The sequence below is a fragment of the Pecten maximus genome, chromosome 4 (genome assembly GCF_902652985.1).
Source record: "Pecten maximus chromosome 4, xPecMax1.1, whole genome shotgun sequence".
NCBI classification, from domain to species: Eukaryota; Metazoa; Mollusca; class Bivalvia; order Pectinida; family Pectinidae; genus Pecten; species Pecten maximus.
In genome coordinates this window covers 1-72,089 of record NC_047018.1, presented here as the reverse complement: position 1 = coordinate 72,089, position 72,089 = coordinate 1, and the positions used below count along the sequence as shown (strand labels likewise).

Below are 72,089 nucleotides of genomic sequence, written 5' to 3'. Positions count from 1 at the left end.
CTGCACATGCAGAGGTAGAAATTACAAATGTAGTCAAATTTCAAATATCTCTGCCTAAATATCAATCAACATATTTCATCCTTTTACTTACAACATGTCCTTAATTAAAGAAAATAATGTGCAAAATACCTGTTATGACAAATTTAGGCTAAGATATTTTCAATTATTATTGCCCCAGTATGTATTCAATATTTAGCAGAAAGTTAAATTGAATTATCTTAAGTAGGGAGGAGTAGTGTTTGACGATTCATCATGGAGATGCATCATCTATCCTTTATTTGTATTGCGATACTTGAAAATTTGTACTTAACTATAATGCTTGACCAACATTAGCCTATGTTTAGAAGTAAACAACATGGCTGACAAGGCTATTGGAGTTCTTTCAAATCCAAACTATCTAAATTCAAGAACACTTTGTGGGAAATGGACAAAACGTATGTTTTTTGTAACAAATGAAGACAAGCACTCGGGAAATACCACAAACAAAACTGAACAATTGAATACCAGATATCTGATAGGTCATTAGCTTCTCATATATCATGATATGTGTCATATCGTCACACCTGTATTGCTATACTAAGGTATGGTATCGCTACCCATCTTGTGATACACAGCTCTAGTAGGGAGCCATGAAGTGCATTTTTTTTTATCTTACAGGATTTAATTTTCACAATACTACAAAATAGTCTTCTTTAAAGTGTGTGCCTGAGTGCTAATAAAAATCTTGGGAAAATCTTGGAAGTCTTGAAATGTCATCTGCACACTTTTAAAATACAGTTGCACAGGGACTAATGTAAAAAAAATGCAATATATATTTCTTATTTTAGACCCACACTGCGCATCATGGAGAAATATTTATTCACAGGAGGAGCATTCTAATTGCAGGTCTCAGACTGCAATTAATATCTGACTGTGTTCTATTTAAGAGAAAATAAAATATTTTTGAACTTTGGACAAAATATTTTTTTTTTTATTGTAGAACTCTCAATTTCAAGTTATTTAGATATTTTTACTTCGTTGTTACAATTGTAACTGTGAAACAGTTTAACAATGTATATACAAGAAGAATTGTTTACATAATTTTTACATTATAAGATTTTGGAAGCTGAGAAACAGACCTGTCTGTGCTGTTGTTGTGTGTCTTTAGGCAATACACTTTACCCTAATTAGTCTGGTTGGCATGTGACAGGCCTCCTGTATGTTGTTCAGTGAGGTAGTCACCATTTAATAAAAGGAGACCCCAGCTCAAAATCACTCTAGTTGTTCACCGGGTGATAAACCAAGCGAACAAAACAAGCATGTTGGAGTAGATCTGCCACTTATTTTTCAGAAACAGGCTGAACTGGTGTACACTGCTACCTTAATTATAATGGGTTGAAAAAAATTACTGAAAAAGAAAATGTTTTTAATTATGCTTTATTAAGCTTCATTTACATTAATTATTGCTCAAATTCACAAAGAAGCAATTTAAAACTTACTAAACACAACTTGTCATTTGAGATGAATATAAAGGTTGATGATTCACTTATCTGATCATGACATTAAAATAATTAACAGTTAAAGTAGTGATTAAATTATTGAACAATTATTTGATGTTATATAACAAACCAAAATAACTGATTTGGTATCACACAATCCCTTTAGACTGAATCCTGGTTTATTTTACCCACTTTGCCAGGCCACATCAATGGAAATTAAAAAAGGAAGTGTTTATTTCTTTTGATAAAACTACTATTTGAAATCAATTTTTACAATAATATATGTAAATTTATTGTAGATTAACTTATTACCACAGGTAATGATAATAAAAAAACATCTTTTGTTGAATGATACAGGATCAGCTGACAGTTGATGATCATTGTTTGTTATAGACCTGTATTGCCAAGGTTGGGGGGGGGGGGGGGGGGCAGATGATTTTGATATGTCATATGCATATCATCTTTTAATCTTGTACGGCATGTGACTGTTTATCCATAATGACTACCTCATCGAACAACACACAGGAGGCCACAAACTCCTGATTGGATGCCAATTGATGTCTTATAATTAATTAAAGTGCCATATTCCAGAAACTGTAGAATTATGAGAATTGTTACACTGGTAACCACAAAACCTTTAATTTCCTCACACCAGTATTAATTTTTTAATTTAAGTGAGGTTTTTAAACATCGCTTGGGTGAATTAAGTGCAAGTGAGGAAATTAATGCTGAAGTAAGAGAATTAAAGGTTACATAAGGAAATTAAAGGTTTTGAGATGTTATAAGATAACTAATACATAATCAAGTCCCCCACTTAAGAAACTTGACACAAATGTTCATCAAGGGTGTGCAACTGACCCTTTATTTTCCGATTGGTCAACCAAGATGACCGTCACAGACTAATTTGCCTCTGAATGGTGAAAATTAAGATATTGTTTGATTTCAATTAAAAGTGTTATATATTAGTTTTAGGGAAGTGCAAATTCCACTGCATCCAGGGTATCATTGCCACATCAACCATACAGAGGCTTCTGATTGGTTGAAGTTAAGATATTGGATTTGGATGAAAAGTGGCAACAGGGGTTTCAGGGGAATTCAAATTCATCCATGTATGTTTCATTGCCATAGCAACCAAATGGAGGCATCCGATTGGTTAAATTTTAGATGCGAATTCAACCACATAGGTTTCATTGCCATAGAACCACGCTAAAGCTTCCTATTGGCCAAAATTTATACATAGAGCAGTTTTGATGACAACCAGGACTCAAGCATGGAATCTCTGAACTCCTTATACCTGTGTCACCCTGACCACATGTCTGTACTATGTGTACCTGTGTCACCCTGACCACATGTCTGTATGTTGTGTCTGTATTATGTGTACCTGTGTCACCCTGACCACATATCTGTATGTTGTGTCTGTACTATGTGTACCTGTGTCACCCTGACCACATATTTGTATGTTGTGTCTGTACTATGTGTACCTGTGTCACCCTGACCACATGTCTGTATGTTGTGTCTACTATATATACCTGTGTCACCCTGACCACATGTCTGTACTATGTGTACCTGTGTCACCCTGACCACATGTCTGTATGTTGTGTCTGTACTATGTGTACCTGTGTCACCCTGACCACATGTCTGTATGTTGTGTCTGTACTATATATACCTGTGTCACCCTGACCACATGTCTGTACTATGTGTACCTGTGTCACCCTGACCACATGTCTGTATGTTGTGTCTACTATATATACCTGTGTCACCCTGACCACATGTCTGTACTATGTATACCTGTGTCACCCTGACCACATGTCTGTACTATATATACCTGTGTCACCCTGACCACATGTCTGTATGTTGTCTACTATATATACCTGTGTCACCCTGACCACATGTCGGTACTATGTGTACCTGTGTTTCCCGGACCACATGTCTGTATGTTGTGTCTGTACTATATATACCTGTGTCACCCTGACCACATGTCTGTACTATGTGTACCTGTGTCATCCTGACTACATGTCTGTATATTGTGTCTGTACTATGTGTACCTATGTCACCTTGACCACATGTCTGTATGTTGTGTCTACTATATATACCTGTGTCATCCTGACCACATGTCTGTACTATGTATACCTGTGTCATCCTGACCACATGTCTGTATGTATGTTGTGTCTGTACTATGTGTACCTGTGTCACCTTGACCACATGTCTGTACTATGTATACCTGTGTCACCCTGACCACATGTCTGTACTATGTGTACCTGTGTCATCCTGACTACATGTCGGTATGTTGTGTCTGTACTATGTGTACCTATGTCACCTTGACCACATGTCTGTATGTTGTGTCTACTATATATACCTGTGTCACCCTGACCACATGTCTGTACTATGTATACCTGTGTCACCCTGACCACATGTCTGTATGTTATGTCTACTATATATACCTGTGTCACCCTGACCACATGTCTGTACTATGTATACCTGTGTCACCCTGACCACATGTCTGTACTATGTGTACATGTGTCACCCTGACCACATGTCTGTACTATGTGTACCTGTGTCACCCTGACCACATGTTTGCACTATATGTACTTGTATCACCCTGACCACATGTCTGTACTATATATACCTGTGTCACACATAGTACAGACACAACATACATACATGTGGTCAGGGTGACACAGGTACACATAGTACAGACATAACATACAGACATGTGGTCAGGGTGACACAGGTACACATAGTACGAACACAACATACAGACATGTGGTCAGGGTGACACAGGTACACATAATACAGACACAACATACAGACATGTGGTCAGGGTGACACAGGTACACATAGTACGGACACAACATACAGACATGTGGTCAGGGTGACACAGGTACACATAGTAAAGACACAACGTACAGACATGTGGTCAGGGTGACACAGGTTCACATAGTACAGACACAACATACAGACATGTGGTCAGGGTGACACAGGTACACATAATACAGACACAACATACAGATATGTGGTCAGGGTGACACAGGTACACATAATACAGACACAACGTACAGACATGTGGTCAGGGTGACACAGGTACACATAGTACAGACACAACATACAGACATGTGGTCAGGGTGACACAGGTATACATAGTACAGACATGTGGTCAGGGTGACACAGGTACACATAGTACAGACACAATATACAAACAAGTGGTCAGGGTGACACAGGTACACATAGTACAGACACAACATACAGACATGTGGTCAGGGTGACACAGGTATACATAGTACAGACACGTGGTCAGGGTGACACAGGTAAATATAGTACAAACAACATACAGACAAGTGGTCAGGGTGACACAGGTACACATAATACAGACACAACATACAGATATGTGGTCAGGATGACACAGGTATACATAGTACAGACACAACGTACAGACATGTGGTCAGGGTGACACAGGTATACATAGTACAGACACGTGGTCAGGGTGACACAGGTAAATATAGTACAAACAACATACAGACAAGTGGTCAGGGTGACACAGGTACACATAATACAGACACAGCATACAGATATGTGGTCAGGATGACACAGGTATATATAGTAGACACAACATACAGACATGTGGTCAGGGTGACACAGGTACACATAGTACAGACACAACATACAGACATGTGGTCAGGGTGACACAGGTACATATAGTACAAACACAACATACAGACACGTGGTCAGGGTGACACAGGTACACAATACAGACACAACATACAGACATGTTGTCAGGGTGACAGGTACACATAATACAGACACAACATACAGATATGTTGTCAGGGTGACACAGGTACACATAGTACGGACACAACATACAGACATGTCAGGGTGACACGGGTACACATAGTACAGACACAACATACAGACATGTGATCCGGGTGACACAGGTACACATAGTACAGACACAACATACAGACATGTCAGGGTGACACAGGTATATATAGTAGACACAACATACAGACATGTGGTCAGGGTGACACAGGTACACATAGTACAGACACAACATACAGACATGTGGTCAGGGTGACACGGGTACACATAGTACAGACACAACATACAGACATGTGGTCAGGGTGACACAGGTACACATAGTACAGACACAACATACAGACATGTGGTCAGGGTGACACAGGTACACATAGTACAGACATGTGGTCAAGGTGACACAGGTACACATAGTACAGACATGTGGTCAAGGTGACATAGGTACACAGTACAGACATGTGGTCAAGGTGACATAGGTACACAGTACAGACACAACATACAGACATGTGGTCAGGGTGACACAGGTACATATAGTACAGACACAACATACAGACATGTGGTCAGGGTGACACAGGTACACATAGTACAGACACAACATACAGACATGTGGTCCGGGTGACACAGGTACACATAATACAGACACGTGGTCAAGGTGACACAGGTACACATAGTACAGACATGTGGTCAAGGTGACACAGGTACACATAGTACAGACAACATACAGACATGTGGTCAAGGTGACACAGGTACACATAGTACAGACACAACGTACAGACATGTGGTCAGGGTGACACAGGTACATATAGTACAGACATGTGGTCAGGGTGTCACAGGTACACATAGTACAGACACAACATACAGACATGTGGTCAGGGTGACACAGGTACACATAATACAGACACAACATACAGACATGTGGTCAGGGTGACACAGGTACACATAATACAGACACAACATACAGATATGTGGTCAGGATGACACAGGTATATATAGTAGACACAACATACAGACATGTGGTCAGGGTGACACAGGTACACATAGTACAGACACAACATACAGACATGTGGTCAGGGTGACACAGGTACACATAGTACAGACACAACATACAGACATGTGGTCAGGGTGACACAGGTACACATAGTACGGACACAACATACAGACATGTGGTCAGGGTGACACAGGTACACATAGTACAGACACAACATACAGACATGTGGTCAGGGTGACACATGTACACATAGTACAGACATGTGGTCAGGGTGACACAGGTATACATAGTACAGACATATGGTCAGGGTGACACAGGTTTATATAGTAGACAACATACAGACATGTGGTCAGGGTGACACAGGTACACATAGTACAGACATGTGGTCAGGGTGACACAGGTATACATAGTACAGACATATGGTCAGGGTGACACAGGTATATATAGTAGACAACATACAGACATGTGGTCAGGGTGACACAGGTATACATAGTACAGACACGTGGTCAGGGTGACACAGGTAAATATAGTACAAACAACATACAGACATGTGGTCCGGGTGACACAGGTACACATAGTACAGACATGTGGTCAAGGTGACACAGGTACACATAGTACAGACAACATACAGACATGTGGTCAAGGTGACACAGGTACACATAGTACAGACATAACATACAGACATGTGGTCCGGGTGACACAGGTACACATAGTACAGACACAACATACAGACATGTGGTCAAGGTGACACAGGTACACATAGTACAGACACAACATACAGACATGTGGTCAGGGTGACACTGGTATACATAGTACAGACACAACATACAGACATGTGGTCAGGATGACACAGGTACACATAGTACAGACATGTGGCCAGGGTGACACAGGTACACATAGTACAGACATATACAGATATGTGGTCAAGGTGACATAGGTACACGTATTACAGACACAACATACAGACATGTGGTCAAGGTGACATAGGTACACATAGTACAGACATGTGGTCAGGGTGACACAGGTACACATAGTACAGTCACATAACAGATATGTGGTCAAGGTGACATAGGTACACAGTACAGACACAACATACAGACATGTGGTCAGGGGGACACAGGTACACATAGTAGACATAACATACAGACACGTGGTCAGGGTGACACAGGTACACATAGTACAGACAACATACAGACACGTGGTCAGGGTGACACAGGTACACATAGTACAGACACAACATACAGACATGTGGTCAAGTTGACAAGGTACACATATATAGTACGGACATGTGGTCAAGGTGACAATGTACACATAATGCAGCCACATCATACATCACACATGACATGTGGTCAGGATTCACGTGACACACTACAGATACAACATACAGACATTTCATAGAATTAACGTCAAGCTTAACTTGTATATAAACAAAAAAATGTACATGCATGTACAATAACACCGCACTACACTGTCTTACATGCACATGTACGTGTTAAAATTGGGAAGCAATGCCTTGATCATAATTATCTGATTTTATAAATTGAAGCAAGCGACTCAACACTAAAATCACTGTTGGGTGGAACTACTCGGTATTCGTTCACGTAGGCATAGTGAAGCAAGTGTTATGAACAAATGTATACGGGCGGATTTCCTTTGACAGGAATGAAGTCGTCGACATAAACGCACCACACTCACAACACAAGTATTTTACTGTGTCAGCATTGCAGTAGATTTCTGCTTGAATCTGTTGGCATGTCGTCAAGTTCTCTTGTTTGTAGGCCATCGCTTATATTCCTCTTCCAACATCAGATATATGGTCTGGGATTAACCAGGAACTTCACGTGTACCACTACTACAGCATTCTCTGTCTACTACCATAGGGCTTTCGACACTTAGACATCTATATATTTGTAAAAGAAACGAGTCGGTGTGGCTTGTACATAATGTTAAATACAGTCTCTGTCAGTCAACTATAACGGAACATACTTCCTTGGTTCAGGAGGTAGATCCGTGAATACACATAATTCCATATGTACATGGAATTCCCCTAAACCAGAGTGCGTGTTGTTGTGATCATCGGTTCTATATTAGTTATCCGGCATATTCCCGTTAGAGAATCCCTTCCGGTTGTGTTTTTCGACACGTAATTACCTTACCCGTACACCACTCTGTGCTCAGGCATACTTCATGTGCATTTCGAGGCATATAATCAAATTTAGCTATATAACTATACATTTTAGTATTATACGATAGTCTCAGGGGCGGATCCAGGATTTGATGTTGGGGGGTGTGAAACAGAAGGACATGGGGTCTGGGCCCGCAGAAACTTTCGAAGAAATGGTACAACATACTGCATTCTGACACTGACGAGTCACATTTCCAGCAAAAAAATAGCTAAAGTTATAAGGAACATGTAGCATTTTAGTTGAAAAAATAAAATCAAACTTGCTTCCGAAATTCCAGGATTTTATGTTAAGGGAACATGGGACTTAAACGAATAGAGCGAGGGGTCTAGGGGCTGCCAATTTGTACAAAATCCTGAGGCTATATGTGTGCCTTTCAATTTTGAACGCATGTGACTAATGGAGACAACAATAACAAGATGGTAGGCAATTTTATAAATTCTTTGCATTGTCGTGGTATCCTCATAGAAATTATCAAAACTGAGTTTTCAATATGACTGAGAAGAGAAAAGGATATAGAAATATGTGAAGAAACAGGGCAGTATTGGATATTTAACGGTGCTTTTAGTCGTCAATTGCTTTGTTACCGAGGGGCGGGGCCTGGGATTTTGTGTCTAAAACAAAATATTATTTCTTTTTCGAAGTGTTATGCATTGCCGATTTTACGATTTACAATTGCTAGGGTAGCGGGATGGTCTCGATTGTGAGATCTGGGAGAGAAGGGTAGTAATGAGAGAAGGTAGATTCCATCATACTAAACCATGGGGACATTTTTGTTTGAATTTGTGTTTTTGTTATTAATTTGGTGTAAACACCACCTTTTTTTATGCCAAACTATGAAGTTTCAGTTCTTCAATATGGCAGTCCATCATCCGTAGATACTCGTGGATATTACAGCTCATGACATTGTTTTTAGCTCACCTGATATAAACGACTTCTTCTCTGAAACCGAGCATTGGATATCGCTTATATTTGCCTGGTAGCATCATTATGTGGTGGGGATTCAAAATTGTACAAATGATGGGACTGACCCCCTGGGGGCCTCTGGGGCAGGGCCAAATGAGGTCAATCGAGCTATATTGATATGAACGACTTCTTCTCTGAAACTGAGCATTGGATATCGCTTATATTTGCCTGGTAGCATCACTATGTGGTGGGGATTCAAAATTGTACAAATGATGGGGCTGACCCCCCAGGGGCCTGAGGGGCTGGGCCAAATGAGGTCAATTGGGCTCTATTGATATAAACGACTTCTTCTCTGAAACCGAGCAATGGATATCGCTCATATTTGCCTGGTAGCATCACTATTGAGTGGGGACTCAAAATTGTACAAATGGTGGGGCTGACCCCCCGGGGCGCTGAGGGGCAGGGCCAAAAGATCAATTTGGCTAAATTGACATTTTTAGAATTACAATAAAAACAATGTTCATGTAACCATATAAAATGTCTATGATATATTGACATAGCAATACCAGTGGCAAATATACTTAAGCATAGTTCTTGTTTCATATCTCATGAAACCAGGTGAGCGATACAGGCCCTCTGGGCCTCTTGTATTTAGACGTTTAACCCCTCACAAAGAAATAGAAAAAGTCAAGCAATCCGAACAAAAGGATAAAGGCTTTGAGTTAGAGTAAAAATATCTTAAACCGAAGGAGACAGAACTTTGAGGCCACCTGTAAATGATAGCAATGCCCAATAAGTGATTGCGGTTTTCCAAAAGACTAAGGCAAATTAAACAATAGATCTTATGTCGAAAAGGGTTATTGTAGAAAGTCAACAATAAGATTAAAACTAATGGTATGACGTTAACATTGGTTAAATTTTAACATGTTCACGAAAGACCCACTATCTCGCCATATTATTTGGTATTACGGAGTCTCACTTTCCGCGCCTCGGTTTCGAATGCATCGAGTTGATTAACAAGGTGTTCTACAGGCCTAGTTAATTGATAAAAAAACTGCTTGAGTAACCACACTGCCCGTGATGACAAATCCTACATTGTTTCACATTGTGGATTGGCACAGTACAACAGTGACAATATCAAACAGCAACTGAACCACAGGTGCTTGGGGATAGATATTAAGTATTGTACTATAATTTTTGTATCAAGCCTCCTGTTCCTATAAAATAGAAAACAGAAATAAGAGGCTTAGTACATATACAATATATGGTATCTCACCTCAATCACCTGTGTATTGAGCACCGTACATTACGTCTGCTAGAAGCAGAAAGGAAACACCATCCTACTCATGGAAGAATATTAACACGGGTTTTCTATATTTTCTTTTTGTAGTTTTTTTAAAACAAAGTTTTTCTACACAAGTTATGCTTTTGCAGTGCTACATGATGATGACATTCTTGCAAAAATGGTCATTTGGCATTTTTTTGGGGGGGGGGGTACGTGATACAAAAATTAACTTCATCAACTGTGTTGTCATTTCATTGATCTGTAGCCAGCCATAAAAGTCGAGACAGAACCACAGAATTGACAAACCAAAATCCCTATACAGGGATACACTGGAAGAACTTACATATTCAAATATCTTAGAAAACAGGCGCCTTTACACATATTGATAGTAGATATTTTCAAACCGTGATACACTGCTATAATTCAAAGTATACATTGAATCAATATATATTCGTAATATATATGAGTATAATACCTATGATAATTCGGTAGTAATTTTGTTTTCATATATATTTGTAAACATATATCGTATATTCAAAACAACTAAATATTCTATAAAAAATAGGAGGGAAAGTTAAGGGCATGGATATTCTGGCGAGAGACGGGTGTGTTTTCGAGCTTTGTAAAGAAATAAAACAAGCACTCAGCATGGTCTAGCCGTTGTTATTTATTTGAGACTTTGTGTTATATCTTGTCATAAGTATGTTGATGGCAAAGGCACGATACAGTGTAAGAGGAGTATATAAGCTGTGTGATTCAAAATTGTCGTGATTTTGAAGAGACAATTAAGTCCTGTTTTTAACCTTTACACAAATTTTTCATATCAGTGTATTTTGATACTTTCCGAGAAATAAAACTGGCTGTGGTGGAATCTGGCAAAATATCTTATTGCAATTATCAGCTTTCGTTTTTTTTCAAACTTGTTCGATTTCAAAGTCGCTAATTCACTGGCGTGTCCATTTAAAATGATTTTAAAAGTTGACTTGAGAACTCCATGGAAATTGTGTTGAGAAGGGTTATTGACCTAATGCGAAAAAGTATCAAGTATTTGACATGCATGACCTAAACGTTTTGTAGTAAACCCGTGGCAATGTCATTTATTAGTGAGCCTGTGTCAATGTCGTTTACTAGTAAACCTGTGTCAAGGTCATCTATTAGTGAGCCTGTGTCAATGTCGTTTACTAGTAAGCCTGTGTCAAGATCGTTTATTAGTAAGCCTGTGCGAAGGTCGTTTATTAGTAAAGCTTTGTCAAAGGTCATTTATTAGTAAGCCTGTGTCATTCATTAGATGACATTTCACAGCAAGCTGCACGACAAATATAACTGATGTCAATAGCACATTTAAATTAAACACATTTTACCCTGCGGCTTGATAAATGGCTGTATCAAAGAATTTACAAATTATTATGTCTTGTAGTTGGTCAGAAAGTTTGGAAACATGTGTTTGACTACATTATAATATGAAATAAACAATTTTATTAACTCACCTGGTCCGGAGGACCAAGGTGAACTTATGCCATACCGTGGCGTCCGTCGTCCGTCCGTCGTCTGTCGTCCGTCCGTCCGTCAACAATCGACTTATTTAACTTCTTCTTCATAACCGCTGATCGGAATTTGAACAAATTTGGTCAGAAGCATCCTAATGGGAAGGGGACTCAAAATTGTACAAATAATGGGGCTGACCCCCTGGGGGCCTCTGGGTCGGGGCCAAAAGGGGTCATTTTGTCGCTATTGATATAAACGACTTATTCTCTGAAACCAAGCAATGGCTATCGCTCATATTTGCCTGGTAGCATCATTATGGGATGGGCATTAAAAATTGTACAAACGATGGGGCTGACCCCCCAGGGGCCTGAGGGGTGTGGCCGAAGGTGGTCAATTTGGCTATATTGATATAAACGACTTCTTCTCTGAAACAAAGCAATGGCTATCACTCATATTTGTCTGGTAGCATCACTATTGGGTGGGAATTAAAAATTGTACAAATGGTGGAGCTGACCCCCCAGGGGCCTGAGGGGTGGGGCCGAATGTGGTCAATTTGGCTATATTGCTATAAACGACTTCTCTGAAACCGAGCAATGCCTGTCGCTCATATTTGCCTGGTAGCATCACTACGGGGTGGGGATTCAAAATTGTACAAATGATGGGACTGACCCCAAGGGGCCTGAGGGGCGGGGCCAAATGTGGTCAATCGGGCTATATTCATATACAGTAATTGACTTCTTCCCTGGAACCAAACAATGGATATCTCTCATATTTTACTGATAGCATCACCTTTAGTAGAAATTTGAAATTGTACAAATGATGGGGCTGACCCCCTAGGGGCTGAGGGACGGGGCCAAAAGGGGACAGTTTTGTAGAATTGATATAAACGACTTCTACTCTGAAACTAAGCAATGGATATCGCTCATATTTGCCTGGTAGCATCCCTATGGGGTGGGGATTCAAAATTGTACAAATGGTAGGGCTGACCCCCAAGGGGCCCAAGGAGCGGGGTCAAAATTAGTCAATTGGTTTAAAAAACATCTCTGAAACTAAGCAATGGATATTACTCACATTTGTATGGTAGCATGGTTATGCGGTGGAGATTCAAAATTGTACAGATGTTGGGGTTGACCCGGGCCGCCAGGGGGCTGAGGGGTTGGGCCAAAAGGAGTCAATTTGGCTAAATTGATTGAAACAACTTACTTTGTGAAACTTAGCAATGGTTTGACTGGTAGCATCCTATTTGGGAAGGGATTCAAAATTGTATAAAGGAAGGCGCTGACCCCCAGGGGGCAGAGGGCTGGGTCAAAAGGGATCATTTGGTCTAAACAAGATTTTCTCTGAAACTAAGCAATTTATATCACTCACATTTGTGTGGTAGCATCCCTATGGGGTCGCGCCAAAAGTCAATTTCATTTCATGGATTATTGCACTTTTTGGCATTTTAAGTATTAAAATAAAACCAATGTGCATGTACCCATATAAAATGTTTATGATATATATTGACATAGCAATACCATTGACAAATATACTTAAGCATCATTCTTGTTTCATATCTCATGAAACCAGGTGAGCGATACAGAATAGATTAGTAAGGCCCAGAGGGCCTCTTTTCCGTTTTATTTTCTGTATGTTTAGTTGTATGTATATACACCTTTAATCACGGATCAGTTCAATTTGAAAGAAGGCCACTGACGGTATCAGTAACATGCTTACCGTGGTTAGACTGCATTTTATATTTCATTTGTCGGAAGTGGAAATGAGTTCGAGTATTGTATTGCATGTTGGTGATAAAACGATTGAGATTGATAGATTAACTATTAATCTAAATCTATTCTCTATGGTTAACCCTTATATTTGGACACGTGTAGTAATGATAGAGACATGAGTTTGATAGATTAACTATTTACCTAAATCTATTCTCTATGGTTAACCCTTATATTTGGACACATGTAGTAATGATAGAGACATGTAAACACCGTGTGGATTGGGTATAGCGATCACGAGTGTTTGTTGCAGACATATATTCTTAACTGAAATTAAAATAAAAATTCTCTTATCTAACCCTAACCCTTAGCAAGTAAACTAGGATATATGCGGACAGCAAATGGTTCTTTAACTCTCTATGACCCTAACACAAATGACATATATTGTGACCAGATCTTTAAAATGTTGTTTTCTGTCTCCATTTACAGAAGATCTAGATTCTGAAGGCACGCTTAAGATCCTCGTCTGTGGTGGCGGTAATGGTGCTCACTGTATGGCCGCCTTAGCTTCCTCTCGGCCGCACGTGGACGTGCGCGTGCTGACCTTGTACGCGGACGAAGCCGAGCGTTGGACGCAAGCACTGAAGGAGGAAGACATGACGATATCCATCACGTACAGTGAGGATAACATTGAAGACGTTAAGTCACGACCTTCTCTGGTAACTAAAGACCCCGCTAAGGCAGCTGAAGGTATTCACATGATTTTCTTCACAGTTCCAGCTTTTGCCCATGCGCAATATCTACAGGCGATTGCACCACACATTCTTGATAATACATTACTGATTGGATTACCAGGGCAGGCTGGATTTGAATTTCAGGCAGTCAAGGCATTAGGAGATAAGGCGAAGCAATGCGCAGTCGCATCGTTTGAATCACTTCCTTGGGCCTGCCGGACTTTAGAGTTCGGACGTCATGTACAACTGCTAGGGTTTAAAGAAGCCCTAGGCGCCGCAATACTAATAGGCAGCAAGAGCAACCTAACGTCGCATTCTCTCGACATTATACAGTTCATCTTCGGGGAGAACCCCGTCTTCAAAGTCATTAACAACTATGTTGCCATTAATCTGATGGCAAAGAGTATCATCCATCCACCCCTGATGTATGGCCGGTGGAGAAGATACACCGATGAGGTTCTTCATGAGAAACCGTTATTTTACCAAGGTGTCGATGACGAACAAGCAAGTCTTCTGTCCAAGGTCAGCGATGAGGTTGTAATGACGGCCAAGGTTATTGAATCAAAACGTAAAAATATTGACATGTCTGCAGTTATCCACATCCTCGACTGGTACCGGGAGTATTATTGCCATGAGATATCCGATCATAGCTGTTTGAAGAACGCCATGCAGACAAACAAGGCATATGACGGACTGCTCCATCCAATGAAACAAGTAGCTACTAAAGGCAGCGAGGGTTTTGTGCCCGACTTCAACTACAGGTATATCAGAGAGGACGTACCGTTCGGACTGGTAGTGATGAAAGGAATAGCCCAGATCGCTGGCGTGGACACCCCAACCATTGACATCATTATAGAATGGGCACAGAAACAGCTCAACAAGGAGTACATCGTAGGCAATCGCCTTAACGGCAAGGATATCGGCGAGACTCGTGCGCCACAGGTATACGGATTCGAAACCATTGAAGATCTCTTCCATATATAATAACAATAGATGATAATACGACTAGTAGATTAGGTAGATGGTGTCATGGAGATAGTCATCAACATTGCAGTTTTGTGATCTGGAAAGTCCGTATACAACAAGTGGTGAACTAAAATTTGTAGATTTGTTATTTGATGCTCTCGGCCTTACACTAAAGACGAACCGTTCCACTCTTGGTGCAGTATCATTTTACCAGGCCGAACTTCCTTCTCTTGTATAACAAATATCGTGTTGTTAAGGTACAGGAGAAAGAAGAATCGTGTGCGGCTTTGAGTAAGCACTGTAGCCCTGAAGCACGAGAAGTGTCAACCTGTGGCTAGAGACAGGATCGTTCCATGCTTAGAAAATGGCAAAATGATCAGCTTTGGACGATTTCTGGTGTGTGATACTATTGCCATCGATCAATTGGCGAACATGTATACGTATATTAGAGACTCACTATCACTTAGAATGGACAGTTTGTAGATTATAATAGTAGACATGTAAACGTTTTACAAAAAACCCAATGTATGTGTATGTACTGCCTTTATGATTTGTCTCCCTTTTGCGCATTCTATGATAAGATTAAGGCCGATCTCGCGAGTAATGTTCATTTAAAAAAAGAAATCATGTATTTAATCATTGCTGCACAAAGATACTGAAGCTGATGGTGAGAACATGACGATAATTGCATTATCTATATCGTGTCATATCTAAAACAAACAAACATACATCAGCTATACAGGACAGTTCGCCCCGTGACAGAAAACGTCATTAGTGGCGGCTTACTAAGCCTTTAAAATTGTCCTACAATAACAAATTATGCAAGAGATAAATGATTGCACAAGGAGCATAACCCCATTGGGTATTTTGTACAATTCGGGCTATAGCATATATCATATATCATATATTGGACTTACGTTCTATAACTTCAGACATATTACTGAAGATTATCTATTCATTTATATCACAATTATTGATCGTAAATTAACATAATTCTAACGCTAAGACGTATGACCAATTAGTCCAGTCAATTTACTCAATTTACAGTTATGGGATCCTACAACATTGTGCGATGTGCACACGATGGCCTCACGATGTGCACACGATAGAATACATGAGCAATAATATCATGCACGATGAGATATCGAAGCGAAGTGTGTACGATAGCTATTGTGGTTGATATAAATTTAGGAATTTAGGAAACATCAGTAAGTCGGCGGCGGCGTCCGCACAGAGGTTTCCGTGCGACCCTAGTTAAAGTGCGGATAATTTAAGTTTTTCTTTATTATTTCATACCAACTAAAACTTCATACACAATTTACATGGTGATTGTAATCTATATATAAATTATACACCTTCGTCATGATCGATACATTCTGTATTTTTGTTGTTTCGCACTATGGTTCGTTCGAACTTACGAAACCGCATAGGGCACTTTTGTGCGGACGATGTCTGCATGATGCTTTTGGTGCATTGTGCGATCACAAAAAAGCGGGACATAGTTTCAACATAATATTAAACTTGTTTTTTGGGGGACGGCGGATACCTACATCATATAAGAGGGGAAAACCGATCATTTGGAAAATGTCTTGATGGCATTCTAAGAGATACGAAGAAACGTTCAACAATCACATTTGTGACCTTCCGAACTGTAATATCTACCTCTTGTGTAATAATATAGAAATTTATACACTCCAGAACGGATGTAGGAGTATACTATCAGCGTGTCTGTCCGTACTCAACATCCTTATTGGGTGCATTCACCGACACGTTAAAATATCTTTGTCGCCTAAGGAGACAAGATTTAAAGCAATTTTGTATTCTACCCACAATTCATTGAATTTCACGATGTATATACTCTTTTAGCGACGGAATGAACGAAAATAAAAACTGATCTTGAAATTCCAATCTAGTTGTTCGTTGCTTCCATCTAGTTCACATACAGATCACTACACCCTACAAGTCGATTTTGTCCGCCCGTCCATTTTTAGACACAAATTTGTACTGCCTACTCATCCCAGGATTTTACATGGATCTCAACTAAAGATGTTGAAGTTGTAAGGGACGCTAGAGGAGTTACGAGTGCAACTTGAAAAGAAAAACGAAGAGTCATTCATATAGACTAAGTCATTTATTAACATGGTAACAACATTTTTACTATAATTCAAAACTGTTCATGAGAAGTTTTGGCACATTCTCATTTCTACAGGTATACAATATCCTTGATATGATAAGTTGAAAAACATTGAAATAGTAATTATGTATTTACAACTGAAAAGTTATCCGACCTGAACGAAAATATTCGTACCGTATAATGTAATGCATGTTTGAATACCAAATACATTTCTGTGCTATCAAGAGAAGGGAATTGAGACTAGGATAAGTTGAAAAAACATTGAAATAGTAATTATGCTTTTACAAAAGAAAAGTTATCCTACCTGAACTTCCAATTAAAGCAATAGCTGTACATTGAACATCATTAAAAGGTGCAAATTCCTGACAGCCTTGGTGATTTTTTTCTATAGCCCCCTCTTACCATCACTGTAGTTGTATGATAACTGCATCAAACCTACGTCGCCCCGGAGAATGCTTACCGCACCTTGATAAAAATGATGAGGCAAAAATACTCAAGAAGAACTTTTATTGTAAACACGTTTAATTATGCACAAGAATAAAATATACACAATATTGTTAAAAACATGATAATTTGCAGTGAATAATTAAAAAGAACATTTTAAAATAAATTCTGCCAAAAAAAAAAAAAACTTACTACTTATGTATCACGCTGGCCTTTGTTTAGCTGGGACCTGTCACTCAGGATAAAATTGCCCGATAACATGAAGCAAAATGTACACCTTCATGATCTATTAAGTAAAATCCATTAAGAAAAACACAAAAACAGTGAAACATTTACAAGTTTACTTTATTAACTCTATAAATATTTACACTAGCTAGTATTGGTCAGTCTGATACAGTTAACACAAAGGAGGCAGGCAGCAAAATGTGGCATTGACACATTCTGGTACTGGTTTACAGTAAGACTTCTTAAAAGAAGTCAGATTTCCAACCTGCAGTCTTAATGATTGTCTGCAAAGACACGCCAGCCTTTGTTGCAGCACTAGTAGCTGTTGCCCTAGTACTGTGTGATTTAAACATATCAGTATCTATCCCTGATTTGGTCAACACTGTCTTAATCCATCGAGCCAGTGTAGATCTGCAAATTTTCCTGTGTGGTGCCACTGTTCGGATGATTAAAGCTTATTCCTGACCACGTAACTCACGAGTATGTCCCAGGTATGTTTTTAAAGTTGAACAACACAGAGTCTAGAATCTTGAAAATATTCTAGATGAACTGGTCTTTAATGATAGCCAGGTTTTGAAGTTTTTATCAACATACTAAATACAATTGTAACACCTTTATCACTAAATCTCAAGATGTAGACTCTCCTCTTTGTCCACTAACCAATGCTAATAGCATTGACAACTAAAAACTTACGTGTTAAGGCACTACTTGGGGACAAAGAATCTAAATAAACAAACACTCCTTTCATGAACCTAGTCACTAGAGAACGGCTACCCAAGTTTTGAGTACTACCTAATACTGTCAAAAATGAAGATACTGCTGACCGCTCAGCGTTAATGGCACTGTATCTTAACAATGAATTTAAAAATTCCACTAAATATTCTGGAGGTGATTCAAGTGGAGTAGTCTCCCTTTGCTCACAAAACAACAACAATTTCTCGAGATATGTCCAATATTGTTTTCGAGTGGAAACTTTCCAGGAAGACAATATGATGTTGATAGTGTCCTCTTCGCATAACTTGAAAACCGGGCAGTGGATGTTCCCTTTGAGGGTCTGTTGGTAGACTCAGTATTTGTCGAATTGGTGGTAGAATGTAACTGTCCGCTGCTACCATTTTCAACATAGACGCAAACCATGGCTGTGTTTTCCACAATGGTGCTATGAGTACGACTGGGGCCTTGTCCGTTGCTATCTTCTGTATGATCTTTCCTAGGAGGCTAAAAGGAGGAAAAGCATAGTAAGTGAAATGTTCCCAAACAAACGTAAAAGCATCAACAGCTCTACATTAAGTTTGCCCGGGAGGTGAGCTACACTCAACCAAATGTTCCTACTAATGCACCAAAACCATATTTCTCTTGCTAAGTTATTCAAATGTTCTGTTTAATACCCATATGAGCTATATTCGCCACAGCGAAGCGTTGTCTATGAATAATTGAACATGAATGTCAGATTTTGTAGCACAAAAACACTGTCAAGTTAAAAATGATGCTCTCATTTCCAACACATTGATATTGTTGTTTTGTTCTATATATGACCAGTGTCCTCCAGTGTTAAGGGAAGTGTCCTGAACAACACCAATGTCTTAGAACTGTCTGTTTTCAGAATCATATCCGGAGGCCCATGAGAAACTGGTTTAAAACAACTTTGTAGGCTGTCAATCCACCATTGCAACTCGCATTTAATCAAGCGCGAAAGTTCAATCTTATCTTCAAATCTTCCACAATGATGTTTGAGGGCCTTATCATTTTCTTGTTCTAAAGGTCTATAGTGGAGAATCGCATATTGAACATGGGGTTCACTGCCCACTAATTTTCCTACAAGTTGTGCCAACACACGAATGGTAACTGCACCTTTAGATAATAGTACACAGCAGTCCTCAATAATATTGTTAACTTTGTCTGAAGTCAATTTCACTGTCATGTCTACGGAATTAAGTGTGAAACCTAAGAACTGTATTTCCTGGTTTGGAACAAATACAGATTTATCTGGGTGAAGGTAAACCCTAACGCATCAGCTAAGGCTGTAGTATCAGCTTTGTTTCGCTCACTTTCCTCAAAACTGTCTCCCTGAATTAGACTGTCATCAATATAAGCCACATTAGTGTGACCCATTTCCCGTTGTTGAGAATACATTGGTTTCAAGAGTTCAGTAAAGACACGAGGCACAGAAGAGGGTCCATTCGGCGAACAGCGAAACTGATAATATCGATTCTTCCACTCAAGCTCTAAATATTTACGATACGCTGCATTCACGTTCACCGTATAATAGGCATCTTGGATACAAACCCGTCTGATATATGGGAGTCAACAGGTATTGGTTCAATAATGCTTCTATCTATGAATTTTTCAATCTGTTCATCAATGACTTTCCTGTCCGAGTCACTAAACGGTAAAGATGTGGGTTGAGTAGTTTGTCTAGGTATGCTATCAAATTCACTTTGATACCCCGGATCACATTTAAAAGCCAGCTATCGGATGTTAAAAGTTTCCATACATCGAGAAATTGACATAACTGACCACCACAAAAGTTGTCAGGAGTGTGGCTGAATATTGGGGTATGAAATAGAGAAACACAATTACCCAGCCGACTGGTGACCGGTCTCATAGATGACTTGTCTATGTCTTTCTCTTTTTGTCGTGTGGCTGGCCCTTGTGTAAAAAAAAAAAAAAAACGCACTGCGACGTCATAGACCATGGCCAGTGTATCTTGGCTTTGGAAACCGATTCCATTGTGGATGGTATCTTGTGATATACAAAGCTGGACGACAACCATGTTGATTAGTCGGCCGCTGTTGCCATTGATCCTGATAGCGTTTTTGTCCTAGACCTGCTGGCAAACTCTAAGTGCGACGAGCTGAATCAATCTCATGTAACTGGATTACTGTCACTACACAACTCTTTATATTGCTGCTTTCAATCTGGCCTGATCACATACCGGCGACGAACAGTCATTTCTGTAAATTCAATCTGGCATAGCTTGAATGTGTCAATAGACATGGATACTACTTTATTCACCTGCGACGGTGATATACCCTTACCGGCCTTGCTGCTCTGGAAACAGAAATCCATTAAATGCAGTAAGGGACAAAAAGCCTTTGAAAGTTATGTTTGACTTCTCTGTAATTTCGTATCGAGATCTCTGGTGTTCGTTCTTAATGTACTCCAAACCCCAGTGTTCACAATAGCCACACTAAGATTCGGCACATTTGCGGGTCTATTGTATTTTCCAGTGAGTTCCTTTACTTTGTCCTCGGACACAAGCGTACGGAACCAAGTATTAGTGACGTCTGCCGAATGTTGCCTTATAGCTGGTCCAGCTTTCTCCGAATTGGCCAAGAAATCTTTTAGTGACAGAAGGACTGCACAATTATCTAATGTGACAGCCTCATCCATGTCCGATTGTTGTTCACAGTTTCTTCACTATCCCTTTCATCAGAAATGCCAGTGGCAGTACCAGAGAACAGTTTGTCCAAGACATCAGATAAATCCTCCTATTGAACTTGATTGTCTGTGTGCCGCCGTTTAGCTATAACTTAATCGAAGTTAGTTTAGACTAAAGGGTTTGGTTTGGTTTGCTTTTGTTTAACGTCCTATTAACAGCCAGGGTCATTTAAGGACGTGCCAGGTTTTGAAGGTGGAGGAAAGCCGGAGTACCCGGAGAAAAACCACCGGCCCACGGTCAGTACCTGGCAACTGCCCCATGTAGGTTTCGAACTCGTAACCCAGAGGTGGAGGGCTAGTGTTAAAGTTTCGGGACACCTTAACCACTCGGCCACCGCGGCCCCCTAGACTAAAGGGACAGATCGTTATCCATTAATTAAAAACAAGTTATTATCTCGCCATGACTATTAAATTCACGATTTTATCTCAGATACAAACTTGTTTTTATATATAAAAACTCCAGCAAGAATATAAATGGTTAAAGGGCCTGTTTCCAAAATTGCCCCTTCTCTGATTCTAATTTCCTGTTGGTGGTGCATTGCCCATGCCGTTGTGGTCACAAATCTATAAAGTATAAAGATTTAGGTATTTTGGTTTTTTTCATGGCTACTCAAAGTTGTACCTTTCAGAAGCTGTCTAAGTGTTGATAAAATGTGCATGTTATGTAAAATATTAATGAAAATCTAAACAAATGATGGTCACCGTAAAGAATACATTCATGGCATGATTGTGACAAAAAATCATGTTTCCATCGCGCCATTTGGCTGTTTTATGGAAGAAACAATCTCAAAAATGCCATTTTCGATGATAACATTTTAGACACAAAAACTGTGTGTTTTTTTTAGAGAATACACCCTTTTATGGGCGTTGGATGCAAACCAATTTTTATCCTATTAAACAGTGCGTAATATGTTATTGATGAGAGGAAAAATCATCAACATGTAAGTGGTGGAACATTTTCAAATCTTGGGTTGAATTAGCCTATGGTTGAATTGTCGATTTTCGACTTTCTTTAGATAATTAACCAAAACACGAGAGTATTTGCTCGGTATGTTGAGAATATGTACACAGATATGAAAAAAAGTGAGAGAAACACTTTTTCATAAAAAAAATCCAAGATGGCTACTTCACAAGTCCCTGTGGTTGAAGACATCGGCTGACAAATATACAGAACAACAAACAAAACGTGTTTCTTATGATTTTGGTTGGTTTTCGCATTTACGGGAGTGTTTATAGCTACGGGCGATTTTATAAAACCTATATTTATAAGTTTGGTTAGTCACATGGTAACGGGGATCTTTCATATCGAGCCACAAACATACTTTCGACATATGCACTCCGTTGCCGCATGGAAAACTATTTCAAGTTTTGTCGGAATATCTTCACCTGTGGTTGTAATGGTCGAGGGTTTTCCAGCGCCCTATAATACCCCAGGTAGTACAAGATACTGGAGATGTGCGCACACATTCCCATCGTTCTCTCTCTAACTGGGCACTGGCAGTAGTAGTCCTTTATTAGGGCCTCATCATCGGGTGAAACGGTGAACCGTATCCAAACGTTATATTTCGTTTGCCTTTGTGTCGAGAATGTATTTCACATCGCAGAAGGTCTGGGGAGTGCTGGTAAAGCCACACCTCATAGTCGCCGTCATCACTTAAATGTTTGGCGATGTAACCAGTAGCCAGAGATATTTGATACGTTCCACACGTAATGGTTCTCAAGTAATCGAGATCGAGACGGGGAAACAGTACGGAAGATGCATCCATCTTGACAAACTCGGACCTTGCCCGTCTAGATAGATCCGGATCTGTCTTGACTCTCTGAGCTAAACCATTCGGTTTAGTCAAACGGTTCTTCATACGTTCAGACATTAGCCTATCTTTGGTATCTCTCTCTGGAGATCTCTGGTCGATCGGTCCTCTAATACCATTCAGACAGGCTGTGACGGTTCGAAGCAAAGCCTCGATGACATTGATAAAGCTGTTAGACACCAATTGCGTTCGGAAGAACGTCCAGTGTTTCAGACGACCATGATAGGATTCTACAATCCACCTCGATTTGGTGATAGTTCTGTCAAGATTTGCTTGGACGTCAGAATGTTGACTTTGTCCGGGTTTCAGGTATTACGGCATGCTAGCTTTGAGGCCAGAGGCTTCGAAAACTGGTAGGACATCTCTAAAACCTCGGTCAACGACAACATTGTCATCTGGTTGTAACCAAGTAACTAGCTTGTCCATGACTTTTTTGTAATTGTAGCCTCCTTTTCGCTGCCAGTGAATGGTCCTACTGTGTCCAGAATGTAGCCATCTGGTAAGGCAATGCTCATGAATTTGAGATAGTTTCTCTTCTTCTGGCCACAGTAGGAGATTCTCTGGAGCTTGTGGTTGGAGCTTTTCTGGATTTAAATATAAGTGCAATCTAATATGGCAGTGGCTTTATCTCCAAAAAAAATGCTTCTGAAAAGACAGTATTGTGCCCGAGGAACTGTTCTCTTGTCAAGTGATCCGGACCTAGAAATTGTGGGATTATCGATGTGTCTAATGCCTGTACTATGGAGTGGAAAGTTTTGGACACACTTGACTTGGAATTCAAAAAGAGAAGAACACTGACTCCAGGAAATGTCGGTTTTCAGTTTTACCCAGAATATTAATAGAGTATCGTGTGTAGTATTGGTATATATACCAGATGAAAGATATGGGTAACAGTGCGAGTGGATTTCGAGGAACTGATCTTTGGACCAACCTGTCCAGGCCATGCATGCCGAGTCATCAAGAGAAGAAAAGCTTATTGCAAACGCAGACTGGTTCTGTGAAAGGACGTACGACACCTCTAGGAGGTCATTAATGATTTCGGACGATTTTGATGGTAACTGAGATTCCAAGGAACCTCTACCATCAAGGACAACCTCTGTAGACTGATCTAAGTTGTTACCAATAAGGTGAATGGAGCAGACGCAGAATGAGGTGGGACACCACAGTTTGTGTGAATAGATCAGGTGATGTCTTGCACGTTTTGGTAAGACTGATGATTTTGTTCCATTTATTGCAAAGGTTACAAGACAGAGGCATCATTTTTTGTGTGAAGATGATCCATTCAAAAGCAACGGCAGGATATGGGACATCATATAAGAGGGGAAAACCGATCATTTGGAAAATGTCTTGATGGCATTCTAAGAGATACGAAGAAACGTTCAACAATCACATTTGTGACCTTCCGAACTGTAATATCTACCTCTTGTGTAATAATATAGAAATTTATACACTCCAGAACGGATGTAGGAGTATACTATCAGCGTGTCTGTCCGTACTCAACATCCTTATTGGGTGCATTCACCGACACGTTAAAATATCTTTGTCGCCTAAGGAGACAAGATTTAAAGCAATTTTGTATTCTACCCACAATTCATTGAATTTCACGATGTATATACTCTTTTAGCGACGGAATGAACGAAAATAAAAACTGATCTTGAAATTCCAATCTAGTTGTTCGTTGCTTCCATCTAGTTCACATACAGATCACTACACCCTACAAGTCGATTTTGTCCGCCCGTCCATTTTTAGACACAAATTTGTACTGCCTACTCATCCCAGGATTTTACATGGATCTCAACTAAAGATGTTGAAGTTGTAAGGGACGCTAGAGGAGTTACGAGTGCAACTTGAAAAGAAAAACGAAGAGTCATTCATATAGACTAAGTCATTTATTAACATGGTAACAACATTTTTACTATAATTCAAAACTGTTCATGAGAAGTTTTGGCACATTCTCATTTCTACAGGTATACAATATCCTTGATATGATAAGTTGAAAAACATTGAAATAGTAATTATGTATTTACAACTGAAAAGTTATCCGACCTGAACGAAAATATTCGTACCGTATAATGTAATGCATGTTTGAATACCAAATACATTTCTGTGCTATCAAGAGAAGGGAATTGAGACTAGGATAAGTTGAAAAAACATTGAAATAGTAATTATGCTTTTACAAAAGAAAAGTTATCCTACCTGAACTTCCAATTAAAGCAATAGCTGTACATTGAACATCATTAAAAGGTGCAAATTCCTGACAGCCTTGGTGATTTTTTTCTATAGCCCCCTCTTACCATCACTGTAGTTGTATGATAACTGCATCAAACCTACGTCGCCCCGGAGAATGCTTACCGCACCTTGATAAAAATGATGAGGCAAAAATACTCAAGAAGAACTTTTATTGTAAACACGTTTAATTATGCACAAGAATAAAATATACACAATATTGTTAAAAACATGATAATTTGCAGTGAATAATTAAAAAGAACATTTTAAAATAAATTCTGCCAAAAAAAAAAAAAAACTTACTACTTATGTATCACGCTGGCCTTTGTTTAGCTGGGACCTGTCACTCAGGATAAAATTGCCCGATAACATGAAGCAAAATGTACACCTTCATGATCTATTAAGTAAAATCCATTAAGAAAAACACAAAAACAGTGAAACATTTACAAGTTTACTTTATTAACTCTATAAATATTTACACTAGCTAGTATTGGTCAGTCTGATACAGTTAACACAAAGGAGGCAGGCAGCAAAATGTGGCATTGACACATTCTGGTACTGGTTTACAGTAAGACTTCTTAAAAGAAGTCAGATTTCCAACCTGCAGTCTTAATGATTGTCTGCAAAGACACGCCAGCCTTTGTTGCAGCACTAGTAGCTGTTGCCCTAGTACTGTGTGATTTAAACATATCAGTATCTATCCCTGATTTGGTCAACACTGTCTTAATCCATCGAGCCAGTGTAGATCTGCAAATTTTCCTGTGTGGTGCCACTGTTCGGATGATTAAAGCTTATTCCTGACCACGTAACTCACGAGTATGTCCCAGGTATGTTTTTAAAGTTGAACAACACAGAGTCTAGAATCTTGAAAATATTCTAGATGAACTGGTCTTTAATGATAGCCAGGTTTTGAAGTTTTTATCAACATACTAAATACAATTGTAACACCTTTATCACTAAATCTCAAGATGTAGACTCTCCTCTTTGTCCACTAACCAATGCTAATAGCATTGACAACTAAAAACTTACGTGTTAAGGCACTACTTGGGGACAAAGAATCTAAATAAACAAACACTCCTTTCATGAACCTAGTCACTAGAGAACGGCTACCCAAGTTTTGAGTACTACCTAATACTGTCAAAAATGAAGATACTGCTGACCGCTCAGCGTTAATGGCACTGTATCTTAACAATGAATTTAAAAATTCCACTAAATATTCTGGAGGTGATTCAAGTGGAGTAGTCTCCCTTTGCTCACAAAACAACAACAATTTCTCGAGATATGTCCAATATTGTTTTCGAGTGGAAACTTTCCAGGAAGACAATATGATGTTGATAGTGTCCTCTTCGCATAACTTGAAAACCGGGCAGTGGATGTTCCCTTTGAGGGTCTGTTGGTAGACTCAGTATTTGTCGAATTGGTGGTAGAATGTAACTGTCCGCTGCTACCATTTTCAACATAGACGCAAACCATGGCTGTGTTTTCCACAATGGTGCTATGAGTACGACTGGGGCCTTGTCCGTTGCTATCTTCTGTATGATCTTTCCTAGGAGGCTAAAAGGAGGAAAAGCATAGTAAGTGAAATGTTCCCAAACAAACGTAAAAGCATCAACAGCTCTACATTAAGTTTGCCCGGGAGGTGAGCTACACTCAACCAAATGTTCCTACTAATGCACCAAAACCATATTTCTCTTGCTAAGTTATTCAAATGTTCTGTTTAATACCCATATGAGCTATATTCGCCACAGCGAAGCGTTGTCTATGAATAATTGAACATGAATGTCAGATTTTGTAGCACAAAAACACTGTCAAGTTAAAAATGATGCTCTCATTTCCAACACATTGATATTGTTGTTTTGTTCTATATATGACCAGTGTCCTCCAGTGTTAAGGGAAGTGTCCTGAACAACACCAATGTCTTAGAACTGTCTGTTTTCAGAATCATATCCGGAGGCCCATGAGAAACTGGTTTAAAACAACTTTGTAGGCTGTCAATCCACCATTGCAACTCGCATTTAATCAAGCGCGAAAGTTCAATCTTATCTTCAAATCTTCCACAATGATGTTTGAGGGCCTTATCATTTTCTTGTTCTAAAGGTCTATAGTGGAGAATCGCATATTGAACATGGGGTTCACTGCCCACTAATTTTCCTACAAGTTGTGCCAACACACGAATGGTAACTGCACCTTTAGATAATAGTACACAGCAGTCCTCAATAATATTGTTAACTTTGTCTGAAGTCAATTTCACTGTCATGTCTACGGAATTAAGTGTGAAACCTAAGAACTGTATTTCCTGGTTTGGAACAAATACAGATTTATCTGGGTGAAGGTAAACCCTAACGCATCAGCTAAGGCTGTAGTATCAGCTTTGTTTCGCTCACTTTCCTCAAAACTGTCTCCCTGAATTAGACTGTCATCAATATAAGCCACATTAGTGTGACCCATTTCCCGTTGTTGAGAATACATTGGTTTCAAGAGTTCAGTAAAGACACGAGGCACAGAAGAGGGTCCATTCGGCGAACAGCGAAACTGATAATATCGATTCTTCCACTCAAGCTCTAAATATTTACGATACGCTGCATTCACGTTCACCGTATAATAGGCATCTTGGATACAAACCCGTCTGATATATGGGAGTCAACAGGTATTGGTTCAATAATGCTTCTATCTATGAATTTTTCAATCTGTTCATCAATGACTTTCCTGTCCGAGTCACTAAACGGTAAAGATGTGGGTTGAGTAGTTTGTCTAGGTATGCTATCAAATTCACTTTGATACCCCGGATCACATTTAAAAGCCAGCTATCGGATGTTAAAAGTTTCCATACATCGAGAAATTGACATAACTGACCACCACAAAAGTTGTCAGGAGTGTGGCTGAATATTGGGGTATGAAATAGAGAAACACAATTACCCAGCCGACTGGTGACCGGTCTCATAGATGACTTGTCTATGTCTTTCTCTTTTTGTCGTGTGGCTGGCCCTTGTGTAAAAAAAAAAAAAACGCACTGCGACGTCATAGACCATGGCCAGTGTATCTTGGCTTTGGAAACCGATTCCATTGTGGATGGTATCTTGTGATATACAAAGCTGGACGACAACCATGTTGATTAGTCGGCCGCTGTTGCCATTGATCCTGATAGCGTTTTTGTCCTAGACCTGCTGGCAAACTCTAAGTGCGACGAGCTGAATCAATCTCATGTAACTGGATTACTGTCACTACACAACTCTTTATATTGCTGCTTTCAATCTGGCCTGATCACATACCGGCGACGAACAGTCATTTCTGTAAATTCAATCTGGCATAGCTTGAATGTGTCAATAGACATGGATACTACTTTATTCACCTGCGACGGTGATATACCCTTACCGGCCTTGCTGCTCTGGAAACAGAAATCCATTAAATGCAGTAAGGGACAAAAAGCCTTTGAAAGTTATGTTTGACTTCTCTGTAATTTCGTATCGAGATCTCTGGTGTTCGTTCTTAATGTACTCCAAACCCCAGTGTTCACAATAGCCACACTAAGATTCGGCACATTTGCGGGTCTATTGTATTTTCCAGTGAGTTCCTTTACTTTGTCCTCGGACACAAGCGTACGGAACCAAGTATTAGTGACGTCTGCCGAATGTTGCCTTATAGCTGGTCCAGCTTTCTCCGAATTGGCCAAGAAATCTTTTAGTGACAGAAGGACTGCACAATTATCTAATGTGACAGCCTCATCCATGTCCGATTGTTGTTCACAGTTTCTTCACTATCCCTTTCATCAGAAATGCCAGTGGCAGTACCAGAGAACAGTTTGTCCAAGACATCAGATAAATCCTCCTATTGAACTTGATTGTCTGTGTGCCGCCGTTTAGCTATAACTTAATCGAAGTTAGTTTAGACTAAAGGGTTTGGTTTGGTTTGCTTTTGTTTAACGTCCTATTAACAGCCAGGGTCATTTAAGGACGTGCCAGGTTTTGAAGGTGGAGGAAAGCCGGAGTACCCGGAGAAAAACCACCGGCCCACGGTCAGTACCTGGCAACTGCCCCATGTAGGTTTCGAACTCGTAACCCAGAGGTGGAGGGCTAGTGTTAAAGTTTCGGGACACCTTAACCACTCGGCCACCGCGGCCCCCTAGACTAAAGGGACAGATCGTTATCCATTAATTAAAAACAAGTTATTATCTCGCCATGACTATTAAATTCACGATTTTATCTCAGATACAAACTTGTTTTTATATATAAAAACTCCAGCAAGAATATAAATGGTTAAAGGGCCTGTTTCCAAAATTGCCCCTTCTCTGATTCTAATTTCCTGTTGGTGGTGCATTGCCCATGCCGTTGTGGTCACAAATCTATAAAGTATAAAGATTTAGGTATTTTGGTTTTTTTCATGGCTACTCAAAGTTGTACCTTTCAGAAGCTGTCTAAGTGTTGATAAAATGTGCATGTTATGTAAAATATTAATGAAAATCTAAACAAATGATGGTCACCGTAAAGAATACATTCATGGCATGATTGTGACAAAAAATCATGTTTCCATCGCGCCATTTGGCTGTTTTATGGAAGAAACAATCTCAAAAATGCCATTTTCGATGATAACATTTTAGACACAAAAACTGTGTGTTTTTTTTAGAGAATACACCCTTTTATGGGCGTTGGATGCAAACCAATTTTTATCCTATTAAACAGTGCGTAATATGTTATTGATGAGAGGAAAAATCATCAACATGTAAGTGGTGGAACATTTTCAAATCTTGGGTTGAATTAGCCTATGGTTGAATTGTCGATTTTCGACTTTCTTTAGATAATTAACCAAAACACGAGAGTATTTGCTCGGTATGTTGAGAATATGTACACAGATATGAAAAAAAGTGAGAGAAACACTTTTTCATAAAAAAAATCCAAGATGGCTACTTCACAAGTCCCTGTGGTTGAAGACATCGGCTGACAAATATACAGAACAACAAACAAAACGTGTTTCTTATGATTTTGGTTGGTTTTCGCATTTACGGGAGTGTTTATAGCTACGGGCGATTTTATAAAACCTATATTTATAAGTTTGGTTAGTCACATGGTAACGGGGATCTTTCATATCGAGCCACAAACATACTTTCGACATATGCACTCCGTTGCCGCATGGAAAACTATTTCAAGTTTTGTCGGAATATCTTCACCTGTGGTTGTAATGGTCGAGGGTTTTCCAGCGCCCTATAATACCCCAGGTAGTACAAGATACTGGAGATGTGCGCACACATTCCCATCGTTCTCTCTCTAACTGGGCACTGGCAGTAGTAGTCCTTTATTAGGGCCTCATCATCGGGTGAAACGGTGAACCGTATCCAAACGTTATATTTCGTTTGCCTTTGTGTCGAGAATGTATTTCACATCGCAGAAGGTCTGGGGAGTGCTGGTAAAGCCACACCTCATAGTCGCCGTCATCACTTAAATGTTTGGCGATGTAACCAGTAGCCAGAGATATTTGATACGTTCCACACGTAATGGTTCTCAAGTAATCGAGATCGAGACGGGGAAACAGTACGGAAGATGCATCCATCTTGACAAACTCGGACCTTGCCCGTCTAGATAGATCCGGATCTGTCTTGACTCTCTGAGCTAAACCATTCGGTTTAGTCAAACGGTTCTTCATACGTTCAGACATTAGCCTATCTTTGGTATCTCTCTCTGGAGATCTCTGGTCGATCGGTCCTCTAATACCATTCAGACAGGCTGTGACGGTTCGAAGCAAAGCCTCGATGACATTGATAAAGCTGTTAGACACCAATTGCGTTCGGAAGAACGTCCAGTGTTTCAGACGACCATGATAGGATTCTACAATCCACCTCGATTTGGTGATAGTTCTGTCAAGATTTGCTTGGACGTCAGAATGTTGACTTTGTCCGGGTTTCAGGTATTACGGCATGCTAGCTTTGAGGCCAGAGGCTTCGAAAACTGGTAGGACATCTCTAAAACCTCGGTCAACGACAACATTGTCATCTGGTTGTAACCAAGTAACTAGCTTGTCCATGACTTTTTTGTAATTGTAGCCTCCTTTTCGCTGCCAGTGAATGGTCCTACTGTGTCCAGAATGTAGCCATCTGGTAAGGCAATGCTCATGAATTTGAGATAGTTTCTCTTCTTCTGGCCACAGTAGGAGATTCTCTGGAGCTTGTGGTTGGAGCTTTTCTGGATTTAAATATAAGTGCAATCTAATATGGCAGTGGCTTTATCTCCAAAAAAAATGCTTCTGAAAAGACAGTATTGTGCCCGAGGAACTGTTCTCTTGTCAAGTGATCCGGACCTAGAAATTGTGGGATTATCGATGTGTCTAATGCCTGTACTATGGAGTGGAAAGTTTTGGACACACTTGACTTGGAATTCAAAAAGAGAAGAACACTGACTCCAGGAAATGTCGGTTTTCAGTTTTACCCAGAATATTAATAGAGTATCGTGTGTAGTCTTGGTATATATACCAGATGAAAGATATGGGTAACAGTGCGAGTGGATTTCGAGGAACTGATCTTTGGACCAACCTGTCCAGGCCATGCATGCCGAGTCATCAAGAGAAGAAAAGCTTATTGCAAACGCAGACTGGTTCTGTGAAAGGACGTACGACACCTCTAGGAGGTCATTAATGATTTCGGACGATTTTGATGGTAACTGAGATTCCAAGGAACCTCTACCATCAAGGACAACCTCTGTAGACTGATCTAAGTTGTTACCAATAAGGTGAATGGAGCAGACGCAGAATGAGGTGGGACACCACAGTTTGTGTGAATAGATCAGGTGATGTCTTGCACGTTTTGGTAAGACTGATGATTTTGTTCCATTTATTGCAAAGGTTACAAGACAGAGGCATCATTTTTTGTGTGAAGATGATCCATTCAAAAGCAACGGCAGGATATGGGACGGAGAGTCGTCTTCTTCCTCAATTCTCTGGTTCTGCTCGGGTTCATGTTCAGGCTGATTTTTGTTCCGAAGATACTTCATATAGCACTTCTGGCAAATAAGTGCTTGTTCCTTTGCTGACATCAATCCTTGTTGCACCAGCGTATCTAGGAGCCATTTATATTGTGGACTATTTACATTGCGTGCACTTCTGTTCTTATTGCCACTACGTTTCTTGAAGTATAGTTGACAGCCTTCTCCAACACATTTACCCTCCATCTTGAAACAATAACGATTGATTTATGAAGCGTCGATAAAGTAACAAAATAGCAAGCCACCGATGATTGCTGTAAACAGCCAATACTTAATAGTTTGATACAATTATGCGAAAATATGTGATAAATAACGAACAACTAATAACACAAAATAACAAGACAATATAACTCACATTCAATACCTCCAAGAAGCGCAGAATTGATTGATTACTTAAAACAAAAATAAAGTATTTCATATGGATAATCTATCTATTCGATGTGGCGTGGTCGGCAGGCACAAAGAAAGTGAGACAAGTCAGGGTCCCAACCCTGACAGAGCCACAACGCTTTGGAGATGGGACAATAAAACAAGGAAAGTGAGACAAGAATAGCTAGCGTCGAGTCAATGATTCCGTAAACGTATAGACAAAGACAAGAAGATACGGATAAATGTACAAGGCCACACGATCAGAAAATTCAAAAGAGGACAATTTGAGATAGAACAGTATTCATGTATCAGGGTGTCCTCAGTGTAAATCTTTATATCGATACTGTTTATTTAGACGTTAGATATCATAAAACTGTCATGAAAATATCCGCTCTGATATTCAGTATAAAATTTTGCATATAATAACTATATAATAGGGTTTCAGAAAATGTTGTTACTCATTTCCCCTTTTCTTTCAATTTACAACCACATTCAGGCGGCGATATGAGAATGTTACACATGGAATTAGCTGATTTTTGGTACACATATGAAACAAGTAAAGCTCTATCCGATTTTGTGATGGAAATTTGCATCCAAAACTATATAACGGGAGAAAATTGCAATTTTATGGCATTTTTCTTCATAATTGTGTCTCTGCAAGTGCATTATCATCCGAATTTTTGTTTTATGTTTTATGAATAAACACGATGTTTTGGAAATATTTATCAAAAGAAATTTATACTATGTTGCGAATTACAATTTCGAGATAACCTTCTTTTATTTACGACCTTATGTCTTTGATGCTCAAAATGACAACTTTATAAAAATACATTTTCACTGACATTATGAAATCTGGGTGTCGGAAAGGTGTAAAATTATTTTTCGGAAAAGAAAAAAACTGTAGTTGAGCTAGATAAGAAAGTATACGTGAGCAGGCTCCTATGGAGAATTAACATTACTGGAAACAGGCCCTTTATATCAAACTTGTGAAAACAAAGCGTACATCAACATATGTAATAAACCGCTCCCTTTCCCCATGTGTAAACCAACCACAAATAGATCGCCCGGCTTCAGCCGGCCGATAATAAACAATAACCAATCAGTGCCGTGCTTCCAAATGGTGCTATAGTCGGAGCAAGTAGTTGGGCAAAATCGACTATACATGCGCATTGTAACTTCTTGTTACTCTACACATGAGCATTACATGTAACCAAAGTGATTTAACTTCTACAATAGTAAGGTTATATTCACTGTAGTAGACGCTCGAAGTGGATCCTGATTGGCAGTCGTTCCAAAGACCTGTTCTAAAACTCAGACGCTTGCATAGAAAATGTAAATGAAAAAAAAAGGTATGGCAGTGGTAATGTGAACCGTGGAAATCACAAGGTTGGCAACTCCGTCACAAGCGAAACGGCACCCAATTTCACTTCAATCGACTAAAACACACATTTATTCAAACTTACACAGTGCACACTATATGCGACCATCATCAAGAAACATTCATCTTTAACCTACCGTGTCCCTCAATACGAATTGTTACATCCAAAACACAATCCGTGAAAACATGGCCGAATACCTCCAACAAAACACCATTTTTCAAACTGTTCCCTCAGTTGGTCCAGACTCTTCATTTACATACGGGATTCAAAGGTCATGCGTATATATAATCGACTGTCGCCAGGTGCACTTTTTGGGGTCATCTCAGCATACTTTATTTTACAGGTGCATGCCCGTTTTGGTTTAAGTGCCTCGAAACTCTTAACTTAAGTTTTATACATGGGTGGCGGTTATTGAGAGTAACGGAAATTCATCAAAGTCACTCCTTGAATGTGTCCAAATAATGGAGATGTCGTCCAGAAATCTAACATTTAACTAAAGATTGTTTTGCACATTTTACTAACGCCTCCATTTCAAAATCAGCCATAATAATGTTGGCACATCTTCGCTAGCCAAGGCTTCTGATTACGTTACACTACACGAACCCTTGGCAGATATAGGCGTCAGTTCTGGCCCTCTAGCGGAGATTCGAAATTACCACCCTTTACACATGAAATTTTCGACCAATCAAAACGAACGTTACCAATTTACTTCATCGGTAATGTTTACAAACGCACATGGAGGTTTGTGTCATTTTGATGAGATATGTGATCAATGACTTCTATTAATTGATCTATCACTGCGAATATTTCCCCAATGATTGTACGTCTCTGTTTTTAGGTAAAATGTCAAGACAAAGTCGACAATATAGCTATGTACTGGGCGCCGCAATTTTTGTTTACTGTGAAACCAAGCCTGGAGGTAAAATGCGATTTGATTGAGTGCCCTGGGATTCCAGGGCGCGACGGTTTGAACACGACTATATCTGCCAAGGGTTCGTGTAGCGTAACGTAATCAGAAGCCTTGGCTAGCGAAGATGATGTTGGCATAACTCTGTGCAAACTTCTTACCCATTGCTGTTCCGGATATTTTGAGATATCATTTGCCGCTGAATTCGCTCCTTTCTAAACCTGATTGTAACATTTCTAGAACATATGTATTTCTAAATCGGGTCTATCTTGGTCCGGGCTATTTTGAAAAGGCCTTCCTACCGCTCTCAATCCGTCACGGTTATCGATATTGGTATACATGCTATCGACATCTGAACTAACGAGTAGACTGTCCTTAGGTATGGTTAAGTTCTTTATCTTGTTAATGACATCATTTGTATCTTTAAGATAGTCTAGGTGTCTCATTGACTAAGGAGCTAAACATGATCTATGTATTCGGCTACTTTATAGGGGACTCGGTCTCAACATAAGATATTATTGGTCTCTTTGGTGGTATTATATATGGATCTGACCAATGACCTGGCGATTTGTGTATTCTTGGTAGTATATGTATATACACATGTCTAGGTTTGGGGTTTTCTTTAGGGTTAAGATAGGTTACATGTTTAGATGTCAAGTGCTTTCTTCTACCTAGCCTATGGATGATGTTACTAAGCTCCACACTAGTTTTAGGATAGATCGGCGAGTCAAGTTGTCTATAGTATTTAGGGTTATTAAGTTGTCTTTCTACTTCCCAGATGTAGTCTGCCCTATCTAAAATCACTGCTGCTGAGCCCTTGTCGGCTTTCTTAATTACTATACATTGGTCATTTTTACGCTAAACGTACACAGTACGTTTCAGCGCATTGCTCTCGTCTCTGAACCTTTGTACACTTACAATCCTAACATTCTAATTGGTCTAAATCTTCCAACAAGTTACTAACATCACCTAGTGTTGAAGTGTTTAAATGAAGATATTGGCGCCATAACTCAAATTTTGTTTTGCATTCATGCCAATGCTGCGAGACCTACAAAATAAACAAGAAGCTTTCCTAAGACATGAGACATGACACATTTCTGAGACTTTTCAAAGCGATAAACGTATCAAACAAGAAGTGACCTTGCTCGTGTTTACATTAAAATTTCCGAGATGTGACAATATGGCGTGTCGAACTGGATTATTGGAAGGCCTACTTCGAAGTTCATAGTGATGATTTGCCGGGATATTCAAACTGTTGATTTAAAAAAACAATTAATGACTGGTTGTAGAAAAATATATTTATCATTCAAGAAGACTTCTCAATATCAGTTTGTAATTAACATCCCATTATTCTACACATTTGAATCACTTGTGATTAATATTTATGCTGTGCCGTGAATGGCGAGGCAACTTTAAATGTCGAGTCGCCAGTCGGCGATACCACATTTTAATTTTTTTTTATTATTGTTTGAATATTATTTTCATTTCTCAATATCGATGTATAGCTAAATAAGAATAAATATTCTGATGTATTGGAAAAATTTAAAAAAAAATAGTTGTAAAATTTGTTCGGACACTCTGCTGCTGCTGAAGAAAGCTGAGGAATCGACTGTCATCCGCTTGCATTTCATGCCAAAGACATTCAAAAGATCTGTTCATAAGGTAAGTAAGCACAATACTATGTCGTGTATGTAATCAAATACCGTGTTAAAGAATTTTCAACTCTACTTCAAAACGGTAGAAATTAGGCATTTACAGTTAGACGTATTAGTTCGTATGCACTTTGCACGAATGGCCGCCATGATACTAATGTTACATGGACATATAGAAAAAGTCTTCAACTTGACGGAGAAAGGAATTCATGCCCTTATAATTTCCAGATATTTTTTTTTTTTTTAAATATACTTTTATTGTGTTGATTGATAATGTTTTAGTGTACCTTGTACATGTGGGAGGTAACTTGGCACATGGGCAGTGCATTTCGGATCCACACGCCATGACACTTTTCGAAAAAGTAAGGATACTATTCAATTCTAGTTACATATTAAGTTCATAATCAAATACAATGTTGACCGTATGTCAATAGTTAAGACAGCCCATAAGGGACACTAAATATGCATTCTTATATTTCGATGTGTTTAATGTAGTTATTTTGCATGTCCCCATCCATGTCGGGCCAACGCGCACTACGTATAAACCTCCACCGCCATGACACTTTTCGAATAAAAAATACAATTATTTTTTTAATTTTGTGTCATTCGTTTCAATAGCAAACATAAGCTAAGTATTTGTTTCTACTAACACCAAAACCTTTTTTTGTCGTGGAAAGTTTCAGTTTCTTTTAGGAACACAAAAGGATTGTTAAAGGTGCTACACCTTCGACAGATAGTATTTTCATCAATTAAAAACACAAATGAACTTGTATGTATTTTTCTTCAGGAATAGAAAATACACCCTTGACATTATAACCACCCTCGGAAAGTTTCATCTTTATATTTTTCTTTAAAATTAAAACAGTTATTTGCATCCCGAAGAAATTCCATTTCGCTTCGCCTCCATATTGAATGAAATACTAATTGCAAATGCGCCTACAACAGAAAACACAAACGAGTAGGAACCGCATGACGAAGCGAGGAAAGCTACATGCGTTAGCCTAACATCTCCAGAAAAAAGGAAGCATAAATTAGATTATGTAAGAGAACGAAGAAAGGGAAGGATTTCAATCGGAGACTGCACAGACCGGTGAAATTATAAACAACAATGGAATCGGAACTCATGCGGTAATTACACAGTTGGAGACGCAAGTGTGTCACGTACACACGTACTTAGTATAACGTTCGGTCTGTTTATAGTGTTGTCATCTTTATTGAAAACTTAGCATATGACGCGATTGAATCAACGGTTGGGATTTCCTTGTGATATGTAGTGATTGCAGATTCACAATTTATAGTTCACCAGCTTAATCCTGTTGATAAATCACACCTGTATCAATCCAGCGATAGGGGCCAAAGGAGGTAATGCTAAGAAAGTGATCGGTTTGTAGGCGACAATAGGCACAGGATCGTGATTTTTCGCAACGGATAATATTGAAATGTTTACTTAGTTTTTATTTCCTGTTTGCATTAAACCCTCGCACTTAAAAGTTGTAGTAATGTTAGGCAGCAGTCAATATACATACAGTTGTCACAGCTGAATAAAAACAATTGCAGTATATAAATCTCTCCCAGAATGCACTGCGATCAAGGTCAAGTGTACGCAAAGTAGAAATTATAATGTTCAAAAGTTCGAAGCTGCCTGGCTTCATTCCGACAATTTTTGACGTTTTAAAATTATTATTTTTTCTTGGTATGTCTTAAATAGACAAATATATATATATATGGACTAAATGTCATTTATTGTCAAAATGATAACAATTTATAACACTCTGCCCGAGGTGTAGGTTCTTTAAACGTTCATTAGAACATTGTCTCACATTCGCATGGAATGTGTTATAGATGTACCTTTGCATTCATAATACCAGAGTAACTTCATTAAGTCCAATATCTGATGAAAACACGGAACAATATTGTCTAAGGAACAATCTGATGAACCTGCATGTAAACAATATATTATGAACCTAAAAGTTTAGAACATTGATGAGCAATTCATACATGAAAATATATCAAGTGAATACATATTTGAGGACAACTTTTCATGAGCCTATTCTTTTGAACATTGTTTTCTTAACTTATATTGAGAACAAAAAGAAGAATGTTGCTGGTCATACATGACAACAATGTCTGGTGAACCTAATTAAGAAAAATGTCTTGTGAACCTATTTGGGAACAGTGACTGATGGATCTACATGAGAGCAATGTCTGATGAACCTATTTGAGAACAATGTCTTATGAACAAACATGAGAATGTCTAATGAGCGATGAACCTATTTGAGATCAATGACTGATTAACCTATTTGAGAACAATGACTGATTAACCTTTTTCAGAACAATGACTGATGGACCTACATGAGCAAAATATCTGATGAACCTTCTTGAGAACAGTGTCTGATGAACCTTCTTGAGAACAATGGCTCATGAGCAAATAACCTCTTTGAGAACAATGGCTGATGAACCTTCATGTGAACAATATCTGGTGAACCTATTTCAGAACAAGAGATCCCAGAGTGATCTTAGCGCCCACCATTTGAATGATGTTTATAGGTTCCATGTCAGATTGATCTTATCTCTATTTTTCCCTTCCTCTTACTAATCTATGTAAATGGAGAAACATCCCTCCAGTAGTTTTCAAACATTGGGAACTTATATATGAAACTTGAGATTTAGCGATAATCTGTCGACCATGTAGTTTTCAGATTGGTCACAAAATGCAAAACGATTGGCCTACACACATATATATATACACATACATATATATATATATATTGATCTACATATGAAATTGGAGAAAGTACCCTCTGTAAAAAAGTGATAACAAACCTCAAATGGCAAAATTCAAGATGGCTGCTTGTCAGCTATGTTGTTTTCAGATTGTTCCAAAATACAATATGCATAACCAGGGACCCAGGACAACCTACATATGAAATATGAGAAAGAACTTTTCAGTACTTTCTGAGAAATAGCGATAACAAATTTCAAAATCCAAGATTTCTGTCGTCGGCTATGTTGTTTTCCGATCGGTCCAAAAATGCAATATGCATAACAACAGACCAAGGGGAACATGAATAGGAAATTTGGGAAAGATCCCTTCAGTACTTTCTGAGAAATAGCGATAACATGTTTCAATTGTCAAAATCCAAGATGGCTGTCTGTCGGTAATGTTGTTTTCCAATCCGTCCCAAATGCAACATGCATAACTTCAGACCAAGGGAAAATACATATGAAATTTGGGGAAAATCCCATCAGTACTTTCTCAGTAATAACGATAACAATCTGCTCAAGTAGATTCTAACAATATAAAGGTTTATGATGATGCAAATGCTGAAAGGAAATGCACAGTGCAGGCAATATACAGAGTCAGTGGTGGAGTAGCCGAGAGTATAATAACAAGAATTCTTTCACAAGAATCAACACTTCTAGTAAAAACAATGAGTTTGCTTGTTACACTCCATATATCAGAAGATTTACCTGCAGAGCTTTGTGTCAATGTGGATGTTGGAGATATACTTACAAATGCAGCTGCAGTAATAAACTTTCGAGTTAATGGTTCAACTAGATATAGCATTGTTTCTTAATGAAGATCAACACCTTCTTTTGTTAAGATGGCTTTATTACTCCTCAATCAAAGGATGACTGCTACCTGCAATACATACACATATTATTATGATTAGTTAGTTCATGGGGTCATGCATTGAGTTGCTCTTTAGACAAATTCAACATTAATTGCTTCGCAGTTCATTACATTTTCTCAAGAGCAACTCAATTCATGACTCCATGAAGTCGAACAAATCAAGATTCAATCCTTAAATGGTTCTCTCTTCAAAGCTAGTTTTGAGTAACATCAAATCCTTCACATGTATGGTATAGAAACTATGTCTGTACATTTTCAACGCCAACATGTGATTCTTCAATTAGTATTTGTAAACACTCCCAAACATTCGTCTGCCTCAACATTCGTTGTTTGTCTACAACAAATACTGCAAATGTTCCGCATTATTATCCGCATTATTGGGCATCAGCTTATCATAATTAGTGACACAAACATTGACACTGCATCAATGCCAAAACACATGCATCAGTTCTTGCACATAATGCACAGCATTGCAACTTGTCAAATGAACAAATTTCGTGTGCAACATTGGAAACTTATTTTTCTGACCATAAGCCAATCATAGCTTCCTTGCCTCAATTAACCAGCACTGATGCTATGATGACTTGCTGATTGATGTTGGTGAGGTTGATTATTTGGATATATTTCAATGCACGTTATGTTTGCTATTTGAACTGGTTTGACATATTTTACCTCAATACTGCGAAGTAGTTACATTTTCCATTTTGTAATAGATTTGTTGATAATAGTACATAACATGTGGTTATTGATACTCAATACCTGATTGTACATGTAAGGTTATATTTATACAGTTGTGCTAAATATCTCATTTGTTTATTGAAAGTTAAGTCTAAGAAATAGAATGCCAGATTATTTTCAATTCGGTATAATAGATGCTTTGCTCTAGAATGTACAAACAAGCTCGAAATGATATAACTTGATGGGCACTTATTTTAATGCTACTAAGGCTGTTTACTTTTGAATTACATATTGAAGGATGCATGGATATTCTTTCTTCGTGTCTATCAACTTATGTATATGCCAGTAATACCATTTGTGTTGTGCTCCCGACCAATTTCTAATGTTTTATGATTATACAAAACCTATGATTTCATATTTTACAGAATGTCTAACATCAAAATCTTGAGAAAGTAAAAGGTCTCTTCCAAGGATGGGAGAGACACAGCATATAAAACCCAAGTTGTTAAAGTTGCGATGATGAAGATTGGGCACACTGCCTCCTATATCATCAACAGGGGAGGATATGAAGGTGATGGATTTCGCAGTGGGCGACAAGGACGAACGTGCCCTCGCCACGCTGAGCGACATGGCCAAAGCTTCATCGATAAAAGGAGCCATTATACATGTAAGAAATTTTCTGTGGAAAAGCAAGATAGTTTAAAAGAAGGATCAAAGATCTTCATGGCACCAAAAATGGAAATTCCCGAAACTGCTAAGAAAGAGGCCATCAAAGCTATTTGTCCACTATCAGCACTGATACAAGTAAAAAGCATTCCAAAGACCCTATAAGCAAACTAGCAATTGTGAAAGGCAGGATTGTGAAGATAATTACAAATTACAAATATGATTCACTATCGTGCATTTACAGCAAATGTTGCAATATGTAGCTGCCTGGCAATTTAAATACCAAATTGTATCTAGTAGCACTTTTAATCTAAAAATTTCTCATAGATGTTAATGATTTAAATATCCTACATTGTGATATACTCATATTCTAAAAGACAACAATTTTTGTGTTAACCAATGTGAAGCAATTTGGTCAAAGGCAAGGTCTGGCCTATTATCGCTATTGGAAAATTAATGATAAGCATATTCAAAGATGAAACAATATCACATTTTCAGACAAGTCAGTCTTGCCTTTTTATTGTGTCCTTTTCTGTGTAAAAGTTTCACTTTGCTTGTTTCAATATTCCTAAATGATGACTATTTTTCCTCTACAAGGAGGAATGTATCAAAACTCTGAAAGTGCAAACAGTTGATACCAATATACACACAATTCGCATCGAAAAAGAACAAACAAATGTGTCCCTCTTGAGATATTTAGCAGACGTGGAAGTACGGATAGAAGATTACGTGCAAGTGAAAGGGGAATAACTGAAGAAAGTCCAGTTAAATATAGCACCAGAAATACTATGGTGTCTGTAAGTAGCTGATGCAGCGCTTTTCCATTGTTTTCAAGGTTAATGATAATGAAAGTAACTGTTAATGCTTAAATGTAAATATATACTGCATAATATATATACTCAGCATTCCATTATCTTCAACCTTATATTCGGTATTAAGTATTTACTGAGTAATACACATTTTTTTCTGAAAGATACGCCAGCCTCATGGAAAATTTGATGTAGCTAGTACTGATCAGTATCCTTCGTTATAAAAGTATTTTATGGACAGAAGTACACTGTATACAATGTTATGGTTAAAAACATATCTGTGTAATTCATACATGAATGCAGAAAGTTGAAATGCCTGCACAGGAAATCTCTGGATTTATAGGGCTCAGCCGAGACGGAGACGACCTTGAAATGACAATAAATATCAATGAAAACTTTCAGGACTACAACATCAGTACAGAGACATTTCTGCAGTCATTATCTCTTGACAATTTTGACGGCGAACATATAATGAACATGATACCCTTCAAAGTTCAATTGACAGTGAAAGAAGCGGATGTAGTTAACTGTTGCTTGAAATACAGGTTGCTGTTAAAGAACAATATTGTAAGATATGTCTCGCTGATAACCCTTATATGCAATAAGTCTTGGCAAGTTTAACTTCACTTATATTCAATTACAGATTTCTTCTTTGGTCGATTGTTCATCACAATAGACTTTTTCCCCTGTAAAATATTTGTGAAACTATTTTCGAATTGTTTTGCTTTCCAAACACATGAATTCACTCAAAATCTTAAGTATGTTTCACACCATCTAGGCATACATTTTTATTTCATAGTAAAGTTTCAAAATTAGAGTTGGCAAGTTTGGGCCAAAGTAATTGGTTGCTTCTGGAAATTGTTGGAATCTGAACAGCAAATAAACCCAATCAAAAACTCAACACATCATCATGCAAACATTTCGTGTGTATTTCATAGTTCTTAGCAACATGTATCTAACTTTTCAATATTTATTATTAAGTTTTTATCTTGGCACACTGACCTTATACTTCAAAAAATTTTACTGTTTATATTCAAATAAGCAAATGCTTCTCAGGATTATGTTTCACAACTTTGTTCAAACAGCAAAAGAACACTATTATGTTTGGTGCAAAGATAATTACTTCAATTTGATGTTTTTATGCTATAGAGTAGTGTAGGGTTCTTGTTTCTTTTTCCTGAATATGTATCTTACGTTTGATATATAACTTTTTATTATACTTTCTATCATATTTGTAAAGATATTTATGAAGATGATCAAGATCACTAGGTGTGCATTGCATATATCATTTTTACCACGATATCATGTATGTTAGCTTTTCAATATCGATTATCGATGAAGTTTTTATCAAGACCTGACATTTCAGAAAATCTACTGTTTTTATACTCTTAAGCAAATGCTTCAAAGCATTATGTTACACATATTTGTTCAAAAAGGAAAGAATACTATTGGTGCCAAGTTAATTACTTGAGTTGATGTATGTTCAATGTTAAGCCATGATTTTTATGGTACATAGTAGTAGTGTAGGTGTACTAGTTTTCATTATTGAAATATATATATCTTTCGTTTGATATGACGTTTTTGTATATATATTTGTGGCATCTTTGGTATACTTTGCTCATTTGAAATGCATAACAACCTGAATGTTATTAGTGTTTCGCATTAATGGCCATCTTGTTTGATGGTATTGCCAAAAGAGTGCGAGGACAGTTTTGCTTGGAAGATAAATGCTGTATTATCTGATATTACAGCCCGGACATTGGCAAAGTTTCTTGCATGAACATCTGTTTTCTTTGATTTTGTTTTCATAAAGCTTTGTATATTACATAGTAGAAATTCAACTTCAAGATGTTTATAATACAATCATATAAATGTAATGTCCGCTCTCCATGAACACGGGACGTGAAAGTTCTTTTTGGGATGGTTGTGGTGTAATAAACATAATTCAACACTGGATAGAAAGTTTACTTATATTTATTAATCCACAGGAAAATCCCGAAGGTACAATACAATCCAATGAAGTTTCATCCATCTTCCACACTATCGCCGGCGCATTCACACTTAACAGTTCACACTAACAGTTCACGCACATTACATTCTAAATATGTACATCCAAACGGCACTAAGTCCGTTTAGACTGAAAACTACTGGAGAACTCCTTATGCAAAACGCGCAAGTCTTTTTATATCCCCTGAGAGTTAATTAATATGTATAAATTGACGATGTGGTCAATTGACCAATCATGACCTTTACCCCGAAATATGGGCGTACCTACACCCCATAACGTCATTTCTAATTACAGCCCTAGGCACTGACCACTAGTCCCACGGACCGTGTGCTACCTACTAACGACTGACTTTCAGGTGCTATCGTTTGGTTATATTTTACCTTGATATAGAATGAAGGGTGTAAACCTAAAACGGGTTCATTAACAACTAATCTAAGGGAAGCAACTCGCATAGATTTGGCTGACTATAGCGTACAGCTTTAACTACTCTAGGTAACTTTGAACACATAACATATAAAACTTGTCTATTTCCTAGTTCACTAGATAAATAAAATATATTGTTTGTTTCATGAACGTTTGCTTACTTGTTCTTTTCATTTGAAGCCTAACTAAGCTAAGATTAATAAAGGATGCCATCAAGTTTACAAGATCTTGTTCTTTAGTATGTAGATTTAATATTAAATCCCCACTTCAGTATATTGTGATAGTGATTTGTATTATCATTGGCTTGCTGGTGTCCTTTAAAGCTTAAACATGATATAAATTGACGATGAAAATTTACAAAATAAAAATACGAGTATACATTCTCTCATTGCAAATTAATACTTCGAAGTTCAGGATCACTATAGCCAGTGGCAATCAGGGAAGCATTTTCTTTTAAGAATGAAGTCTTAAACCAACTTTCTGTCTGGTGATAATCATGTTAATTTGGACGTTAAATGGTAAGAACACACTAGACAATGCTTTCTCTCATATCTCGCCATGTTGGATAGAGTTTGCCCATGTAAGATAGCTATGTAAGATAAATCTATCTTACATAGCATTTCACGCGCGCGGATTAATCTGCGTTCAAGGGGGACAACTCTCACAACGTCGTCTGCTTGTGTTCACATCCGACAGTCCTTATCGTCTGTGTCGGTTTTGAAACGTTGGACTTAACTATAAAAATACATACATTCTTAGATAAATATATATCATATCAGCAGTAAATCAATAGGGCTACACGGTTAAACGATTAGACATTTCATCTGAGCGAACATATAACTCCGTTACTGTAACAAACAGTTAGACTACGCCTACAGGCCTGTTGTAACAGTTACAGTACAATACAGACTTGCCTACCCGACAGATTTGTCATTTGTCATTAAAAACATGTAAACACACACAATCACCTGGCAATGGCAGGAAGTAAAATAAAAGCCATACATAAAAAAAATATAAAAAAGAAAATGTCAAACGTCACAACCTATGAAATGGTTCCGTTTGCGTCAGCAGGGGGCCCTGGAATTTGTTTACTCTACTGTACTGTCAGTAACTGTTAGGTCTACTCAGTAACCTGTGTATTTGGAAGTTAGGAATTGGCTCTTAAATGAACGAACATTCGGTAAAAATGACACCCCTCGATGTTCATATAAAAAATATTTATTTCAATTGTAACTCAGAGTCTATATTTGTGTAGAGTAACCATGAAAACTAACTGCCATCCTAGCCTTTTAATATGATCATCGTGAGCCTATCGACTGACCTACCTTCGTCATTCCATCAAGACAACCGGTTAAACACATATAATCCTATGTCACAGAAAAGATCGAATACTCGTATAGAGTCACTGTTCGCTGGTTCACACACGAAGTTGCCAAAATCACAGTGAATTTAAAATTACCAGCCACGAAACATCGCCGCGTCATGGCGATCGAGATCGACATCACTCTCATTGAACTATGAATGGAATTCCAATGACAGTCGTGACGTCATGCAGTGACGTAGTATTTTATAAAAAAAAAATTTGACTTGACATTTAAAAGTACAGTGTGTTCTGTGAAATGATTAAATATGTCGAGGTGCAAATCAAATTATATGTGAAGTTGGGAAACTCATTTCAGCGTTGGCTTTCAGTATTGTTGATAGAACTTCTTTTTCTCGGATGTTGACAATTTGATCACGGCCACGTAAAAGTCGGTCAAGTTACGGTAATTTTTATCGGCGAATTGTTCATTCGTTCATCACTTAACCACAAAATGAATGAAATTTGTGTGCAAACATAGTTTGTTAAAAATAGGGTATGATCTTTCAGAATATCACAAGTATATTTAGTAAAAACGTCAAATAAAGAAATTAAAAAATTGAAGAAAATGGATGGCTGAGGGACACTTTCGCCAGAAATTCGGTAATGATATGAGAGAAAAAGACTCTTTCATTATGTGTGTATGTAGGATAGGGATATTCCACCCTCGGGATCACAAAATGTGGTAAAACCCTCGGCAAGCCTCGGGTTTCACCACATTTTTTGACCCCTCGGGTGGAATGTCCCTATCCTACATATACACATATGAATGAGTCTTATATTCTCTTCCGCTGGACAGAGATACATATATCCGCATCTTTACCGTGGCTCGATTTTTATCTCACCATAGGGGGAAGACAGGCCACACATGTCCTTTTTGACGTTCTCAACAATTTATTTCGTCATGTCAACAATACAATGACGTCATGTCAACAATTCAATCACATCAGGTTAACCTTCACTTGCATTGATACAACGTCAATGTTAGATACATAAGATTATAAGCAGGATAAGAGGAACATAATCATTCACCCCGATGGAAGTGAGACAGGGGAATCTCAACCCTCGGGGTAAGATAATTAAGCTGCCAAACAGTCGGCAAGCTTCGTGCTTGGCAACTTAAGAATCTTCTATTAATCTCCTTCCATGAAATAATTGTTTGCCATTAAGTAATATGATTAACGCTTTTATATGTTTAAGATAAGTATATCGTAGAAAAAAAGTAAAAATCATACATGATATCCTGTTTTATCCCCGAGTATTCCAAACTATTTGATGTGAAATTATTACGCTTGCTTTCTGGTTTGTCCGAGGAGAGGTAACTCAGTAATAGGGACCTCAATCACTGCAATTTGGTTAATGGTTTGTATAAGTTGAAAAAAGCGAATGTATTAGGCGTTCGGATTTCAATTTCTGACTTTTGGCTTTTGCCATTTCTTCTTTCCATACGCCATCTTGAGAAACTTCGAGGTTTACAGCGCTGCGCGCTGAAGTGTGTACGGTCAAAGTGTAACACAAGTACGACAGGTATTGGTACTACATTACTGTGTATCGACAGTACTCTAACAAAGTCGATCGCGCTGAGTAAGCGTTGATTTGATTGGTCGAACTGAATGCACACACCTTTCTCAGCACTCGTGTGCACATGAGTAAACTTGCGAGAATGGCGGGTTATGAAAATGTTCTTCAAGTGAAATATTCAGTGACAAGTTTATAAATGAAGGTCCATATATGAATTTATCCTGCAACTGCCACCGCATTGTCGGAATACACCCACCGTATATATATTTTTGCTGTATATACGGCAGTGACGGAAAACAGCTGTATTTTGGAATCTTAGCACGTGCGTCAGTTCGACTGACCTACTTCAAAGTGAAACTACGTTTAAAAGACGAACATATTTCTGTGATATTTGACACCGTTTCACATAAAAATGATTATTTTTGATGATTATTTTCATGACTGTTGGAGGATAAATAGAATACATAGTCAGTGTTTTAAAATATAAGCTGTATTTCTGGCTCGGGACAGAAAGACAAAAGTGGCGATTTCTTTACCCTCGCCAAAATACAGCTTATATTTTAAGACACTGACGATGTATTCTTTATGTATATACTATACATACATATATGGAACGTCATCACCATCGTGCCAAGCCCCTGTGCTCCGGAACCCAGTTTTGTCTGATGTTTGACCCTTCCAAATTACATGTAAACTGAATCGCTATCGTGACCCAGATAGTTTAGCTTGTACACGAGGTGTGAAAGGAAGTGCAAATGCTATCTACCCTATACAATGGACTTTCCCACTCTCAAATCAGTGTATTGGGAAAATATATCCCCGAACTGAAGGGTCGACCTGGTCAGCTGGTGACAAAGTTCGAAGGGCTGGTTAGCTTGACGATCATCAATCAATACGTGCGTAATTTTCAAAATACACTGACTGTGTTGTCCATATTGAAAGAACATCTGCATAATAAACATTTAAATGTATAAATATTAGATATATTGTAAATTTAGCTGGTTAAACCTTGCAAGTTGCAGTTATACACATGTAGTTGTGAGCTTATACATGTAATGCAAATCACCTTGGTTACTTACATGTCTGACAAAAAAACAGGGAAACTATAGGTCTAGACGGTGTACACGACGGTACGCATATAACGTACTACTTCAAACATGTAAAATTCCAAGGGCCGTGTTTACACCAGAGGGAAAAGTGAAGATAAAAAAACGAGAAAAAACTGTTTATAATCTACATTCAGAAGGACTCTCATATTCAGCCATCAGTGATAAGACCGGTTTGTCTAATCAGGATGTCGCAAAATTATGAAGATTTTTTATGCGACTAAGTCTTTAGCGCCCATCGTCAAACGGAAACCACTGAAAAGTAAAAAGGTGACTCAAGACGTTATGGAATTCATCGAATTCAAAAAGAAATGTAAGCCAAGTATTTAAGATGCCCTGGATTTCCCTGCTTCGTTCATGTCTGGATTTTTCCGACAGTGTGGATATGTATAATCACGGAAGGTATCATATAAGTTGTTCATAACAACATGGCATATATATGTGTGTAACAACCCATGTGTTCAACGAGTACCAGATCTTTATTAAATGCTTAAAACTTAACGTAAAAGTTGTCGTTGTTTTGCATAGTCATGTAATTATATATAATCGCACACGTGTGTATACACAGCCACGGTCCTGGTACAGTACATACTCCGTGTTCGCCCCGCCCCTTTCGGCACAGAACCAATCAGGAAGGTCGATACATTGTTTCAAGCTTATCGGTTGGCGATTCAATACAATCAACAGTTGCTGTACTACTATTGAAAAAGTACCGTACACACTTCAGCGCGCAGCGCTGTAAACTACTGTAGGAGATTAGAATTGATAGTGTAAGAAACAAATGGAGAAAAAATTGTACTCAAAATCGAGTGGTTTTAGAAAAATGGTTATATGAAAATTGAACTAAAATTGTTATTTAATCCTAAACCTGCAAAACAAATTAAATTATTAGAAACACACAACAATATATAGAATTACAAGTAAAGGATATGGAAATGAATCTGTTGCCGTCAATGCCACTACTAGTTTAGACTATTGTCATCATAAAGTGGCAGGTATAGACCCTTATCCTCTGGGAACTGTTCAAAACACGTAAGTACACACGTAGTTAGGGTTAGGGTTAGCGTTAGGGTTAGCGTTAGGGTTAGAGTAGGGTTAGGGCTAGAGTTGTTGTTAGCACCAGTTTCAAATTTACTCGCCTCTTTAATACCAAAACACATTCCAGCAACATTGTGTCCATGCTGATTCCAATTAGAAAGTAATATCATTGGGCTATCTCTCACAGCAGTCGTTATTTTCGGAATGCTAACAAAATCTTCCCGCAAAATAACTAATAGATCTTGTAGGTGTTTGTTTTTGCGGTACGCTGTCACTAATCTGTTTTTTTTTTTTTATAGATTTCAGAATTCTAACTGTAATGTTCTCTTACCTTTCACCTCCTACCTACTCAAGAACGCCTAGGCGTAAACGAGACTCATCTTCTCCTTTACCTACTAACACGCCCCGCAAGTCTCGCAGGGCTCTTAACGTTAAACCACTTCAAACCCCTAATAAACCCACACACCTAACCCTCCTCGGTCACCTCCTAGGTATGCGGAGGCGGCTACTAAACAACCCTCCATTAACCGCCACCCATTTGGGTTAGGGTTAGGGTTTGGCTTAGGGTTAGGGTTTAGGGTTTGGGGTTAGGGTTAGGGTTAGGATGTTGATACGCAGATGACCTTGGTCAACTCGGCAAAGTCACTTTGCTCATCACTTGACGTTATTAGGCGGAGCATAATGGGAGAGGCCTATGATTGCGTAGTATTGTATGAGCATACGTGATTATATTGGTAACGTTCCTTCGAAAATAGTGGACTTGGTCGGAATTTAGCTGAAATGAGTGATATACATTGTAATCGGAAGTGTTATGGATATAATTGCAGTACCCTTTGGGTTGAGAACTCAGCGGACGTCTAATGGATTTTTGATGTATTGTTCATTGAGCTTTGAGATGAGGTTAGTGTTTTGATGAAGTAATGGCATTGATGATTTCACTATGTATTTTGGTTAGGGTTATCCTTAGGATCTTTACTTCTCCTTTTTATTTTACAATATTTCTTGAAATTCTGTATTTGATTAGAATGTTTTAGTTTTTTGACTTTTTTGAAGTGCCAGATTTGTTTATTTCGAATGAGATTAAATAATTGCATCTAGGTAACAATTAGATTTTAAGTTTTCCGAAATTAGGGTTCAGATTTCTGGAACAAAGATTTAATTGTCTGATGTTAAGTTTTAGCTTAGAATTTGTTTTAGAATTTTCCTGATGTTCGATTTTTAAGGTTAAGGTTCAATTTTTTAGGTGAGTTTCCAGAGGTGAAGTTTTCTTTTATAGTTTTTATCTATTTTGGTTCAGTTTTTCATGTTTTAAGTAGTCTAAGCTTCAGGTATTTTTTGTCACTTAAAAGTTTACTAATTAAGTTGAAACTTACTGAGGTTTTGAGAAGTTAAGATTTCCTGAGGCTTTGTCAGGTTTTGTGAGGTTTTGTAAGATTTATGTTCCTGAGGTTTTGTGAGGTTTATTTTTTTTGAGGTTTTGTGAGGTTTGCTTCCTGAGGTTTTGTGAGGTTCGTTTGAGGTTTAGGTTTGCTGAGGTTTTTTGAGGTTAAGGTTTCCTGAAGTTTTGTAAGGATTATGTTTCTTTCCAGAGGTTTTGTGAGGTTTGAGGATTAGGTTTGCTGAGGTTTTTTGAGGTTAAGGTTTCCTGAGGTTTTGTAAGGATTATGTTTCCTGAGGTTTTGGGAGGTTTATGTTCCTGAGATTTTGTGACGTTTTGTGAGGTTTAGGTTTGCTAAGGTTTTGTGAGGTTTAGGTTTGCTTAAGTTTTTTGAGGTTAAGGTTTCCTGAGGTTTTGTGACGTTTTGTGAAGGTAAGATTTCCTGAGATTTTGTAGCTTGTTTCTGTCGCGGTAATCGAGTGGTTAATGTGTCTCGACTCTTTATCACTAATCCTTCACCTCAGGGTTGCGAGTTAGAAATCAACATGGGCCAAGTACTGACCGTAGGTCGGTGGCTTTTCTCCGTGTGTTTCTACTTCCTCCACTTCGAAAACCACGCACGTCCTTAAATGACCCTGGCTGTTTATAGAACATTAATCAAAACATACCAAAATCAACAGAGATTCTTATAGCAATAGAGAGGTTGCCAGTTTTAAATCAGTCGGTGGTGAAATACTTCTACAAAGTAAAGTACATAACGTGCTATTCAAAAAGGCACGGGATACAGATAAGGTAGGTCTGTTTATGGGGAACAAATTCAATTTCCATAACAAGTTTTTTCACGAATGTTTAATCATGATACAGCTTAGTTAATACACGGAGAAAGAAAAAAAAACAATTAAGTTGCATACAATTTAAAAAATAAGACCCAAATTTGCTCGAACAGTTATTCACAGGAATCTTGTACATAGAGAATCGTGATGTGGTTTATCAAGAAACATGTCAGACGTAACAGATTAATTGATCTAAAAACCGTGGTTCTTCAACGTTCATCTGAAATTTAGCACAATCACAGCCTTTTGAAAAGTAAATGAAATTTCGTTTTCATGTATCTTAATCCTTCTGACAAAGCACCTTTATGAGTGGTCTTTGCTCTTTGATTTATCAGCATATTTAGCGTTTCAGTAATCTCAGAAGTTTGAATCAAATATGTGATAGCTTTCTTGACTGCCAAAGTTAAATTGTCATGTTCCTTATTGACCGTAATTAATATTTAACGAATTTCAAATGTTTGAAGGAATTAAGCTTTCTGGGAGATTCCATTGGCTTTTGTCGACAAATTTCTTACTTTCAAATGATTTAGATTTGCCATGGAAAAATGTGCAATTTTGAGTCTTCTGCGGTGGTTTTTGGTCGAATCAATAAAATCAGTGTTTGAAGCATTTCTAGGTGTCGGTATAAATTTTAGACCTCTATCTAGAAGTTGGGTTCGGGTTTATGGTCTTAGAGTTTAGGTTGATGTGTTAATTAGGTTATCTGAGGAGCGATCCTGGTTCATTACTTAAGGATCAAGGCATAACAAACCTTTGGTGTTTTTACCTGAGATACCCAGCAGCGGACAAGTTCATTGGCCGTGGCCTCGGTCCAATGGATGCCGTCTGAGTTGAATCGGTGCCCCCCCCCCCCCCCCCCCCCCCCCCCCCCGAGATCCTACTATCCAAAGTAGCCGTGGCCTTGTTTTGAATATCCAGAAAGTGTCCATTCAATGCCGAAAGATTGTCAGCTTCCCTAGGTTTTGTTTTGGCCAGTTTCTTTCCATAATGGGCACGATTGTGAAATAGTATCGTGGTAGGGGAATTTACTTTTTTTTTTAAATCGCCACGAAGGACGAATAGGTCCCGAAACACATCATTCGTGTTCCGGGCTGACCTATCATATATTCCAATAATCAAAATTACATGAGTCGAAAGACCGGAGTGCGTATATCTTTTACTATGTTTGCAATGTGCCTAATCTTCTTATGATTCTATTTGGGCACTAGGATCAAAGTGAGTGGTTCCCCGAGAAAAGGTAAGAGACTCCTATCAACAGAATCGGTTTGTTAACTGGCGGGAGTTGCCATTCCGATTTGTTAGGGGTGGTAAGGTGGCGGTTAATGGAGGGTGGTTTAGTAGCCGCCTCCGAATACCTAGGGGGTGACCGAGGAGGGTTAGGTGTGTGGGTTAATTAGGGGTTTGAAGTGGTTTAACGTTAAGAGCCCTGCAAGATTTGCAGGGCGTGTTAGTAGATGAAGGAAAAGTCCCGTTTACGTTTAGGCGTACTCGGGGTGTTAGGAAGTGAAAGGGAGGTTAAGCGGTTTCCCGTGGTGATATTAGGGTTGATAGTTTGGAAGTTGGAAGGTGTCAATTTGGTCAGGATTAGAGAGGGAAGGAGGCGGTGGAGGAGGAGAGGCTGGAGTGGGATAAGAAGATGGAGATGAGAACTCGTTGGTCGAGATGTGGGTTGGTCGAGAATCATTGACAGGTGAAGATCATAGACTTGGAAGCATATTTATGATTGTCGACAGAATTTTTGATTTTTGATTTTTTTTCGTGCCCAATTAAAAGAGGTGTCCGAAAAGAAATGACCATATTCTTACTTAAATTGTGGGCCCTAATTGTACCTAAAAGTTCAGAAACTCTCGCACGGTACAGCAAGGCTTGGCCCAGGACATGTGGATCCTTTGGAAGCGCTCTAAAATGAAGCGGTTAGCTTGAGCTGGTTTTAGCAATTTAAAAAAAGATTTGAAACCTGCCTCTGAAACCCTCTGGCTGGGGGACCATCCTTAGCCTGGACCTCAATCACTGCAATTTGGTTAATGGTTTGTATAAGTTGAAAAAAGCGAATGTATTAGGCGTTCGGATTTCAATTTCTGACTTTTGGCTTTTGCCATTTCTTCTTTCCATACGCCATCTTGAGAAACTTCGAGGTTTAAACTACTGTAGGAGATTAGAATTGATAGTGTAAGAAACAAATGGAGAAAAAATTGTACTCAAAATCGAGTGGTTTTAGAAAAATGGTTATATGAAAATTGAACTAAAATTGTTATTTAATCCTAAACCTGCAAAACAAATTAAATTATTAGAAACACACAACAATATATAGAATTACAAGTAAAGGATATGGAAATGAATCTGTTGCCGTCAATGCCACTACTAGTTTAGACTATTGTCACCACAAAGTGGCAGGTGTAGACCCTTATCCTCTGGGAACTGTTCAAAACACGTAAGTACACACGTAGTTAGGGTTAGGGTTAGCGTTAGGGTTAGCGTTAGGGTTAGAGTAGGGTTAGGGCTAGAGTTGTTGTTAGCACCAGTTTCAAATTTACTCGCCTCTTTAATACCAAAACACATTCCAGCAACATTGTGTCCATGCTGATTCCAATTAGAAAGTAATATCATTGGGCTATCTCTCACAGCAGTCGTTATTTTCGGAATGCTAACAAAATCTTCCCGCAAAATAACTAATAGATCTTGTAGGTGTTTGTTTTTGCGGTACGCTGTCACTAATCTGTTGTTTTTTTTTTTTATAGATTTCAGAATTCTAACTGTAATGTTCTCTTACCTTTCACCTCCTACCTACTCAAGAACGCCTAGGCGTAAACGAGACTCATCTTCTCCTTTACCTACTAACACGCCCCGCAAGTCTCGCAGGGCTCTTAACGTTAAACCACTTCAAACCCCTAATAAACCCACACACCTAACCCTCCTCGGTCACCTCCTAGGTATGCGGAGGCGGCTACTAAACAACCCTCCATTAACCGCCACCCATTTGGGTTAGGGTTAGGGTTTGGCTTAGGGTTAGGGTTTAGGGTTTGGGGTTAGGGTTAGGGTTAGGATGTTGATACGCAGATGACCTTGGTCAACTCGGCAAAGTCACTTTGCTCATCACTTGACGTTATTAGGCGGAGCATAATGGGAGAGGCCTATGATTGCGTAGTATTGTATGAGCATACGTGATTATATTGGTAACGTTCCTTCGAAAATAGTGGACTTGGTCGGAATTTAGCTGAAATGAGTGATATACATTGTAATCGGAAGTGTTATGGATATAATTGCAGTACCCTTTGGGTTGAGAACTCAGCGGACGTCTAATGGATTTTTGATGTATTGTTCATTGAGCTTTGAGATGAGGTTAGTGTTTTGATGAAGTAATGGCATTGATGATTTCACTATGTATTTTGGTTAGGGTTATCCTTAGGATCTTTACTTCTCCTTTTTATTTTACAATATTTCTTGAAATTCTGTATTTGATTAGAATGTTTTAGTTTTTTGACTTTTTTGAAGTGCCAGATTTGTTTATTTCGAATGAGATTAAATAATTGCATCTAGGTAACAATTAGATTTTAAGTTTTCCGAAATTAGGGTTCAGATTTCTGGAACAAAGATTTAATTGTCTGATGTTAAGTTTTAGCTTAGAATTTGTTTTAGAATTTTCCTGATGTTCGATTTTTAAGGTTAAGGTTCAATTTTTTAGGTGAGTTTCCAGAGGTGAAGTTTTCTTTTATAGTTTTTATCTATTTCGGTTCAGTTTTTCATGTTTTAAGTAGTCTAAGCTTCAGGTATTTTTTGTCACTTAAAAGTTTACTAATTAAGTTGAAACTTACTGAGGTTTTGAGAAGTTAAGATTTCCTGAGGCTTTGTCAGGTTTTGTGAGGTTTTGTAAGATTTATGTTCCTGAGGTTTTGTGAGGTTTATTTTTTTTGAGGTTTTGTGAGGTTTGCTTCCTGAGGTTTTGTGAGGTTCGTTTGAGGTTTAGGTTTGCTGAGGTTTTTTGAGGTTAAGGTTTCCTGAAGTTTTGTAAGGATTATGTTTCTTTCCAGAGGTTTTGTGAGGTTTGAGGATTAGGTTTGCTGAGGTTTTTTGTGGTTAAGGTTTCCTGAGGTTTTGCAAGGATTATGTTTCCTGAGGTTTTGGGAGGTTTATGTTCCTGAGATTTTGTGACGTTTTGTGAGGTTTAGGTTTGCTAAGGTTTTGTGAGGTTTAGGTTTGCTTAAGTTTTTTGAGGTTAAGGTTTCCTGAGGTTTTGTGACGTTTTGTGAAGGTAAGATTTCCTGAGATTTTGTCAGATTTGTGAAGTTAAGGTTTTGTTTATTGAAGTTTTGCGAGGTTTTGTGAGGTTTTGGTTTATTGATGTTTTGTGAGGTTTTGGTTTATTGAGGTTTTGTGAGGTTTTAGTTGGTTGAGGTTTTTTGGTGTTCTGGTTTATTGGAGTTTAGTGAAGTTTTGTTAGGTTTAGTTTACCTGACGTTTTGTCAGGTTTTTTGAGGGTCAGGTATCCTGCGAGTTTGAGAGGTTGAGATTTCCTGAGGTTCTCTGAGGTTGATGTCCCCTCCGGTTTTGTGAGCTTTAGGTATTCTGAGGTTTTGTCAGGTTTTGTGAGGTTTATGTTTCCTGATGTTTTGTGAGGTTTATGTTTCCTGAGGTTTTGTGAAAGCAACCCCCATTATGATTTATAGAAATAGAGATGGTGATTCATGAATGCTTGTGTTGAAAAAGCAATGAATCATTGTATGAGTTAATCATATTTGTGTGATTCTGTCGAAATTATTCTGTATATTATATAATCAAAATACACATTTCTTATACTTGCTGTAAATACTATGGGGCTAAAGAAGCTATAATTATATAAAGACCACTAGTCAATTGTATGGCAAGAGTGAACAATTGTATTTATTGTAAGATTCAATTAACCTTTGGTGTATTAAACTAATTAATTAGTTCCTTCCATCATTTAATAAGCATGCAAATACTCATTATGAGTCAACAAGAGATGTTTCCCTTAATAACTAAAGTAAATAAGTTTGTAATATGATTGGAGCATTGATGTCCTCTAACGCAATCAGACCCTAACCCATAACATAGGCATAAGATAAGACACAAACGCTTTGCTATGAACTTCATTTAATGTTGCAATTAAAATTGTTTTGTAAATTGCAATACATAGCTATAAAGAAATTTTAAAGCTTTTACTCCCGTTTGAGTTATTTTGTAGGTAAAGAAAAATATAATTCCTAAAACGTGCACATATATGCTTAAAACTAAGCGTTACTTTTGTCCTAAAGGAGTTGAATTATTAATCATCAAACAAACATTAAAATTATACAATGTATTGAAGAAGGAATAATCACCAAGACTATGATCCTGCAACTAGATCAAGGTGATTTATTGAGAGAACATTACAGCACTTCCCCTAGGTACATAGATGTCTGATAGCATTACTGTAGGTATATTGGTTAATAAAGAGTACACAAGTGTTCAGCAAGGACATAGTCGTCAAGATAGTCCGCCCATGCAAATAATGTATTACATGAAACTAAAGAGGGCAACATGCATAAAAACATCAAACACATGACATAGCATTTAGAATCATTACATGTTGCGGTAATTGAACTTAAACTAGGAACTTAGGTAAATGAGTCGACCAAGACAGTTTCATCAAAATTTGATCATTTTCATTTCAACATATTTTATTCAGAATCAAATGGATTGGACATCAGGCTTAGCCTATATTAAAGTTCTCTCAATAACATATTACATTTATTTCAAATAATGAGTATCTGATTATTGGTCAAGAATGAAGATTACAGTATATATATAGAAAGAGTATTTATGAATAATATTTAATGATAATCTGATTATTTTCTTTTCCTTTGCATAATTTTCAAATCATTGTTAAATAAATATTATAACTCGTTTACTACTCAGGAGAGAGACAAATGTCTGATCAACAACAGCGTTTCAGACTATAATGTCCATTTTGTAAATAGCAGTAGTCTTCTACTCATGTGTTGACCAAACACGCATCTTCCTACAGCATATAAATTGGTACCATATAAGAATTTGAAATTAAACACACAATTGTCTAATTCTGGTTAAGCCCAAATCAAATAAGATTGTCAATTGAGATTGTTCTTAGTAAGGAGGAAAATCAATTATACATAGGTAGCAAGTCACCACATCTCACCCAACTTTACCCTGTAAGGCATGTAATAAATATGATGATGCTTAGTTAAGAGGGTTACAATCACATTGACGCTATTCACTTTTGTTTATATATTATTATATATTTACATTTGTACGTGTGTGTATGCTTGATAGTATCATTTATTAGATGTACAGTGACTATTATAGAAAACAGAAAATAATTAGCACACGTACACAATAACAGCGTCCATAAATTGAATATTTATATACATATAATAATATGATTATTAAATTATTAAACTTTGATCATTCTGTCAAAAGATATCGTGCGGAAAGCAATCAGCCAATCCGGTCACAGCAGCCTCATTAAATATGCGCGGAATATGCCGATAATAGAACTCGAGGTAGGGATTTAGGTAACACCTCTACCAAGAAAGTTCCATCAAAATCCAATCATTTCTTCAAAAAAGATATCATGCGGAAAGCGAATCCCGACAGACGGACGGAACCCATTTGTAGATGTCACAGTTGTATACGCTGTGACAAAAAAGTAGGTTATTGTGAGTAACAAGAGGACACTTTATATCACTATGCGACCATTATTTACTGGTCAAATATCATAGACCGAGTTCCGCAATTTATTAAGAAAAATATTGTTCGAAAAGTATAACAGATACTGACGACAGGCGATGCACGGATAACATACAAAACATCATACAATAAACAGAACTGGCACTATGTGCTAGGTGAACTAGAAAGAACTGCACAAGGTTATGAACCAATTACTTATCAAACTCGTTCAGAATTAACACTCACTAATTTCAGTTAAAGAATTTTAAAATCAAATGATCTTTCTTGCACTGTTCAGTCACGGTATTTTGTCCTGACGTTATCTTCATAGACACTGTTAGATACCATCCGTCGGTATCGTCCCAGAGTTGTTGTTTTACCCCTTTACTGAAAACATTTGTCTTGGATATTTTACTGCGTTTTTCTCCCGGATTTGAGCATTGTTCTTCTATAAAAGATTCTACCTTAGGCAGTTTACTCCAGTTGGTTTATCTGTTTGAGTGATTTCTTGAAGCTCCCTGTTGGTCGAATAAGTAAGTATTTGGATTTCTGGCACGTCTTACACTCGTAAAGACTGGTTACTTTCCGGCTGTTCTCCGTGCTGCTGCAGGTTGGGTGCATAAAAAAGGAAAACACCCCCAAACCAAGAGCCTTTCCACAACAACGCCACCTTTTTATCCAATGTGTCATCAGCTATTTTGTTTTCCAGCTGCCTGATACGTTGATTTATGGCATCTAATGCTGATCGTACTTCTTTGCCGACATCTTTGTTTTTGTCTGTATCAGTGAAGTCACTGCTGACATTGTGACGTATTCGTCCTAACTTTTTACAAGGGATGGACGTATATAAATAACGCTTTATAAAGTAGTAGTATACAATAGGGCACGGCAGCTATGGTTAACATTTGGGTACATTTTTTTTCTTTTTCAAATTTTGTATATTCAGGATATATAATACGTCAGAAACTGATGCATGCCACTATCTATCTATGCATAGATTTATACACAATACAGATGGATATAGAAGTATAACCCCATTTAATTGTCTTTCTCTCATAGTTCAAACCTTTGTTGATGTATTTTGTTTGTCTTTCACTGTATCATACATCAGTGTTTAATAATATGTCAATGAAATTCAATTTTTTTAAATTATCATATTCTGTTTGTTTAATTAAATAAGTACTTAATCCGTTTTTGTGTATTTCACGTATTTCTTACATTCAGTGGCAGTAGGATTCTGCTTCTTTCATACTCATTTGCTGAATGAAACCCCCAGATAGATATAATATCACGAAATAACCCCTTTAATGTTATCCCCTCTAATTAATTTTAACTTACCTCTACAATAGCCTAATATTGTCTATCTTCTCGAGGTGATGCGTTAGGGTTAGGGTTAGGTGTTAGGTCTAAGGTTATGGTTCGGGATTAGGGTTTAATCCCAGTGTACTGGCCTAAGAGTTTACATGTTTGTCTTAAATCTGCTGCGAACTAATATATCTTGTAGGTTTTTGTTTTTGCGGTACGCTGTAACTAGTCTGTTTTTATAGATTTCATGAAATTCTAACTGTAGTTTATTGTAATGTTCTCTTACCTTTCTCCCTACTACTGTGGCTGTTGTGTTATAGGTTATTACAAAAGGTAGGATCTGGTTTGGAACTGATTGTTCGTTTATGCCGTGTGGGGTTAAAGTCTGGAGTTTATCAATCCAAAAACATTCTCTCTCATTTAACGACAAAGATGTTTGCCCTACGTATTGCGAATCACATTTTCTACAAGTGATAAGATAAATTACGTTTTTTGAGTTAAAATTTAGGTCTTGTTTCATATGAAATACTTCTGTTGTTTTTGAACTAAGAAAGCAGGTGGTGACTTGGAGAGAGGGGCATGTTTCACATCGTTTACTATTACAGGCTTCCGCTATATAACCATTTTAGGGGCTATTTCGTTTAAAGTTTCCCCTTTGATTTTACGTAGAAATCTATATGAATAGTTTCGGTTTCTGAGTGCCCTGAACAAGATGTTTACTGCATTGTTAAAGTCCGACTCTCGAGTACAGATTCTATGGAAACGAATTATCTGCGATTTAATGATGCCCTTAAAGGAATGTTTCGGATGGAACGACTTTTTGTGAAGAAGTTGGTGAGAATCTGTTGGTTTGAAGAACACTTTGATGTCTAGTTTTCCTGTTTGTTCGAATTTTGTGCCTTTGAAAACAGTTATATCCAAGAAATCTATCGAATCATTGCTGATAGTTGCCTTAAGCTTTATGCATGGATGGTGGTTATTGAGAGTGTCGAAAAAGTCATCAAATTCACTTCTTGAATGTGTCCAAATAATGAAGATATCATCCAGAAATCTGACATAAACTAAAGGTTGTTTTGTACATTTTGCTAACGCTTCCTTTTCAAAATCGGCCATAAAAGTGTTGGCATAGCTCGGAGCAAATTTCTTAGCCATTGCTGTTCCGGATATTTGGAGATACCATTTGCCGTTGAATTCAAAATCGTTCCTTTCTAAACCTGATTTTAACATTTCTAGTATTTCTAAATCGGGTCTTTCTGGGTCCGGGTTATTTTGAAAAATCTTTCCTACCGTTCTCAGTTCGTCACGGTTATCGATATTGGTGTACATGCTATCAACATCGAAACTAACGAGTAGACAGTCCTTAGGTATAGTTAAGTTCTTGATCTTGTTAATGAAATCTTTTGTATCTTTCAGATAGGCTGGATGTTTCATTGACAAAGGGGTTAAAAAATGATCTATGTATTCTGCTATTCTATAGGACTCACTCTCAACATCTGATATTATTGGTCTCCCTGGTGGTATTTTATATGGATCTGACCATTGTCCTGGTGCTTTGTGTATTTTCGGTAGTATATACACGTCTAGGCTTAGGGTTTTCTTTAGGGTTAAGATAGGTTACCTGTTTAGGTGTCAAGTGTCAAGTGTTAACTTCTACCTAGCCTATGGATGATGTTGCTAAGTTCTACACTAGTTTTAGGATAGATCGTCGAGTCAAGTTGTCTGTAGTGTTTAGGGTTATTAAGTTGTCTTTCTACTTCCTAGATGGAGTCTGTCCTATCCAAAATGACTGTTGCTGAGCCTTTGTCGGCTTTCTTAATAACTATTGACTGGTCATTTTTCAAAGATGTGATTGCTTTCTTTTCTGCCAAATTCAAATTATGCTGTTCCTTATTGACCGTAATTTTGGAAAGATCTTTAAAGATAGCATTACCGAATTTTGAATGTTTGAAGGAATCACGTTTTCTGGGTGATTCCATTATTGGCTTTTGTCGACGAATTTCTTACTTTCAGCTGGTTTAGATTTGCTATGCAAAAAATGTGTAATTTTGAGTTTTCTGTTGAGGTCTTTGGCCGAATCAATAAAATTATTGCTCGAAATATTTCTAGGTGTCGGTATAAATTTCAAGAATCAATAAGCTGTATTTCATCTTGGTTTAAAGTCCTAGAGCTTTTTAGGTTTAAGGTGTTAATTGGGTTATCTGAGGGGCGATCCTGGTTCAACCCTTTAGGATCAAGGCACAAAAAACCTTTAGATTTTTTTACCTGAGATACCCAAGAGCGGACAAGTTCATTGGCCGTGGCTTCGGTCCAATGAATGCCGTCTGAGTTGAATCGGTGCCCCCCAGTGATCCTTCTGTCCAACGTAGCCGTGGCCTTGTTTATAATGTCCAAAAATTCAATGCCGAAAGATTGTCAGATTCCCTAGGTTTTGTTTTGGCCAGTTTTTCCGAAATGGGCACGATTGTGAAATAGTATCGTGTTAAGGGAATCGACTTTTTTCAGTACGTCACGAAGAACGGATAGGTCCCGAAACACATCAATCATGTTTTGGGCCGACCTATCATTAATTCCAATGTTTAAAATTACATGAGTTGGAAGACCAGAGTGCGCATCATTCTTGACTATGTTTACAATGTGCCTAATCTTCGCACCTGGGTAGGATTCTATTTGGACGGTAGGATCAGGGAGAGACGTTACCCGGGAGAGGTTAGAGGCTCCTATCACCAGAATTGGTTTGTTAATTGGCGGGAGTTGCCATTCCGATTTGTTAGGGGTATTAGGGTGGCGGTTAATGGAGAGTGGTTTAGTAGCCGCCTCCGAATAGCTGGGAGGTGACCGAGGAGGGTTAGGAGTGCGGGTTTTGTTAGGTGTTTGAAGTGGTTTTACGTTGAGAGCCCTGCGAGACTTGCGGGACGTGTAAGCAGGTGAAGGAGAAGAGTCCCGTTTACGCTTAGGCGTACTCGGGGTGGGGGAGGTGAAAGGGAGGTCACGCGGTTACCCGTGGTGATGTTAAGGTTGTTAGTTTGGCGAGAGGAAGCCCGGGTGCGGCGGCGGTTAGGAATTTGGAAGATGTCATCCTGGTTAGGATAAGAGTGGAAAGAAGGTGGAGGAGGAGGAAAAGGATGAGGGAGAAGTGGAGGAGGAGTTAGCTGGGGCCGAGATGCGGGTGGGTCGAGAGTCATTGACAGGTATAGCACAAAGCTTGGCAGCATGTTTCTGAAAGTCGAGACCGTGTCTTCTCGCGGTTTATTTTTGAAGTTTTTTCTTGCACAATCCAAAGAAGAGTCTGAAAAAGAATTGACCGATGTCTACTAAAGTTGTGGACCCTAATTATATCTAAAAGTTCCGAAATTCTGGCACGGTAATGCTCCAGCAAGGCTTGGGCTGTGAATTTAGCCCAAGACATGTGGATGTTTTGGAGGCGCTCTAAAATGGAGCGGTTAGCTTGCGCGGGTTTAAGAAATTTAGGGTTAGGGTTATGGTTCGGGATTAGGGTTATGGTTTGGGATTGTGGTTTAAGGGTTAGGGTTAGGGTTAGGGTTAAGGGTTAGGGTTAAGGGTTAGGGTTAGGGGTTAGGTTTAGGGTTATGGTTCGGGATTAGGGTTTAATCCCTGTGCACTGGCCGAAGAGTTTACATGTTAGTCTTAAGTCTGCTGCGAACTAATAGATCTTGTAGGTTTTTGTTTTTGCGGTACACTGTAACTAGTCTGTTTTTATAGATTTCAGGAAATTCTGACTTTAGTTTATTGTAATGTTCTCTTACCTTTCTCCCTACTACTGTGGCTGTTGTGTTATAGGTTATTACAAAAGGTAGGATCTGGTTTGGAACTGATTGTTCGTTTATGCCGTGTGGGGTTAAAGTCTGGAGTTTATCAATCCAAAAACCTTCTCTCTCATTTAGAAAACTAGAATCTGGTGCCTGTTCTATCTGTGTTATGTTTACGTGCTCTAAACTATGTCCGTTTTGGTTAAAGTGTCTCGCAACTGGTTTATCTTTTTTGTGTCTTATATCAAAACGGTGTCTTGTGAATCTATCTCTTAACGACAAAGATGTTTGCCCTACGTATTGCGAATCACATTTCCTACAAGTGATAAGATAAATTACGTTTTTAGAGTTACAATTTAGGTCTTGTTTCATGTTAAATACTTCTGTTGTTTTTGAACTCAAGAAGCAGGCGGTGACTTGGAGAAAGGGGCATGTTTCACAACGTTTACTGTTACAGGCTTCCGCTATATAACCATTTTTAGGGGCTATTTCTTTTAAAGTTTCCCCTTTGATTTTACGTAGAAATCTATATGAAAAGTTTCGGTTTCTGAGAGCCCTGAATAAGATGTTTACGGCATTGTTAAAGTCCGACTCTCGAGTACAGATTCTATGGAAACGAATTTTCTGCGATTTAATGATGCCCTTAAAGGAATGTTTCGGATGGAACGACTTTTTGTGAAGAAGTTGGTGAGAATCTGTTGGTTTGAAGAACACTTTAATGTCTAGTTTTCCTGTTTGATCGAATTTTGGGCCTTTAAACACAGTCGTATCTAAGAAATCTATCGAATCATTGCTAATGGTTGCCTTAAGTTTTATGCATGGATGATGGTTATTGAGAGTATCGAAAAAGTCATCAAAATCACTCCTTGAATGTGTCCAAATAATGAAGATATCGTCCAGAAATCTAACATAAACTAAAGGTTGTTTTGAACATTTTGCTAACGCTTCCTTTTCAAAATCGGCCATAAAAATGTTGGCATAGCTCGGAGCAAATTTCTTAGCCATTGCTGTTCCGGATATTTGGAGATACCATTTACCGTTGAATTCAAAATCGTTCCTTTCTAAACCTGATTTTAACATTTCTAGTATTTCTAAATCGGGTCTTTCTGGGTCCGGGTTGTTTTGAAAAATCTTTCCTACCGCTCTCAGTCCATCACGGTTGTCGATATTGGTATACATGCTATCAACATCTAAACTAACGAGTAGACTGTCCTTAGGTATGGTCAAGTTCTTGATCTTGTTAATGAAATCATTGGTATCTTTCAGATAGGCTGGATGTTTCATTGACAAAGGGGCTAAAAAATTATCAATGTATTCTGCTATTCTGTACGACTCACTCTCAACATCTGATATTATTGGTCTCCCTGGTGGTATTTTATATGGATCTGACCATTGTCCTGGTGCTTTGTGTATTTTCGGTAGTATATACACATGTCTAGGTTTAGGGTTTTCTTTAGGGTTAAGATAGGTTACTTGTTTAGGTGTCAGGTGTTTACTTCTACCTAGCCTATGGATGATGTTGCTAAGTTCTGCACTAGTTTTAGGATATATCGGCGAGTCCAGTTGTCTATAGTGTTTAGGGTTATTGAGTTGTCTTTCTACTTCCCAGATGTAGTCTGCCCTATCCAAAATTACTGTTGCTGAGCCTTTGTCGGCTTTCTTAATAACTATCGACTGGTCATTTTTCAAAGATGTTATTGCTTTCTTTTCTGCCACATTCAAATTGGGCTGTTCTTTACTGACTGTAATTTTGGAAAGATCTTTAAAGATGTCTTTTACCGATTTTGAATGTTTGAAGGAATCGCACTTTCTGGGGGATTCCATTGGCTTTTGTCGACAAATTTCTTACTTTCAGCTGATTTGGATTTGCCATTGAAAAAATGTGTAATTTTGAGTTTTCTGCCGAGGTCTTTGGCCGAATCAATAAAATCATTGCTCGAAATATTTCTAGGCGTCGGTATAAATTTCAGACCTCTATCGAGAAGCTGGATTTCATCTGGGTTTAAAGTCCTAGAGCTTAGGTTTATGGTGTTAGTTGGGTTATCTGAGGGGCGATCCTGGTTCAACCCTTTAGGATCTAGGCAAAAAAAACCTTGGCATTTTTTACCTGAGATACCCAAGAGCGGACAAGTTCATTGGCCGTGGCCTCGGTCCAATGAATGCCGTCTGAGTTGAATCGGTGCCCCCCAGCGATCCTACTGTCCAAAGTAACCGTGGCCTTGTTTTGAATGTCCAAAAGGTGCCTATTCAATGCCGAAAGATTGTCAGATTCCCTAGGTTTTGTTTTGGCCAGTTTTTCCGAAATGGGCACGATTGTGAAATAGTATCGTGCTAAGGGAATCGACTTTTTCAATACGTCATGAAGGACGGATAGGTCCCGAAACACGTCAATCATGTTTTGGGCCGACCTATCATTAATTCCAATGTTTACAATTACATGGGTTGGAAGACCAGAGTGCGCATAATCCTTTACTATGTTTACAATGTGCCTAATCTTCGCACCTGGGTAGGATTCAATTTGGACGGTAGGATCAGGGAGAGACGTTACCCGGGAGAGGTTAGAGGCTCCTATCACCAGAATCGGTTTGTTAATTGGCGGGAGTTGCCATTCCGATTTGTTAGGGGTGTTAGGGTGGCGGTTAATGGAGGGTGGTTTAGTGGCCGCCTCCGCATAGCTGGGAGGTGACCTAGGAGGGTTAGGAGTGCGGGTTTTGTTAGGGGTTTGAAGAGGTTTTACGTTGAGAGCCCTGCGAGACTTGCGGGGCGTGTTAGCAGGTGAAGGAGAAGAAGAGTCCCGTTTACGCTTAGGCGTACTCGGGGTGGGGGGGAGGTGAATGGGAGGAAAAGCGGTTACCAGTGGTGATGTTAGGGTTGTTAGTTAGGCGAGAGGAAGCCCGGGTGCGGCAGCGGTTAGGAGTTTGGAAGGTGTCAGTCTAGTAAGGGTTAGAGTGGGAAGAAGGAGGAGGAGGCGGAGGAGAAGAAAAGGATGAGGGAGAAGTGGGGGATGAGTTAGCTGGGGCCGAGATGCGGGTGGGTCGAGAGTCATTGACAGGTATAGAACAAAGGCTTGGCAGCATGTTTTTGAATGTCGAGACCGTGTCTTCTCGAAGTTTATTTTTAAAGTTTTTTCTTGCCCAATCCAAAGAAGAGTCCGAAAAAGAATTGACCATATTCCTACTAAAGTTGTGGGCCCTAATTGTACCTAAAAGTTCCGAAATTCTGGCACGGTAATGCTCCAGCAAGGCTTGGGCTGTGAATTTAGCCCAAGACATGTGGACGTTTTGGAGGCGCTCTAAAATGGAGCGGTTAGCTTGAGCGGGTTTAAGGAATTTGGAAAGATTTGCTACCTGTCTCTGAAACCCTCTGGTTGGGGGACCACCCTTAGCCTGAACCTCTATAACCGAAATGTGGTGAATGGCCTGAATAAGTTGGAAAAAAAGCCGAATGTATTTGGCGTTCGGATTAGAATTTCTGTTTTTTGGCTTTTGCCATCGCTTACTTCCGTACGCCATCTTCATAAAAATTGGAGGTTCAGACTACTGTGGGAAATTAGAAAAGATATTGATAATTGGAGAGCAAAAAATTGGGGGTCAAAAAATTGTTTTTTGAGAAAAATGACCGAAATTCAGGACCAAAATGATATTCACATAAAAAATGGAACTGGCAAATATGTTAGGGTTAGGGTTAGGGTTAGGGTTAGGGTTAGGGTTAGGGTTAGGGTTAGGGTTAGGGTTAGGGTTAGGGTTAGGGTTAGGGTTGGGTTAGGGTTAGGGTTAGGGTTAGGGTTAGGGTTAGGGTTAGGGGATAAGTACGCAGTGATCAAGTTGATCATCTATATTTAGATCTTGAATAGTGACGTCACTTGTGGAGACCAATCGGTGATATAATGATTTCAATTGTAGTTTTGGCGCTTATTAATCAGCTTGGTCCCGGTCGATGTTTTTATTTGGATGTACAACGTTGACTTAGGAAACCACTTGTTTAATTAATGCATACCTTCGGTGAGTGAAAGTCTCGTTACCATAACCATGCCGTTGAATTGATTTAACAATGTTTGATTGAGTTTTCAAATGCTTTCGACTTCTCAAGAATATATTTGATAACTCTAGCTGATGCACTTGTCTAGTGATTATAATTATATTGTTTGTTTCCTCATTCTCCGTTAATTCTTTCGTTATTTAATGATTATGATAGTGATTTTTGGTTAAGGCTAAGGGTAAGGTTTATGTTTGAGGTTAAGGCTAAGGCTAAGGTTTAGGTTTGAGGCTAAGGTCTAGGTTTCAGTGTAAGGTTAATATTTGAGGTTAAGGCTAAGGTTAAGGTTTGAGTGTAAGGTTTATGTTTGATGGTAAGGGTTAGGGTTAGGGTTAGGGGATAAGTACGCAGTGATCAAGTTGATCATCTATATTTAGATCTTGAATAGTGACGTCACTTGTGGAGACCAATCGGTGATATAATGATTTCAATTGTAGTTTTGGCGCTTATTAATCAGCTTGGTCCCGGTCGATGTTTTTATTTGGATGTACAACGTTGACTTAGGAAACCACTTGTTTAATTAATGCATACCTTCGGTGAGTGAAAGTCTCGTTACCATAACCATGCCGTTGAATTGATTTAACAATGTTTGATTGAGTTTTCAAATGCTTTCGACTTCTCAAGAATATATTTGATAACTCTAGCTGATGCACTTGTCTAGTGATTATAATTATATTGTTTGTTTCCTCATTCTCCGTTAATTCTTTCGTTATTTAATGATTATGATAGTGATTTTTGGTTAAGGCTAAGGGTGAAGGTTTATGTTTGAGGTTAAGGCTAAGGCTAAGGTTTAGGTTTGAGGCTAAGGTCTAGGTTTCAGTGTAAGGTTAATATTTGAGGTTAAGGCTAAGGTTAAGGTTTGAGTGTAAGGTTTATGTTTGATGGTTAGGGTTAGGGTTTGGGTTAGGGGATAAGTACGCAGTGATCAAGTTGATCATCTATATTTAGATCTTGAATAGTGACGTCACTTGTGGAGACCAATCGGTGATATAATGATTTCAATTGTAGTTTTGGCGCTTATTAATCAGCTTGGTCCCGGTCGATGTTTTTATTTGGATGTACAACGTTGACTTAGGAAACCACTTGTTTAATTAATGCATACCTTCGGTGAGTGAAAGTCTCGTTACCATAACCATGCCGTTGAATTGATTTAACAATGTTTGATTGAGTTTTCAAATGCTTTCGACTTCTCAAGAATATATTTGATAACTCTAGCTGATGCACTTGTCTAGTGATTATAATTATATTGTTTGTTTCCTCATTCTCCGTTAATTCTTTCGTTATTTAATGATTATGATAGTGATTTTTGGTTAAGGCTAAGGGTAAGGTTTATGTTTGAGGTTAAGGCTAAGGCTAAGGTTTAGGTTTGAGGCTAAGGTCTAGGTTTCAGTGTAAGGTTAATATTTGAGGTTAAGGCTAAGGTTAAGGTTTGAGTGTAAGGTTTATGTTTGATGGTAAGGGTTAGGGTTAGGGTTAGGGTATAAGTACGCAGTGATCAAGTTGATCATCTATATTTAGATCTTGAATAGTGACGTCACTTGTGGAGACCAATCGGTGATATAATGATTTCATTTGTAGTTTTGGCGCTTATTAATCAGCTTGGGCCCGGTCGATGTTTTTATTTGGATGTACAACGTTGACTTAGGAAATCACTTGTTTGATTAATGCATACCTTCGGTGAGTGAAAGTCTCGTTACCATAACCATGCCGTTGAATTGATTTAACAATGTTTGATTGAGTTTTCAAATGCTTTCGACTTCTCAAGAATATATTTGATAACTCTAGCTGATGCACTTGTCTAGTGATTATAATTATATTGTTTGTTTCCTCATTCTCCGTTAATTCTTTCGTTATTTAATGATTATGATAGTGATTTTTGGTTAAGGCTAAGGGTAAGGTTTATGTTTGAGGTTAAGGCTAAGGCTAAGGTTTAGGTTTGAGGCTAAGGTCTAGGTTTCAGTGTAAGGTTAATATTTGAGGTTAAGGCTAAGGTTAAGGTTTGAGTGTAAGGTTTATGTTTGATGGTAAGCCTAAGGTTAAGGTTAAGGTTTGAGTGTAAGGTTTAGATTTGAGGTTCAGGCTAAGGTTAGGTTTGAGGCTAAGGTTTAGGTTTCAGTGTAATGTTTTTATTTGAGGTTAAGGCTAAGATTTAGGTTTGAGGGTAAGACTAATGTTTGAGTGTAAGGTTTAGGGTTAAGGTTAAGGCTAAGGTTTAGGTTTGGGTGTATGGTTTAGGTTTGAGTGTAAGGTTTAGGGTTAAGGTTAAGGCTAATGTTGAGGTTTGATTGTAAGGTTTAGATTTGAGGTTAAGGCAAATGTTTAGGTTTGAGTGTAAGGGTTTATATATGAGGTTACGGCTAAGGTTTAGGTTTGAGTGTATGGTTAGGGGATAAGTACGCAGTGATCAAGTTGATCATCTATATTTAGATCTTGAATAGTGACGTCACTTGTGGAGACCAATCGGTGATATAATGATTTCAATTGTAGTTTTGGCGCTTATTAATCAGCTTGGTCCCGGTCGATGTTTTTATTTGGATGTACAACGTTGACTTAGGAAACCACTTGTTTAATTAATGCATACCTTCGGTGAGTGAAAGTCTCGTTACCATAACCATGCCGTTGAATTGATTTAACAATGTTTGATTGAGTTTTCAAATGCTTTCGACTTCTCAAGAATATATTTGATAACTCTAGCTGATGCACTTGTCTAGTGATTATAATTATATTGTTTGTTTCCTCATTCTCCGTTAATTCTTTCGTTATTTAATGATTATGATAGTGATTTTTGGTTAAGGCTAAGGGTAAGGTTTATGTTTGAGGTTAAGGCTAAGGCTAAGGTTTAGGTTTGAGGCTAAGGTCTAGGTTTCAGTGTAAGGTTAATATTTGAGGTTAAGGCTAAGGTTAAGGTTTGAGTGTAAGGTTTATGTTTGATGGTAGGGTTAGGGTTAGGGTTAGGGGATAAGTACGCAGTGATCAAGTTGATCATCTATATTTAGATCTTGAATAGTGACGTCACTTGTGGAGACCAATCGGTGATATAATGATTTCAATTGTAGTTTTGGCGCTTATTAATCAGCTTGGTCCCGGTCGATGTTTTTATTTGGATGTACAACGTTGACTTAGGAAACCACTTGTTTAATTAATGCATACCTTCGGTGAGTGAAAGTCTCGTTACCATAACCATGCCGTTGAATTGATTTAACAATGTTTGATTGAGTTTTCAAATGCTTTCGACTTCTCAAGAATATATTTGATAACTCTAGCTGATGCACTTGTCTAGTGATTATAATTATATTGTTTGTTTCCTCATTCTCCGTTAATTCTTTCGTTATTTAATGATTATGATAGTGATTTTTGGTTAAGGCTAAGGGTAAGGTTTATGTTTGAGGTTAAGGCTAAGGCTAAGGTTTAGGTTTGAGGCTAAGGTCTAGGTTTCAGTGTAAGGTTAATATTTGAGGTTAAGGCTAAGGTTAAGGTTTGAGTGTAAGGTTTATGTTTGATGGTAAGCCTAAGGTTAAGGTTAAGGTTTGAGTGTAAGGTTTAGATTTGAGGTTCAGGCTAAGGTTAGGTTTGAGGCTAAGGTTTAGGTTTCAGTGTAATGTTTTTATTTGAGGTTAAGGCTAAGATTTAGGTTTGAGGGTAAGACTAATGTTTGAGTGTAAGGTTTAGGGTTAAGGTTAAGGCTAAGGTTTAGGTTTGGGTGTATGGTTTAGGTTTGAGTGTAAGGTTTAGGGT

At 38.3% G+C, this 72,089-nt stretch overlaps 1 protein-coding gene and 1 long non-coding RNA gene across 2 annotated transcripts in view; both read left to right on the top strand.

Moving 5' to 3' along the window:
- Positions 1 to 17,446, top strand: part of LOC117324891 (opine dehydrogenase-like) — a 19,871-nt gene extending 2,425 nt beyond the window's left edge. The window contains exon 2 of the mRNA XM_033880719.1: positions 14,328 to 17,446. Coding sequence (XP_033736610.1) covers positions 14,328 to 15,556 — 1,229 coding nt within the window. The 3' untranslated portion in view covers positions 15,557 to 17,446. The remainder of the gene's footprint in view (positions 1 to 14,327) is intronic.
- Positions 17,447 to 48,771: 31,325 nt separating this feature from the next.
- LOC117324890 lies at positions 48,772 to 50,040 on the top strand. Its single transcript, XR_004532077.1, has 2 exons — positions 48,772 to 48,927; positions 49,484 to 50,040. It is a non-coding gene; the product is annotated as an uncharacterized LOC117324890 (long non-coding RNA).
- Positions 50,041 to 72,089: the final 22,049 nt, after the last annotated feature.